Raw genomic sequence first — 54,018 nt, 5'->3', positions numbered from 1 at the left:
CGCGGCCCTATGTTTCGCGCGGCCCTATGTTTCGCGCGGCCCTATGTTTCGCGCGGCCCTATGTTTCGCGCGGCCCTATGTTTCGCGCGGCCCTATGTTTCGCGCGGCCCTATGTTTCGCGCGGCCCTATGTTTCGCGCGGCCCTATGTTTCGCGCGGCCCTATGTTTCGCGCGGCCCTATGTTTCGCGCGGCCCTATGTTTCGCGCGGCCCTATGTTTCGCGCGGCCCTATGTTTCGCGCGGCCCTATGTTTCGCGCGGCCCTATGTTTCGCGCGGCCCTATGTTTCGCGCGGCCCTATGTTTCGCGCGGCCCTATGTTTCGCGCGGCCCTATGTTCCGGCTCTACACTCTTATACAGCTCTACACTCTTATACAGCTCTACACTCTTATACAGCTTTACACTCTTATACAGCTTTACACTCTTATACAGCTCTACACTCTTATACAGCTCTACACTCTTATACAGCTCTACACTCTTATACAGCTCTACACTCTTATACAGCTCTACACTCTTATACAGCTCTACACTCTTATACAGCTCTACACTCTTATACAGCTTTACACTCTTATACAGCTCTACACTCTTATACAGCTCTACACTCTTATACAGCTCTACACTCTTATACAGCTCTACACTCTTATACAGCTCTACACTCTTATACAGCTCTACACTCTTATACAGCTCTACACTCTTCTGCAAAATTGAATGAAATTCTTCAAAATGACGGACAATTTCTAAAACAAATGCACTTATTGCATTTTATATTAAAACCGTCCATACAAAACTACGCTGTTGAAAAAAATACAAATCACTCTGGTGCACTTAAAAGGAAATGGAAGGATCCGACGAAGAAGTGTTTGCTAAAAATCAGTAGTGATAATACACCAAATATTAATTAAATTATTAAAATATTAAACCCGAAAAAAGGCATAATCCAGCTCAGTTTTATATTTATTATCTATGATATGATATAGATAATATGTAGATACAATGTATATAGTAATACAGATATATTATATCTATAGAGTAGAGTAGAGAATGTCTATTAGTAGATCCTAGTCGTAGATATATAGTAATATAGATAATATATAGTAATATAGACAAATTCATAGACTCCTTCATTCTTCTCTTTAATTTATTAGTTGTATACAATGTATTCGTGTAAGCCTAAATTTCTAACCATGAAAACCATGAAACCTGTTTTCTTCACTGTATGATAATACATGTATTAATATATTCCTGTAAGCCTATGTTACGTACTTTGTGATAATATGAAATTATTCTTCTAGGCCTATTTTTTCACTACTTAGTATTATATAGTCACTAGCTGTGCTATCCGGCGTTGCCCAGGTAATAAAAAACTCTGGACAGAAAATTGATTTGTATTTAACATATAACAACATTTACCATTTTAACTTTCAAACTACATATCATGAAAGAAGTGTTTTGTGTAGTTGAAATAAATTAAGAGAAAAATGAAAACAACTGTAAAGGTTTTAAAACTTTGTCAAGCAACTGTAATTTTCAAGCTATTAGCCTGGCACATTGCCAATGAAAAATTGCAATAAGCTGCTAGGCTTCTAATGAGGGTACTCCATGACATTCCGTCAGCATTGTTGTCCAAGTAAAGTTATTCTAATAATAGCTATAGCCGGAATGCAGACAGACATACGACACAAGGACATACTTTGAGAAATATATATATAGATGAGGACCTATGCTCTTAACTAAATAATATTATAAATATAATCATGAGAGCCTATATTCCTCACTTAATAATATTATAAATATAATCATGAGAGCCTATGTTCATCAGTCAATAATATTATAAATATAATCATGAGAGCCTATGTTCATCAGTCAATTGTATTATAAATATAATCATGAGAGCCTATGTTCATCAGTCAATTGTATTATAAATATAATAATGAGAGCCTATGTTCATCAGTCAATAATATTATAAATATAATCATGAGAGCCCATGCTTCTCATTGAATGATATTATGAATATACTCAAAATGCCCATGTACCTCATAGATTAAGCAATAAAAGACCCCTTGGCCCAACCTAGAAATATTTGAGCACTACTTTCACTTCACCTAGAGTATTTTTTGACAGGTAGCAGCTCTTGCTTTAAAATTGGCATACAAGAAAAACTGTTGTGTACAAGACATCATGTAAAAATTTTTGAGTATTGGATTTTTCCTGCCACATGTGATTGGGGTAGTTGAGCTGTTGAAAAGTATTTTACTGATTATGTTCACATCAAATCTAAACTGTAATAGCTTCTTAATAAGCAAATTACAGCAGAAGTTGTTTAATGCTATAGTAATCACTACAGTTCTATACCTGGAAGATTAGGTCTACATAACTTATTTGATTTATAGAATCTGATAAAATTACTGTTTATACTCATGTAAACGTCGGTCTCATGTATAAGTCGATCTCATGTATAAGTCGATCTCATGTATAAGTCGATCTCATGTATAAGTCGATCTCATGTATAAGTCGATCTCATGTATAAGTCGATCTCATGCATAAGTCGATCTCATGTAGGTCGATAGGTCGATCTCAAGTTGATAGGTATTTTTAAGGCAACAATTGCATTGTTATAGGTATTACTCATGTTCAAGTCGACCCCGTAATTCCATAATATTTTAACTGAATTGATTGGAAATTTAATAATTTATAATATGTTTAACAGTGTATATAGTTTATAATTATATCTGAATTAGAATTTTTTTTATATTCGCATTCTATTCAACTTGGTAGCTGCATGTTCATAAACATTCCTCGTGTATAAGTTGACCCCAAAATTTTACATTAATATTCCCAAAAACTCATGAGTACATACGGTAACACCGAATGAAACCTTTCATCTGGCCTGTATTTTTTGAGGAACAATAAAACTTATAAGTATAATATAACTTAATTTAATGTAAATTAAAAGCAGCCAGAAAATACAGGCAGCCGCTTTCTGTGAAATAGTTTTACAAAATATTTCTATTTTGTAATTTTGTAAAAAGAGAAGCGTTCAAAAAGCTCCAATCAGCTGCCTTCACCATAAATTTTAAATATTTTGCTGCATATGTATAAATGGAGTATTAGGCCTACATGTGTGTAGATGACAATGAGAATCGCAGTTCCCAATATTGAGGCATAACATTGCATAATAGGCAGATCAAGGAGGGCACATCTAAACTTACTATTGTCATACATGCAATTAGGTTATTACTACCCCAGCAATTAAAATTCTTTTTTTAATTTTTCTTGAAGAGCTAACAGTTTTTGCTATGAATCCAAAATAAGACTCTACAAGGTTTAAAATGATAGCTGAATGCAATTTTCATTCTAACATTAAAAACAAGTAGAACTCACATAGTGGATAAAAAAGTTATTGTAGCTTAATCTATATTATACGTTTACTCAGTGAATTTTGTTTTTTCAAGTCCAGCTTGGAACAGCCATTTTAATGATGTGATTGGAAAGAAACACCCTTCAATATAGCTCCTCATTTTATGTTTAAAGACGAAAAAGTCCTGTATAAACAATGAGCCACAGTCACTGAAAGAGGTTCGCCTTTCGACGAAAAAATATGGGAAAGACCAATGTAACCTACTGTTTCTGACAGACCATGTGTGGCATAACGATTACTTTGGATTGATGAGTGACTCACGATGTATTCTCTGAAAAGCAAGCAAAACCTTTGGGCTCTGCGTTCAATGACACAATTTATGTTCAAAGTTTTATTGCTTATAAAAAATTCTTATCAGATGCACGTACACATGTATAGTGGAGCTGTTAACAAACCTTAAAGGCTTTTCAAGTGTATTTTTATTTGAGTAATATTTTCAATTTATGCACATTGATAGTTCGAAAAGAAAAAAAATTGTGAAAGTTGGAGGAATGAGTGCAAAACCTCAAGAGACAGTTAGAGCCCCAGGGTTGATACTCTGAAAGAAACACCCACCTGACTAGGCCCAGACTTGACTAGTGTACCCCCAATCACCTGGTTGGTCAATTTGAAATACACTCCCTAAACATTGGGAGTTCCCTAGGGAGCGACCAGGTTCCACGCCCGGCTAAACATCCAGTGTGATTCAAAAGCTATTAAAATAATTTTGCTGCTGGTGAATTCAGCTTGTTTTTGACTGAAAATCACCATGGAACAGTGTGAAGAAAGCTATGAGAAACATGGCGCATTTCACTGGCTTGGCTGTAGAACGCCCCCCCCCCCCTCTGAAATAGCAAATTCACTGACAGTGCCCCATGGTCTGAAAAACCTTCCCTAAAAGTTTAAAACGTGATTTTGGGTCGAGCCTAATGGGCTTTTTGGGGGAGTATTAACCCTGGGGTTAGAGCAAGGCAAACAGACAATTACCGGTAATAGCTACTGAGGGCCAATAAAGTACGCAGTCCAAAAATGATATCATATTTTTCAGATTTTATAACAAAATATTTGGTGTTGTTGAACAAAGCAATGCCCATCAGCACATCCAGGTAGGTGCATTATTAAAAACCAGCACCGAGATATTGCATTAATACCGTCGGCATAGCTAATGCGCCGTGGCGAATCATCAGCCACTTTTACGTCCAGTGTCTGGACAGCAAGAAATTTCCTGATTGAGCCGTAGGGATTTGCGGAATATAACACAGGTGTTCTTTAGCGGGATATTGCCGAGGCCGAGACCGGGCCGTAGTCTACACTAGCCTGTCTTGACAAGCTGTTGTTTTTGCGTAGTTGTCCCCGCGGCGAGCAACAACAGCTTGTCACAAGACGTACTGCACCTGATGCATCAGCTGCACTTATAGGGAGTTGTTCTCTTCCGTCTACGCGGCTTGGCCGCGATGTTATGTCAGTCGCTCCATTGGTAATCATAACGGATTTCACGCAAAAATTTATGTAGAAACAAAACAAGATTACAACGTTTAACCAAAGACCAGTGTCTGTGATAAACTTTAGTAGAACTTAAGAATAAAATAAACTCAAAATAAAATCCATAAGAACAAATAAAACTGACTGATACAAAAATAGAAATAAAACTGACTGAGCGCACAAATAACGACATGTTTAGTCGCTGTTGTTGCCTAAGTTCTCAAATTCTAATAAAGTTTACTGCAGAGAGGTGTCGCCAGTTAAACGTTCTTATCTTAATTTTTCTACATAAATTTTTGCGTGAATTCCAATGATGACTACGATTACCAATGGAGCGACCGGAATAACATCGCAGCCGAGCCGCGTAGACGGAAGAGAACAACTCCTTATAAGTGCAGCTGATGCATCAGGTGCAGTACGTCTTGTGACAAGCTGTTGTTGCTCGCCGCTCGACGGGGGGGGGGACAACTACGCAAAAACAACAGCTTGTCAAGACAGGCTAAGTCTACACACACACACACAAAAACAGCAAAGGTCCACGTAGTTATGAGCAAAAACAAAAGTATTCACCCAAATATCTCACGAATCCTATAGGCAGCACACACAAAAACTAAACCAATTGACAGAGCCACCCATCATGTCAAAATATTCCAAGTTTCAAATCATGTCTTGCACAACTCACCTTATGGTTTATCAAAACTTGTCCTAAAGTCCCTATTAATTTGAGACTGTCCAATTGCTGTTTTAGAAATGGCCGCTGTTGGCCTAACCTAACGTCCTAATTCAACGTCTCAGTAACTATCGGAGCATTGCTGAGTGCTCCCGAACTTTTTGATTCCCTCTTTTAGCAATGCCCCTTTTAGGCTAGCAGCGACCATTTCTAAAACAGCAATCGGACAGTCTCAAATTAATAGGAACTTTGGGACAAGTTTTGAGAAACCATAAGGGAAGTTGTGCAAGACATGACTTGAAACTTGTAATATTTTGACATGATGGTTGGCTCTGTCAATTGATTTTGTTTTTGTGTGTGCTGCTTATTGGATTGGTGAGATATTTGGGTGGATACTTTTGTTTTTGCTCATAACTACGTGGACTTTTGTTGTTTTTTTGTGTGTGTAGACTACGGCCCGGCCTCGGCTTCGGCAATATCCCGCTAAAGGACACCTGTGGAACATAACATGGGGCTCCCAGACTGTCCTCGAAGTTTCTTTTACAAATCTCATTTTTCCTATTAGGTCAATAACAACGTGTAGCGAGTCTACTTCAAACCCAATCGTTCAGTATGGACGACGTTCAACCGCTTCCCCTAACTGATGATGACTTCTTCTCAGATATGGATGGAGATGATTCGTATGCTGGAAATCAAGTGGTTGGGACTGGTAGTAGGCTTGTAATAAGCACGTCGATCAATGAGAATGGACGCAGCTCACGGGCAAACCCATTCAGTGGGACAGAAGTTCGGACTCGAAACATCTCTAATCGCAATCCTAATAAGGCTAATGGTGTCATGAATTCAGTAAATAATGTCAGTGAAAATGCAAACGAAATGCAAATACGCAGCTCAGGAGGACGTACGTTACATGAGAGCGGCAGCAACCAAGATTCGTTGCCAATCAACACCCCTGATGAAGATAATAGTACTAACAACCAAGTGAATCAAACACAGCAATCTTCAAGTTTTGGTATCCGCTCCCATTGTCACGTCACACCTAAATCTGAGGAGGGTAATACCGTCAGAAACCAGCTGATTATTATATCCGTTGTCACTACATTCTTTGCTGGTGGAGAATTGGTTGGTATGTCTTTACTTGATATTTTAAATATAGACCCTTCATATTTATTGATCGGTTATTGTTGTCATAATAACGGTAGCTTGATTGATTTAATTGTTGAAATGGTTTAAGCAAATTGCATTTGTATTGTAAATGCTGCGTAAATTTTTGTGTAAATGCTATTTCAGGTTCAGTCTACTCTGAGAGTGTTGCTAATGCTACCGATACTGTGCATCTAATAAGCGATGTCCTGAGTTTTTTGATAAGTCTTCTAGCTGTGTTTCTAGCCAAGAAAAATCCAACTTCTCGTCTACCTTGGGGTTATCATCGTGCAGGTATCATACACAAAAATACATATACATGTAAACCTAAATGCTATAAATATACATGTGTGATTTAGTCATCTTCGACTGTTATGCTATAAAGGGTTGTTCTATGCAAATTTCAGCCAATGTGCCAATATTTTTTGCAATAATACTCATAGCTATATGGTATGTTAGTATTTTCATTATAGCAACACTAGCGGCATTACTGAGCTGTGGCATGATGCAGTTATCAAAATTCCCAATCAACTGCAAACAGTAGTATTATTATCACAAGCATTTTCATTTCACGCTTTGTTTGTAGAAGTGCTAGGGGCACTGCTCAGTGTCTTCATCATATGGGTGGTAACCGGTGTGCTGGTTTACCTCGCTGCCATGCGAGTCAAATATGGCACTTACGGTCAAGTTGACCCATCGTACATGCTTTGGACTGCGATTGTTGGAGTTATCTTCAATATCATGTAAGTCAATCTCGTCGCCTTTATAACACCTACTGACAACATTTGATCTTTTCATTTTTTGCCAAGTTTTCGGAGCCAGAAAGCTGGAGTGAAAATGCAACATTTACTATGGCGCATTTGCGGGCCACAGACAATGCCTCTCACCCTAGTCGGGATCTTTGGCAATTAACTCATGATTTGGCTAACTTTGTGCTTTCTACTTTAGACCTTTTAAACCTTGTAGCATGGCTGTGGTATTAAATGTGGAGTGGTTCAACTGCAAGGTCTCTCACGGACATAGCCATGGTTCCCATGGGCACAGTCATGGAGGTGACCACTCTGCTCATGGCCATTCACATAGACAGATGACTTCCTCTCGCAGGAGGAATGGGGAATATGAGCAATTGGCTGCTTCAGGCGAGGAGGCTGATGAGAGAGGTTTGCAAGTATTACCTGGCTCATCACTGTTTGTCATGCACTGTCAAGTGTTTTTCTGTATTTCACGATGCGTTACGCTTGTATGCATTGTTGATGCATGGCTGCCTCTTCATTGCAATCTCATGCTTTGATCTGCGCTTCTAGTTTGATTTTGATTTGATTTGATTTGATTTTTATTGCGTAATAATAACATGACAATATGAGTAAAAAAATACACAGAGTAGCAATAGGACATGCCAGATAGCCAGAGGCTAGAGTCAAGGCAGCCCCAGCAAGCAGTAGGAAAAGAAACAGAATCAGCGATAAGCGCACACTCCGGAGCACCAGAGTCAGGAAGGACAGTCCCAAGACGCCCACAGGCGCTCTACCAACTTCGCCTTCAGCTGACCCGGAGCAGAGCCCGCACAATCACTCAAAAATTTATTATATAATTTCATTGCACTAAAAAATATCGATCTCTGTCCCTTAGAAGACAAACACTTTTTCAACTTTAATTGATTTTTACTTTTTAAACGGGTATCTTGACAATGATCTATCATAAAATCTTGCAACTCTTCCATGGGGAAAGAATTTGTTAAAAACATTAGCAGGCGATACTGGAATAAAATTTCAATTGGCATTATTTTTAAAATTTTAAAATTTTTGGAAACTGTTTGATTTGGTTTAAAATTGAGTATTATTCTGATTGCCTTTTTTTGCATGATTAAAAGTTTGTTTAAATCAGTTTTGTTGCCGTGGCCCCAAAACTCGATTCCATAAATTAAAAGAGAATAGAAAAAACTGTAGTACAAATTGATCATGGTTGATTTGTCTAGGTAGGGGCGAATGAAACGTAATATTAGTAATATGTAATTAAGTTTTTTGATGAGACTTTGGATGTGTTTTTTAAAAGTCAAGTTGTTGTCTAACGTGATACCTAAAAATTGAGTCGAATCTTTGATTTGTAGTTGAGAATTGTTTAAAGAAAGGCTTAGATTATAATTTTGAGTGTTTTTAGACGGTGTTTTTAACTTTGATTTTAGTTGTGGAAAGACCTTGTGTAAAGCTCTATCTGTACTAGTGGTAGTATATGGCACTTATATATGACACGGGTATATGACACAGGTATATGACACAGGTATATGACACATGTGCAGTCATACCTCCACACACAAGTTCCCCAACATATGAGAAAACCGAGATACAACAAGAATTTCGAGGGAGAGTTCTTCCTTGAGATATGAGTAATCTTTGAAATACGAACATATGAGTCGGTTTGTGATGGCCACTCGATGGCCAAGTGTGCGAGAGGCTGTTTTTGAAAACAGCAGTGCTCAGTCTCTCTTCACGAATCAGTTTGAAAAAAGTTCTTAAAAGATTTTCTAAAAGTCATAGTAAACTTTTAGCCAAAAAGCCCGAAACCGAAAATGAATAATAAAACATTAAGACGACAAAATTAAAGTTTTGTAAAAGATTAAAACTTAGCTTTAAGTGTGTTTAGTAAGCTAAATTTATTTAAGTTATATTCAAAGTTTCTGTTGCTGTAAAGTTTTTTTCAGACCACCGTTAGTTACTGCGTATGTCGCGAAGGTAAAAACTTTCAGTAGTGTACATAGTAATGTTGCATTTTATTGCAGGTTTTAACAACTAACTAGGTACTTGTTACGTTGTTACACCGTCGTAGTATGTTTTATGGTTTTTCATAGCATGGTAACGGATTAATTTGTATTAAGCAATATTCTATAGGAAATGGTGCCTTGAGACACGAGTAAAGTGACATATGAGCTCACTCCCAGAACGCATTACGCTTGTGTGTCGAGGTATGACTGTATATGACACAGGTATAAGACAACATGTAATAATATCAAAACAGTGTTCACCTAACGATTTTTCTGAAAGTGATTATGCTAGGATTGCACCCTTAGAAAATCAACTGGCAATCAATCACATGGGCAAAAGTGTTCCCTAATTTACATCTGTTCGACATTGTTGCACTCTTATTTAAACTTTGGAAAGTTGAGAGGAGATAATTCTTATGTCAACACTTAGAAACGACGCAATGCTATCTTTTGGTTGTCATTGGTCACAGTTTGTAATGGCTATTATTCTAAAAACTGGCCCTTCAGGCGCATTTTTATCAGATACATTTACTAGTTTGGGTTTTGCTAGTTTTAAATGGTGAGTGTAATCTTATTTATTAATTTAAATACGGCAGCACTCGAGTCAGCATAAATAGACAAAGTTAGTTTGCTGTTAGATTTGACTTTGGTGTCAGTTAGACAACCGCTTTTACTGAATGGAGATTAGGATTGATGAGGTAACCTGGTGAACTGTTAATTATGGGCGTAGCAGCCGTGGGCATCGCTTGTAGTTTTAACAGCTGCCATTAGTTATATAAGTCTCTGTCTAAAATATGACCTGCAGTCTGCCCATACATCTACACCTTATGTGTACTTCAGATACGGATGTTGGAGAGACAGAGGCGAGTAGCAGTAATAAGAAGAAGGAGAAGAATATAGTCATCAGAGCAGCCTTTGTACACATCATTGGTGACTTGATACAGAGCATCGGCGTCTTAATCGCTGCTTTGATTATCAAATTTAAGGTGAGTTCAATTTGGAGCCGTTTCCATTCCTTTCGTGCTGCTGCTATAATTCTCAATTCCAACTATGTATTAGCAGTGCATTGATGGACTAATCTTGATTAGAGGGCAGCTATTCATACATGATCAAGTATAGTTTCGCGATTTGGTCATCGTAAATATGTGACTGATTTACTGTAAGTGACTCGATTACTGTCAGTAAATAATAGTGATGATGATCAACATCATATTTATGTCGAGTCATTTTGATAAGCAAGCGGTATGTGTGTGTAGTAGTTTTGATTAGAGGACAACTCTACTAAACACACACTTCGTGTAACAAGAGCAGCGTGAGGATGGTTTAAGTTAGTATTTACCGAGTACTGCTAGTGAATACAGTACTGTTGTTAATGGCTATAAATTTAGATTTCAGCGATTAAGTCTCAGGTAATGATCTTAATGTTAATGGTTATTATGACCAAGGAGCTAGGCCAAATATTTTAATAAACACGCAAATGGTTGGCTCGGCTTAGGTTCATACTTTCACTCTCTTTATCTACAACAATCTCTAAACTAGTCAGGTAGAATATGGTGCATGCAGGTGGTTGGTGGAATAGATGGCCCACCTGCGCAGATGATAACACGAGTAAAAAAATACATGCAGTTTCGCAGTAAGAATCACCAGCTAGTCTGAGAAGTGGAATAAACCTTTCCCTTGTATCTAACCTTCTAGAGGTGGTCTTCCTACTCTGGCCTTTAGACATTCTTGTGGCTGACATGAGGCCTTTTTTCAATCCAAGAAAGCACTGATAACTAAAATAATTTCATATCTCGTTTGGGATGAAATACTATAATTTAGAAACAGGTTGCATTCACTACAAATCAAATATTCACCTTATTTTTTACCAATCCTCAAACTCTAAAATGTTCTGCATTTGTCCTGAAGATGCAGTAATGATGGTAAGGGTGTCAATAGCGACATATGTAGGTCAAGTATATGGGTCGGTATCAATCAGCACTGATATGTGGGTTGAGTATCTAGGTCGGTGCCGACTGATCTTGTCGATACAAACCTGAAACTTAAGATACTCTCTACAAATACGCTGTTGATCATAATAACAGTACCTCAGCCTACCACACTAATAAATATAATAAACTGTATGTTTTTATCGCTCAGGTAAATAATATAAATTGAATCCTACCCGAGCATGTAGCCGATAAATTCAGTGAATAATTTTCTTGTTTTAGTCAAGAGGTAAATAATATGATCATGTTTTACATTTGAAGTGATAAAAATTATCGCAACCAATCATGGGCTTGAAACGTCCTGCAATATTTCTCTCTACTTACATTAAGAAATTAAACTTACATTTTTTTCAATATTTACAAATAATTAGATATTTGTAAATATCTCGACTGTAAATATCTACAGTCTGAACAATATAATAACTATTTTATTATATTGCTCGTAATAAAAGAAACAATCAAAAGTGAACATAAAACATATGGATTAGCTTAGTTTTTAATGAGGTTTGGTATCTGGATCAGCTACAGTATATGATTTAAAATCTGGTCATCTTTAATCTATTCTGATAGTTAGTAATCTTCCAGTACGCTTCTCCATTAGTACATAGCATATTGCTAGAGCAACTAGCACTATGCTATGTACTACGATCAAGTTAAAGAAGTCGACAGACACCTTGATTGAACTAGTTCATCTTTTCCCCTCCCATGAGAGTTTTTGTACCGATATTTTACCTACACGCTCACTTGTTGATAAAACTAATATAGAGCTATGATTGTATGTCATGGAATAGTTTACTACGTCGAGGCTTACGGCTAGTTATTTACCAGCTTCCATCTTATTCATCGTGTTTCTTTGGGCCTTTGAATTTCCCAACTCCTAGTCATCTATACTTTTGCGTTGTTTTCAAGGCATTATTTAAGAATTCCAGGAAAATAAATTCTGCCCAAGTATGACGTACTGATATAATTAACAGCGTGTGTTGATAATTTACTGCCAGCTGATAACCTCTTATCTCAGAGTGGATATGAAGTGGGTGCAAGCGTTTATCTAATGGACATAAAGGTGGTGTCAGACCATTGCCTTTTGGCTTACAGCGTAGCACCATTCAATATCATTGATGCGTATTGTCAAATGTAATCGTTTGTTTGCTCTGTATAGTTGGTTGCACTTAACCTATTAGCACTGTTCAACATAATGCTATTTGTTACAATTACCAAACTCCCTGTAGTTTCTCTCATAGTACTTCATTGCAGTGCGCTGCAATGAGGGGGCGATGAGACTCCCCATTTCGAGTTCCTAAAAAGATGTGGTTTTTGATCTAAAGCAGTAGTCTCATAATATCGATACTTGTTATGTTACAACAAACTTAGAACTTGAAAAATTATCATTTGTGAAGGCTGTTTCAATCCATTTTGCCCAGCTGAACGTTTAGTTCATTGATTTAGGCTTGAAGTGTTTATCTGTATCATCTTTGTACTTCAAGGTCACCTTTGCCATGTCATAGAGAGATGAAATTATGTTGCAATCTCCCATTGTAAGAAACATGTTTTACCCATCGATAACACACACAACTGTAACGCATAGACCTTGTAGCTACTAGTGTACGTAGCTTATTACTCTAAAGTATAGATATTGTAGCCAATGGTATAGCACATTACACTAAGGTATAGAGATTGTAGCCAATGGTATAGCACATTACACTAAGGTATAGAGATTGTAGCCCATGACTTTGTGTGTTGCAACAAACAACTAAGAAGCAATGGTCATAATGACACGGAGTGCCAAGTGCTCATATTCATTTGCTGAGTGTTATTCGTCATTTTATACACTGTGTTGGTAGGGACATTTTATACACTGTGTTGGTAGGGACATTTTGTACACTGTGTTGGTAGGGACATTTTATACTCTGTGTTGGTAGGGACGTTTTATACTCTGTGTTGGTAGGGACATTTTATACTCTGTGTTGGTAGATACGTTTTATACTCTGTGTTGGTAGGGACGTTTTATACTCGTGTTGGTAGGGACGTTTATACTCTGTGTTGGTAGGGACATTTTATACTCTGTGTTGGTAGGGACGTTTTTACTCTGTGTTGGTAGGGACATTTTATACTCTGTGTTGGTAGGGACGTTTTATACTCTGTGTTGGTAGGGACGTTTTATACTCTGTGTTGGTAGGGACGTTTTATACTCTGTGTTGGTAGGGACGTTTTATACTCTGTGTTGGTAGGGACATTTTATACTCTGTGTTGGTAGGGACATTTTATACTCTGTGTTGGTAGGGACATTTTATATTCTGTGTTGGTAGGGACGTTTTTACTCAACAACTAAAGCAAGGGTCATTAGTTATATAGAAATGAAACTCTGGTTTGCCTTAGGTGTGCTGACGTGTATAACTACGCAATAGTCAGTCAATGTCGCTCAATTGAAAAGGTCAAGAGTGTTTTAGCAATTTTGAACTTATATGAATAGTTGTGTGCTACACGCGCTACACAGTAATGAGGATGGTATAAGGACTCTTTTTTCAATTTTTTTCATTTTTTCAACTTGCTTTAGTATTTTCAACTTTTGTGAAAGTTGAGGCTTTAACTAATGTGTTCAACTAATGTGTTCAACTGATGTGTTCAACTGACGTGTTCAACTGACGTGTTCAACTAATGTGTTCAACTGATGTGTTCAACTGATGTGTTCAACTGATGTGTTCAACTAATGTGTTCAACTGATGTGTTCAACTAATGTGTTCAACTAATGTGTTCAACTAATGTGTTCAACTAATGTGTTCAACTAATGTGTTCAACTGATGTGTTCAACTAATGTGTTCAACTGATGTGTTCAACTAATGTGTTCAACTAATGTGTTCAACTGATGTGTTCAACTGATGTGTTCAACTGATGTGTTCAACTAATGTGTTCAACTGATGTGTTCAACTGATCTGTTCAACTGACGTGTTCAACTGACGTGTTCAACTGATGTGTTCAACTAATGTGTTCAACTAATGTGTTCAACTGATGTGTTCAACTAATGTGTTCAACTAATGTGTTCAACTGATGTGTTCAACTGATGTGTTCAACTAATGTGTTCAACTGATGTGTTCAACTAATGTGTTCAACTGATGTGTTCAACTGACGTGTTCAACTAATGTGTTCAACTGACGTGTTCAACTGATGTGTTCAACTGATGTGTTCAACTGACGTGTTCAACTAATGTGTTCAACTGACGTGTTCAACTGATGTGTTCAACTGATGTGTTCAACTGACGTGTTCAACTGATGTGTTCAACTGATGTGTTCAACTGATGTGTTCAACTAATGTGTTCAACTGACGTGTTCAACTAATGTGTTCAACTGATGTGTTCAACTAATGTGTTCAACTGATGTGTTCAACTAATGTGTTCAACTAATGTGTTCAACTGATGTGTTCAACTGATGTGTTCAACTAATGTGTTCAACTGATGTGTTCAACTGATCTGTTCAACTGACGTGTTCAACTGACGTGTTCAACTGATGTGTTCAACTAATGTGTTCAACTAATGTGTTCAACTGATGTGTTCAACTAATGTGTTCAACTAATGTGTTCAACTGATGTGTTCAACTGATGTGTTCAACTGATGTGTTCAACTAATGTGTTCAACTGATGTGTTCAACTAATGTGTTCAACTGATGTGTTCAACTAATGTGTTCAACTGATGTGTTCAACTGACGTGTTCAACTGATGTGTTCAACTGACGTGTTCAACTGATGTGTTCAACTGATGTGTTCAACTGACGTGTTCAACTGATGTGTTCAACTGATGTGTTCAACTGATGTGTTCGACTAATGTGTAACAACTTCCCTGCTGCATCTACTGTATGTCAAGAACACAGTTCTCAATGAGATTTAATTCTCCAAGGACGCTTAGTCGTCCAATCCGATTGGCTGCCTATTGTTTGAATATTGGACAGGGCTGCATCCTGCGGCTTCACCAAAGTCCCATGATATGATGAATCTTGAATTAGAGCCTCACATTGACTGCTGTTGTGATTACCTGTGCAATTATTACATACATTACAGAAATATTCTTGTCAAGACCCTTCAAGCAGGTAGTGTAACTTACTGCGCATTTTCATGTAACCCGTGTGAGGCACGAAGTGTCTCTATCATATGCCCTAATACACCACAACTATCATACTGGTCTTGCATCAAATAATCCAGCCTCTTGTGTACTCTTATCCATACTCTCAAGGAGCCGGGACCAACATCAGCACATGGTTATCTTACAAGGAGCTGTTGTAGGTTTAACTTCAAGCCTCTAACACCACCCGATGCAAGCTTCTACTGCATGCGCATTCACTTACTACCCCAGCTCCCTCCCACTGGTGTCTCACTACATTCTTTAAATCCCTTCCTGTCTGCAGGGTGCTGAGGAGAATTCAGTCTATCGCTTAGCTGATCCAATTTGCACATTTATTTTCTCCGTTTTGGTGCTGATTACCACTACAACTGTAATCACTGATGCCTTCTACATATTAATGGAAGGTGAGCTCATTTGCTTCACTTCATGATTGAAAGTCACAGGTTTTACGTATATCGGCTAGCATAACCCCCAAATGTCCAATGATATGTTATATCCAACTTATTTTGCTGGTTTAAGAATAGTTTGTTGGCTTCATGTGTGGACTGTATATCGATCCAGATTATATTTTTACCTCTAGCCGCTCCAAAACAAATCAACTACAGCAACATCTATGAAAGACTAATGCGACTTGGAGGTGTTAAATCAGTTCATAGCCTCAAGATCTGGTCTCTAACGCCTAATTCTGTCAGCGCCTCTGTGCACTTAGCTGTTGGTAAGTATATGTAGAAGCGGGCAGTAGCTGTTCCTAATTGTCTAAAACGGCTCTCTCCTATCACCATAGCTCAAACACTATGTATTTATAAATGGAGCTTGTCACCTGCACACCGTTGTCATCTACACTCCTTTGTCACCTACACACCTGCCATCTACTTATACTTGTCACTTACATGTGCTTATCATTTCAACGCTTTTGACATCTACACCTTGTCATCTACACACGCGTTGCTAGCACTAGTGATGTCTTGCTACAGATTCTCAGTTTTTGGTTAGCTAGCATAGCCATAACTACCATTACAGTAAGACAAACTTTTGTAAGGCCAAGATCTGTCAAATGTGTGTATCTGGTGAATGAAGGCATTTCTGTAGCTTCAGTTAATTTATACCTTGTTTTAAGATTTACCACACGCTGTTGTATCTGATTCACCTAAGGTTCTAGTCACTGCATCCTGGAACAGCAAATAACCATAGTTTTAGCATAGTTATAGCCTTATAGTTACTATCACAATACATATTCGAAAAACAGGAATAATGATGTTTTGTCAATACCTGCTGTTACTTGCCAACGGTTAATTTCTTGCTGTTACCTGACAACATTTAAGCTGTCAGTTTTGAACTTCTCACTGCTGCATTACTACAAACTAAAGTTGTTATCCTGACAAGCCAATTTAGTGTTGGCTGAATAAGCCCAGCTTGTTGGCAAATTATATTCAGTGTGCTATGATTTATTGTAGACAGATTTGTTATGCCAGCTTTAAGATTCTGTGCGGTGTTAGGATCTTTTTAATTGTGTTGCCTTCTCTTGCTTTTGCTAGCAGTCTCTCACTAGAGTTGTCTTCTCTATAATGAAGCGATGTTTGTAGATCCCAACCATCCATTCCCCTTTGAGCTCGTTTCAAAGGCCAATGAAGTTCTACGCGAAGACGAGGTAATCACTCGCTCTACAGTGCAGGTGGAAGTCTATGATGATCATAATGCAAAGAATTGTATGCAGTGTTTGCATCCAAAGCCTCCCAACAGCTCTCTCGTTGTATAAACCTTGGTGCATTCGCTAACAGCTAATGGCCCCGGTGACAGGCCCATCTGTTGATTATACTAAAGCTATATAGGGCTCGGTGATTTTGTTTTACTTCCTACAGTTTAACTTTAGCCAAGAATATAATAGAATATATCTGGAGATTTATTTTACCACTTGATAAAAATTTAAATTCTTGTAATGGATCTCTTGTCATGCTATGGACGTGTGGGCTGGCATTAATACCTACCTACCTAGCTGATATATTTTTATTATTTAATGTTGACAAGATAGGTGTAGTGGGTAGCAACATGCTGAAACCTATGCATGTCTGCTGTTATACCATCGCTGGACAGTATAGCGCACTGCCTTAGACTTACCATAGTCAATACTTCGAGAGAACTAGATGAATATCCCAGCAAACTTCTTTGTAGTATTTTATAAAAATATTTTTGGCACATTCCTGAGTGCCTCTGCTGGGCCACTGATATTATCATTCTTGACATTCTAATATATATTTCTTCAGTGTCTCATCAGCAGTGATGGGTAACTGAACCATGTATTGCAACTAAATTTATTTTTATACGCTGAAAGATGCATTCTTGCAAGTGACAAGTGTCTTCAAAAAGTTCAAGTGATTCTGGTTTTGTTATAATAATTATATGCACGAGTTAACAATGCTGATCACAGCTATATAACGAAGTACTGTATTTTTATATAAATTTCTTGATACGTGAAGGCTTATTCCTGATAGTTACAAACCTCGCATTAGTATCTACAACTTTCCATAGATTTTGGTTTTTATATAACAACAAATAAACACAAGTGAATGCAATGCTTTACTGTTCACCCACCTGTACAGTTTCATTTATTTTGGGTAATTTATTTTCATAGATGAAGCCTTCCAATATGTAACCATCAGTTTTTAGTCTGGCAACTTGTATTGGTATAACATTTGTAATATGCTTCTAGTCATGTAGATATCTGTTAATGATAAAAGCAGTGGATGCTATGTTATGCCGTACAGTAACATATCTAAATAACATAAATATTCAAATTGGCTCACGAGTATGCTCAGAAAAGATCTTGTGTGAGTGGTTCATCAATGCTTAGCGGTGAACTGACGCAGGGATTTGTCTTACTCCTATGTTAATTCTTCTTGGTATGTTTTCTAGCAAAATTGTCATATTCGGTTGAATCGACAACAATTTGACTTCCGTGGTACTTTGTTATGACCCGTAGACTGTAGCCATGAGAAATCAGATTATTATTTCTGTGCTCTGTTGGAGCAGCCTGCAGAGCCTTACAACTATTCATTACTTCAGTAAGTTGTGTTAAACTTGGTATCACAGGCTTCCTGATACAAGGATCAGTGCTTATTCTTTTCACATTTTGATCACGAGTCACTGACAGGGCTGTGGATCTGGAAGCGAAGAGAGTATCTTGATTGGCTTGATGTTTGGCAACTACATCTGGCAGTCGAATTTCATCTGGTGAATTCATTGTTCGTACATCTGATCTGATTATGACAGGAACACTCGCTGCAACAGCTGTACGCTTATCTCGAATAGAAAAACTAGCGCGCTCCGCAGGCTTCAACCTGACTGATGGAGTTGTCTGCACGCTTCTGGCCTTCAGCCGCTCATCTTTAACCAATGTGCACTTGTCTCCTTTGATTGCGTCATCAAAGTCATTCTTTTCTGTTTCCTCTACCTCGTCAGTGACTGATTCTGAGCGCAGACATGGAGAACTGATTTGCTTACAACTCTTGGGTACGAGAGAAGTAGACGGACGCTTTGTTAAAAGTTGCTCAGAGTTTGTTACGACGAAATCTGCTTCCTTAGTATTTGGCTCACAGCTTTTACAGCATATCTGTGATGGATTTCGAAGTAAATTTCTAATTTGAGACACTTGGTAATAGTCGTCCGAGTTTTTATTGGAGTGGATACTCAGTGACTTGCTGATATCAAATGAAGTAGTGTGCCGAAAAGACTCCTTCCTTGCTTGCCTTCTTGCGATTGAACCAGACCACAGTTTAGTTTTTCTGTGGAATAGCTGCCGTAAGTGAGCAGTTTTGAACATATGACATTTAGTTGCTGGGAACTTATCTCCTCCGGCTTGTTTTGCCGCCACTCCATGTGGATGGTGTTTCAGCTGTTTTAATTGGTCTTTCGTTAGTTTCTCTCGAATCTCTTTTGGCATTCGATTTGTTTCTAGAAATATATAGCGCCTCTCTCGAAAATCATCAGGAGGAAACTGAATTTCAAAGCTGGTCTCGCGTCTTACTTGACTTTTCTCTGATGAAACTTGCATGCCGCTTTCTCTCGTATCTTTCCCTCTGTGATTAGCATCAACAGTTGGTTGTTGGTTTGACACCTAAAAGCCATGTAATAGGAGTGAACTATGACTTGTCACGCATACAATTGTACTAGCGATGGCATGCAATAAAGAACAGACAAACACTCTCGAATGCTTACCTAGTCCTGAACAAGCATTTGAAAATGGCACTGTTTGTATTTTTGTATCAAATTCAAGAATGAGAAATTTGACTGCCTGCATGACACCTCTTTTAAGGGAGGCAGCGTCAGCTCAAATAAACTCGAACAGCTATGTCTATAAATGATTGCTGCCAATTCTTCTGACAAAGTCTTTTCTACTAATCACACAGTGCGCTGAAAAGCGACAGCCACAAGTCTTTGTCATTAATAGAATGAAATGGATTATAAACGGAGGCTTAAGAGTTTAAGCACCTCTGTATCACTTAGATAAACCAATTTATGGCACGAATGCTGCCAATTCATGCGAGTTATAGTCTGACCTGTGACTGTAGATGCTGAATTTTTTGTCTTCATTAAAACAAGAAGCTAAAATTTTAGCTGAACCAGTCGGTAATGCCTCTCCGCTGTCACTTTCAAGAGCTTGTTGGTCGTATTAAAATAGGCTAAGCGGCGCAGTTTAATGTCGTCATTTACCTCGTGTTTAATTCATGCATTATTCAAGGTTTCTGATTAGAAATTCTTAGGAAATAAGATCCTATGATACTTCATTATTTGTTTTACCTTTTTAAGTCTGTTTTATCTCCTCTGAGTGATGAATTGCTGGTCAGCGATGAAGCAAAACAGCAGTGATAAAGCTCTTTCTCGTGGACTCGGATTCTTTGCTGAATATCATGCATCATTTGCCTTTCTCTATGCAAATTTTTGTTTTTAATTCGAATCCATTAGCGGGTCTTTATTACTCTCTAGAAAGGCATATAATCGTTAAGGCTGTATAGGAGGGCTAATGTTAGTCCAATAATTGTCTCCTAATTAGATGCTTGTTTTCAACTTGTTTAATGAAGAGACGCCAATCAATAAAAGTCTTAGAATATCAATGCATACTTTATGCTCTTTTGTATGCGTAGATTCAAAGCATCATCTAAAAATATTTTTAACTATCCATCCTGGTTATTCTACTTAATACGTCGCTAGTCAAAAGCTCAGACCATTGCTCAACAATGCGACGTTACAACTTATTAGCTATGCCGAAAATATCTACGCTAACCTTCCAGAGCTCATGAACACTTCATGGTCATGGATGCAACATGTTTACAAAGTGCTGTAGCTAAGAGATGTTACCCAAATTGCTCCAGATCGTCTGTTATAGCTACCTAGCTATAACCTCCTATGTCAGTTTACCATAGAATACCAGTTATTCCAATGTCTATAACTGATAACTATACACTAAAAAGGGCATTTACAAGCACCTACATTCTTAGAGTCATATCTAGTTCAGGAAACATTAATACTCCCTAAAAAACAGTCTGATCGCATCTAAGTGTTTTTGGATTGTCAGTTGGATTGAATCACAATCACTTGTTTCTTTGGTAGATAAACAGCTGTAGCTCAAACTAAACTATAAGGTATGTGTAAGATGGTTGTTTGTAGAGGGTGGCGCTGTTGCAGGACACGGCCGACACGCCGTTACAAGATGTGATGCCAGCTAGCTAACACATCTAGTTATAAATAACCTCATCTGTTTTTAAGAATAACACAGTAATGTTTTGTTTTTAAAAATATCAAGAAGACCCATATAGAGGTGGTATTTAATGCAAACTCTTCTGCAAAAGATCTTGACACACCTGCAAGTACTTGTAGCATAGGTGTCATGGCAGTGTATACCTACAGGTACTTGTAGCATAGGTGTCATGGCAGTGTATACCTACATGTACCTGTAGCATAGGTGATATGGCAGTGTATACCTACAGGTACTTGTAGCATAGGTGTCATGGCAGTGTATACCTACAGGTACTTGTCGCATAGGTGTCATGGCAGTGTGTACCTACAGGTACTTGTAGCATAGGTGTCATGGCAGTGTATACCTACAGGTACTTGTAGCATAGGTGTCATGGCAGTGTATACCTACAGGTACTTGTAGCATAGGTGACATGGCAGTGTATACCTACATGTACCTGTAGCATAGGTGTCATGGCAGTGTATACCTACATGTACCTGTAGCATAGGTGACATGGCAGTGTATACCTACATGTACCTGTAGCATAGGTGACATGGCAGTGTATACCTACAGGTACTTGTAGCATAGGTGACATGGCAGTGTATACCTACAGGTACTTGTAGCATAGGTGACATGGCAGTGTATACCCACAAATACCTGCTCATCAGCACAGTTTAGACCTACAGATACTTACTCACCATGGGAGCATAGACACTCAATCACTTGCTCATCATTGTCAAGAACTTAGTTGATTATGGAAAATAATTATATTGACTGCAGTAGCATTAAAAATGACCACAGTTTCCTTCCTCTGAGATACCTAAACACAAGTCCTGAATGGAGACTGTTTACAGAAATAGCCCATTTATCTCACTTTTTCTTTAACTTCACGGATACATGTAATCTTGCTCTCAGCTGTTTTCCATAATAAGGTCTGTTACCGCGATTAAAAGCCGAGATTAAAAGTTGTTGACAAAATTATACATTTTGTATATTATTAAATTTATTTAAAAAGCTGTATTGAGAATGCTCTGTCTCCCCGAATGGTTTGGCCAAAACATGTATAGTAAGTCTTCCTTGCAGCACTCACAAGAATGAGCGGGTTCTAATCGTAGACCTATTTCACATATTTAAGGCTCCAGAGCAATCCGGAACATCCTTGGCTAATCATTAGTCAATTTCAAACCTGTTAACCTTTTTAGCAGATTTTCAATATCCGACTATTAAAATATAATTTTTTATTGTATTTGTGTCAACTTAAACTTTTGCTCTTTCATTATGAATAACTTTGAAGAAATCAACAATGTAAACTACATTATTGATTTTGTGATACCTTTTCTACATTAAAGCATATATAGCATGCTGTATGTTTCATTTACTTCTATACAAACTGTTATTTATGTTCATTAAGTGTAAGTTAATGTTGTCACAAAAGTTGACAAGTTCTGATGTCCTAGTTTGTGACACATGATCATGATATTCCAACTATTTCTATAATAGATCATCACGAATATTCTAAATCAATCTAGAATGGCTAAAAACTTGTTTTAGCTTTATAGATTTCTAGCATTCTAGCATTATATATTCTAGAATCAATCTAGAATCTATAATGCTTATATGTAATTACATTGTATCTAATATTACACAGAAAGTTATGGTTGGGCAGGTCGTAGATAGATATTAAGATTATTTACACCAGTCAATGCTGTTTAGAGCTAATTAGATCATGTGACAAAAAAATTAAAGTAAATTATGTGTATTGAAAGAAAAAGCTTCTTTTGTATATTGCTGTTCTATAACATAAATTGGCAAGGTGCTGGTGTCTGGTATAAGGTATAATGATTTTTGCTAAAGTAGGAATGTGACGGATGGTTAGGCAGATCGGAGATACGATTTGAGTATTTTTATAAGTAAATATATAAAAACACATTTAGCTCCTAGGTTTAGGCAATGAGCAGAACTGTTCATATCCGATAACATAACTCTAAAGCATAATTTTTAAAAGAGTTCCAATTTTTCTTCATCAGTCTTTTATACAATTGGATACCTTAAAGCAGGATACAAAATAAGCAAGTTACAAATTTGGTAAAAGAGTGATAGGCCTTTTTGTTTTCCACCTATCTTTCTGAAGCTGACTTAGAGCACGAGTTGATGGTCTAGTTTTTGTGATAGTAAAGTCAACATGGCTTCATGACTTAAGAACTGTAAATGATTGTCTATTTGTATTCCCAGAAGCCTGACACTGTCAGTAATTTTATGTTCACATTGTTTATAGTGATAAAAGGCCTGCATACCAGTTCTCCTGATGGGAAAATTGATGGTTTGTGACTTGGGAGTATCTAGGGACATGGAGTTCTGTTTACATCAAAGTGATGCATAATCTGCTGCATGTAGTAATAGGTTTTGGCAAGGAATCGATATTGTTGATTTATTCTTGGTTGATTCAATGACTGTCTTTCCATATCATTTTACAGTGTCATATAAGGTAGTGTCATCAGCATACTTTATACGTTACACACTTGGCTTGAGGTCATGCACAAAAGCATAGACCTCAAATAGACATAAATCTGTAGATCAATGTCACTCTCTAAACATGTATTAAATGCGCTTAGCCTTCTGTTGCGTTGGATGTCCTATGCATAGAGTTATCTCCCCCTAGGGAGATAACTCTTTGGTCCTACGTATCTTATAGAGTATACTGTACTTGAAAAATAATAGGACCACGACTGGAGTGCAGCCTGCAATGGTCAAACCTCACCTTATGAATACCTCAACATGCAAATTTGTTGACATACGGTGTAGAACTTGAGCTAGTATTTGCTGTAAAATACGAAATGATTTTCAACGTGATTTTCAACAAGTGTTACACCTCCAGTTTGAATTAATAGTCATGTATTATATTTACGCGTTCACAAAAATCCAAAGTTATGTTACGTTGCTCTTCTTCCTAGAGCTCTAATATAGTGTCAAACCATCTGGTGATTTGGTACACTACCAGTTCTTCCCTTGATCCCCATTACTGACTTGTATATCTTTACACATTTCCCTTTCCTCAAACTAGTTCAGACGCTGGTTGCCGGGGTGTCATCACGATAGTTATTTGCATGAGCGCACGACTGCGGCTAATATCTACAATTGCATGGATATAATATGCCTTTTTCTCTAATAATCTTCCTTATATTGTGTGTGAATAAAATATGTAAATCTTTATATGAAACCAATTAACAATGGATTGACCAATCTGAAAAATTCCACACATAGTATGCAGAGATACTAGTCTACTAGAGGGATGTGGAACAAATATCTGTAGAAACTCTAGTGTCGTGTAACCACCATCAACTCTTGAATATGGAGACAATATGGAGAGTTTGACAAAGGTGCTAACGATGCAGCGTCACTGGAGCCATGTGGAAGCTCACTATCATCAAATGATGTGTCAAGTCAAGCATAAAGTGCTGCCCTAGGCTGACCGCTCTCCATTTGTATCTTTGACCAGGTCTTCCTGTGTGTGTTCAATGCCATCTGAAGGTTAGAGAAAGGTAACTAAGTTTAACACTTGTTATGCTGCTTCGGCATCAACAATACTGTGTAAACAGATTTATAGGTAAAAAGTTCAAACTCTAGTCAAACTTGAAATAATAAATAATAAAAAAAGTGGTCGGTACGAGTTTGAGACAGAATCAAAGAAAGACATAAAATAGGAAACATGCACCAAAATCATGCCGATTCACAATTAAACCACATTCTATGCTATTCTGTAATTTTGCTCAATATTATTAGCTGTACTCGATGTAAAAATATTTGTTTTTCAAGCGATTATTATCGATACATTCAACAGTGTACAACATGACCAAGATGTGATTACATATTAGACAGCGACTCTAGCAATTGTATGCAGTTTCTAGCAGCTTTGATTAGTAAAAAAAAGACTGCTGAATAAGTGTGAGTTCAGTGAGTGATAACTGAGCAGGAGATAACTGAACGTTTTTGTTAGTTTATTCGCAAGCTGACATCTCTGCAATCACTTTTGTAATGATAAAAAACTCCATGTATTATTTTCTAAGCTCTCTTCACTTACTTCTGCGATGTCAACCTTTCTTTCCCAGCTTTTAACTTTTTTGTTGAGCTCATAGAGATCAGCCTTTTCTGTGACATACTCCATCACCTCTGGTACCTAGTAAAACATCATCTTTCTAGTATTTCAACTCGATGCTATGCATACAAATTGTTCTGAAGCTTTACTGATGTAGATAATTTGCTTAATACTCAGTGAGTAACGACAGTAATTCATCCTTGTCATAATAGGCAAGGATAACCGGATTCATTTGCGGCGCCAAAGCTGATATGTCATAATGTAATGGTCTTAGTGGGAGTTTTACTTTTTTGTTTTAATAATCTTTATAGAGGGCACACAACTTCTTCTACCTTGTAATCACTCAGCTGCTGCCTGTATCTCTTGTTAATTTGTTCGGCCTTCGCTCGTTCTTCTTCAACCATCTTAGTTTCAGCATCAATACGAGTCAGCAACTCTTCTCTTGATCCAGTCTCCTGCTTGAGCCTGTCAGACTCTAAGGTCAGTGTGTGTAGTTTTTTCTGAAAAAGAAAGGCTGCATAGGTTTTTCTCCTCGCTGCACAAAACTGTATAATTCAGCTTTTGCCTTCTCATAATGCTTGTGTCGGCTGTAGGAAGTTTTACCAACACAAAAACTTATTAATTCATGCGAGGTTACTATTATCACATGTACAGTAGACTACATGTCAGTTGTTTTTAAGTCTACATTTTGTAAAGCTCGTATAAGAGAAGAGTGGTGTACAGGCATTAGTTATATTAGTATTTGCTCTGAACATAAACGATAGGAAATGATATATTCTTGAGTTTCTTTTTTCATTTTATAAGGCGCTATAAAACTTTTATTAAGTATAAACTTTTCGCAAATAATCATGTTAGTTGCACTATTCAAGTTGGCCATACCATTTAGCCAGGCTAACCACCCGCAACCTTTCGATATTCAAGTGGTAGCTAGACAAAGCAGAATAATAAAGGTAAGGTTGTCAGAGAAGCTCTAGAAACTGCAGATATCAAAACAGTATTGTTATTATGTTATTATATTAATACAATGTTGTATTCATCAACCGATATGCCAAACAAGCATGACATAGAAACTAACACCAACCTATAAAACTACAGAGTGGTTGATATATCTAGTGTGCAGTGTCTCCCCTCCGTATACATAAGATGAACCAGGAGTGTGTGACTACTATAATAGCTCTCACCTTGTAAAAGTTGAGAACCTGAAACGTGTTTGTTGACTACTATAGCTCTCACCTAGTAAAAGTTGAGAACCTGCAGTGTGTTAGTTGACTACTATAGCTCTTACTTTGTAAGAGTTGAGAACCTGAAACGTGTTTGTTGACTACTATAGCTCTCATCTAGTAAAAGTTGAGAACCTGCAGTGTGTTAGTTGACTACTATAGCTCTTACTTTGTAAGAGTTGAGAACCTGAAATGTGTTTGTTGACTACTATAGCTCTTACCTTGTAAGAGTTAAGAACCTGCAGTGTGTTTGTTGACTACTATAGTTCTCACCTTAAAAGAGTTGAGAACCTGCAGTGCGTTAGTTGACTATGATAGCTCTCACCTTGTAAGAGTTGAGAACCTGAAACGTCTTTGTTGACTACTATAGCTCTCACCTTGTGAGAGTTGAGAACCTGCAGTGTGTTTGTTGACTACTATAGCTCTCACCTTGTAAGAGTTGAGAACCTGCAGTGTGTTTGTAGCCATCAATTTCAATCTCAATAAATCTTGATTTCTTTCCTCAATCTTTTCCAAATATTGACTGTTTTCTATTTTCAACTGCTGGAAGTCCACTTCATTCAGGACTTCTCCCATTTCTTCCTTCTGTTTTAGCTGCATGTGCAGCTTCTTCTTCTGCACTTTGAGAGTTGAGTTCTTTAGCCTGAGTTTTCCAACCAACGTCTCCTAAGCGGTTAAATGTTTGTATGATATAAATTAGCAATGTTTGTCCATTACGTGCAGATAAAAAAGATTGATTTGGTCATGCTCTCTGTGACTGGCATCAATAACTGGAATTAAATTCATTAAACCTCAAATACTGGTAATAAACTTAACGTATCCACAAATACTTTAGGACATAAAATAGTCCTTCACAAACTTACTCTGCCACGGAGTTTGTCTTCAAAATATCTGCTAACTTTTTCAGCTACAACTTTGTTAGTCTGACTGTTTACTGCCCCTTTCACTATATCTCTATCAAATTCGTAGTGAGACTTTCTTATTTCGCCAAGTCGGAGCTCTGCCTCTTCAATTTCAGCCTGTAAGCAGTACATTGTAGAAAAGCACAAATAGTTTAGTGTGTAATATAGTAAAGTGTGTAGTAGAGTATAGTGCAATGTGTAGTAGAGTATAGTGCAGTGTGTAGTAGAGTATAATGCAGTGTGTAGTAGAGTATAATGCAGTGTGTAGTAGAGTATAGTGCGGCGTGTAGTAGAGTATAGTGCAGTGTGTAGTAGAGTATAGTGCAGTATGTAGTAGAGTATAGTGCAGTGTGTAGTAGAGTATAATGCAGTGTGTAGTAGAGTATAGTGCGGCGTGTAGTAGAGTATAGTGCGGTGTGTAGTAGAGTATAGTGCAGTGTGTAGTAGAGTATAGTGCAGTGTGTAGTAGAGTATAGTGCGGTGTGTAGTAGAGTATAGTGCAGTGTGTAGTAGAGTATAGTGCAGTATGTAGTAGAGTATAGTGCAGTGTGTAGTAGAGTATAATGCAGTGTGTAGTAGAGTATAGTGCGGCGTGTAGTAGAGTATAGTGCGGTGTGTAGTAGAGTATAGTGCAGTGTGTAGTAGAGTACAGTGCAGTGTGTAGTAGAGTATAATGCAGTGTGTAGTAGATGATAGTGCAGTGTGTAGTAGAGTATAGTGCAGTGTGTAGTAGAGTATAGTGCAGTGTGTAGTAGAGTACAGTGCAGTGTGTTGTAGAGTATAGTGCAGTGTGTAGTAGAGTATAGTGCAGTGTGATGTGTAGTAGAATGCAGTGATTGAAAGAGCTTTAGACAAGTTTTAGTAGAGTATAACAAGATGTATCAAACCTTATGATTATCTACAATCTTCTCCGATTCATCTTCATGTCGACTTTTGTCTTCTTTAATTTCTTCAATTTCCCTCTGAGCAATATCACATTTTTGCTCAGCACGCAGCTGCATTTTGTCTGTGTGAGAAGGCCGTGATCTTGATCGTCGCCTTTAAAATAAACTTCCCTATATAGCTTAATTGATATTGAGATGAGTTTATAAAATTTTATTAATTTGAAACGAGTGACAAACTTATGTTGCTAAAACACTGTTAATATATAATATACCGATTTCCTCTTGCTGTTGGCTGGTCTTGTCCACTGATTGAACTTTGCTGAAATCCTTGTGCTGCAGCTTGGCTAGGTCCCAAATCTTTTGGCTCAATTCTTTTTGTGTATTTGTCAAACATAAATGTTTCAGCTTTCAATATTTCATTTGAGCGTCTACAATTAAAACAATTATACTACTATTATACGCGACACTCGTAGTTTAGAAGCATTCTCTCATCAACTGATGGTCAAATAGCAAACCAAAATATAAGTGCAAAATCTGCTTTTTTTACAATTATCGCATATGCAATTTAAAACAGCAAAATAAATATTTTATAACGAAACAAAATTTGCACTGCATATTGTTATGTAACAGTTTCAGCATAACTACCAAGTACAGATAACTCGTTTTTGTAACAAGCCGCATCCAAAAAGTGATAGCAGTTTGTAGGGAGCAAAATGTAGGGAGTAGTATAAGATATTTCTTACAGAGTTGCTTCTACAAGTTCTTCTAATTTATCATAAGAAAGATCTTGAAGCGGATCATCTTGCGCTTCATTGCTAGTGTCTATGCTCATTGTCTCTGATTCCGCCATTTTGATAGAACTAGATAGCGGTGATTCTAATTAATTTGCTAATCACTACTTCAAGCCAACATGTCTGTACGATGTTACACCGTTGGCATAGTAACCTAACGGAAACGTTTTTATACAACCATGTTTTGTTTTACTTTTTTGTCATTTTTGTACTTGAATTTATAAAATAATATTTAATAACACCCAATACTTTTACAATGGATTTTTCCACAACTTAGAGATTAAGTAGCAGCTCATATTAGTTACGTTTCCTCGTCCTGACCTCGTTCTCGAATCAATCCCGGTTGGCGGCCATTTGTGTTACGACAACGGAAAGCATTTTATCATACTATACGTATGACGATATTTTCATTGCTTTCACAGCCTTGTTATAGTACGAAAGACATGTTTGCAATTTTGTTTATTATGCTCATCTTGAAATGTTCAAACTGAACTTTTGTTTGTTCCAGGTCATTGTTGTTTTTTTCCGACCTCCATGAAACCCTTTGTTATAGAACGGCGTTTTAACTTCTATTGCTAGGCATGCATAACAATAGCCAATTTTTTCAATATGTTTGTAAATGGAGCATTACTATGAGATCTGTTAATAAGGTTGCATTAGAACACGAAGCACTATTTAAAAGACTAGAGACATTACTGCATGCTCGACAAGAACGTTTTGCTTTCAGAAACCGTTAACTGTCAGGTCTGCGTGCCATCTTCAAATTAAACAAAGGTTGTTAGTCGTTCAATAAAAGTTACTCAACATAAGCATTTGAGTAAATGGTTAGTAGAATTAACTGTCATCTGATTGTTGATTCGCTATACTACCTTCTGTTGTAATAAAATCATTTAGTATGATATTTGCTACTTGATACTTTCACGATCATTACCTTTGAATTCATCTCTGGTTAGGTAGAACACTCAGTTATCTTTGGTGACGTAAGAATGCCTCGCCTGCTTAACAGTGTGTTCTAATATATTTGGTGAGGGTTTCAGCAATACCGCTGATCATAATTAGCTATTAGTTGGGTAGTCCCTCATTTCGTGTATTGTCCTTGATAGAAATCTTTGGTGGCACCATCTGTAGTTTGCAAATAATAGATAGTGGCTCGCCGTGCGGCGTTGATTTTGTGGTCATTTACGATCTTTTACTACCACGTCATAAGCAGACAAGGGTGGACTGTTAGTGTTCTCTGCTTGCACGATACAGATCAGCAAGTTCAACTTGTGACTTTTCATCGCATTTGAAGCTTTCTTTAGTCTAGTTCATTCTGTGCGTCACTATACTTCTTCTTCCCTTCAGTCTTGCCATGAATCTTATACCCTAGGACACTTATATTTCGCTAGTATTTAGTTTCGTGAGTAGCACAAACGTAATTAGATTCCTCAGGTTCGGTTCACCGGTAAGGAAAATTTTCAATTTGGGACTAGTTTGTAATTGTGAACCGCAGGTAAAATTGTGTGGCTGAGATTGATGATGCAATATGATCGCTTGCTGCCATTTGTTTCTTGGACTACCTATGAACATTTAATTCCGCGTTTTCGTTCGTTATGATAGTTTAGTTCCACTCATGAAATTTTCGCGAGAGGATGACTTCGCGAAAGTTCGATGAGGCGAATACATAAGTGTCCTCGGGTAGCACAGTTTTGCACTATCTCCACATCATGTATGATACTGTTTAAAGATGAATCCTCTACCATGTATGTGTGTGTATTCTAGGAATGGTATGCATAGGTTGGTGTATGCTATGAAACGAAACTGTTTAGGGACATCATGTAGTAGATACTTCAGCATGTCGAAAACCATGTAGGCCTTTTGGTTTTTGAGTTGTTTTTCAAATCTGAGGTCGGTCTGTAGGTGGACACCCAAATATTTTGTATCCTCTTTCCATTCCAAGGGTGTATCTCCAAGTCTGTAGTTTGGAGGCACGGTCATGTTTGGTTTTTTATTTTCAAACTCATCAGGATTTTCTTGGCATTTTCCATTCTGTTAAGTCTGTTTAAAAATGTTTTATTGCATCCTAACAAAGGTTGAATGAATGTAGAATAATTTTAGAGCAAAAGCTACTGTATTGATTGCGTTGTTACTCTTTCTAAAACGAATAATCAAAAACAAAATTTAACACTTACGTTACATCCCTTTTTTTTAAAGTTTTATTTGCTTGCGATTCAGACTTGATAAATTGTTTTGGCCATTGTTCTGGCTAGGTATAATAAAATTTTAGCGCCAATTAATGATTTAACAATTTTTGCTAAAAGAGGTTAGGCACCTTTGCTATTTTACCACTGTAATAGTGATGAATACTGATGAAGGAAAATGCAACATCAGAAATGTTCAAGCTTTATTCATAGTATTTCCATATTTAGTTTTTTGTTGAAAATAATTGTATTGTATAAAAATACTTGTATTGCCGATGATACAGCAGGTTTGTAGATGACCTAAATTGATCATTCATGACAAGCTATTGGGAGTTACAATAACTGAATTCCTTGTAAAATCACATCGCCGGTCAATTTTTGAGAATTTTCATGCTTTTTATTAGAATGTTCATGCTTTTCATCAACTTTATAACAACTTCACATAACTTCATAATACCACCAAGGTGGTTTTCGCTAACAAAAGTACTAGGCAGTGCAATTTTATCAATTTCTCATTACAGACCCGCAATATTTTTCTGTTCTAAAAAGCTTCCCAAGCCAATCGTGCCAAGCAGCAGTTGAATAACAGTCAAATTATAATAAAACCGGTATTAAAACATGCATTGGTGAGATTAAGAACCAATGCTAAATTTAGCTTGAATGAATATAAATGTAGTGTGGACCAACTCTTGCTAACTATCCCACTGGCTGATGCTCATCTCCTGACCGTCGACATGTTTTCCAAATGCATTTAATTCTCATGTGTGCACTTGATAATATACACACATATGTAATAGTAATTACGATTCCAAAGCTCACTTCTTTTGGTTGACAAATATCAATATAATCAATCCTACAACTACTGCCTGCTCATAACTGTGTGCTAGCGTCTGACTGATTATTTAATTTTTACCAGACATGTCAGCAGCATGGCACATTTTGCAGCTACCTAGAAAAAATTATTATTAGTCGCTTAAGCGACTAGTCAGATTGTAATGGTGGGAGCTTAAGATAGTTGCCAACATTTTTGTTGCTGTGTACATATTTTTGGGTGTTATCAATGTGCTGATGCTGCAATAGCATGTAATTGCTGTGTAACAGATTTTTTTACTATCGTACCTTGCCATCTCTGTATAATGCGAGTTCAACTATAGTCACTTGCTATGCTAAGCATCATTCCATACAATTAAAGATGAGGTTGCGTCAAATTTGAGTTTATTTTAAACGAAAGTATTTTTTTGTTTATCAGGTGATATGTTGTTTGTTGTATTAGGCGATCTCATTGTCAAGATATTTGAAGATTGAAATCGAAAAAAATTGATTGCGGTAAAACCGCTCAGGCCAAAAAAGCATGCCCAGATTTGCCCAAAATGATGTAACGCGCGATACAACCTGTCTCTATCTCTCCTATTCACATCGGCTAATGCAATACAAGTCCAGTCCTACGCAGCTCTATTGGCATATATTTTATTTGGTATTTGCTCATGTTGGCTAGAATAAATTTTTAAATCCAGCTACAGATACATTATTATTAATGTTTCAAACTCCTCAAATAAGGGAAATTTAAAACTTGTCATATTAACTTCCTCTGAATGCTGTGTAAACATTTGAGTACCGACTACCAAGTCTACCGCTCTATGGTAATTAGGTCGTCGAGTTAGCTTATTTCATCACAGCTTTTGTATCAGCTAAGTTCTCAGTTGTTACACGCACAACAGAAACAAATGCAATAAATATACAGTGCACCCTCAAGATATGATTACCCTGATATACGATTTTCTCACTTTACGAACTCAAACATTGTGATATTTTCACCTCGTTATACGAATTTTATTTCACCAAACGATTTTGCGAAAAAAATTTGCCCCAATTAAAATTTGGTGGCCGGTGTGCTCATAACGCATGTCGAAATAAAAAAGACACCGAAATATATTTTGCCGAAAACATTTTCAGAACGTTTAGAAGAGACACTATAATCGACATCTCTCATGTCAGCATTCCGCGTAGAAAATTTCCTGTTGAAAACACAAGCGAGAGCAAATATTCATTTGTAGCGTTATTATATATTTTACTATAAACTTTCAAGTCAGCATACGTATATAACTACAAGTATCTACATTTAATTCGTTAGCTATGGAATCTGAGACCGATACAAACGTTACAAAATGAAGGAAAAATAATGTCTATGTCAACAAAGTTGGATGTCGTAAATAAGAAGGCACCCGTATTATTAACATTGTCAAGGAATATGATCGCAACCAATCAGCATTTGCAATTATTATTAAAACAAAACAAAGCAAGCACAAAAAAGAGCTTTTGACTGAAGATTTGAAGGAGCTAGGTCATGCACGCGATCAGCATTCAAAAGGAGCAACCATTTAGTAAAGGCGAGGAAATAGAAGATACAAAAAACCCCACATTGGCAGAAATATTTCAAGTGTTTAATTTACTGATGTGGACTTGTACATTAAAACAATGCATGTATAATATATATTATTTATCTCTTGTGTGGCATGTTTTTCATATTTTATTTGTTTCCTTTTGATTTTATGTTTTATTTTCTTGTTTAACCATGTCTTTGCAGGTGGGCTTGTTATCTCCTACGTGCATATAATTCATCGTATGTATGTAATTCATATAACTAGCTACTCAAGATAGTTGACGCATCTACATTACTTTCTGAAACCTGTTAAAGCCCTTTCCTCTAGGGTATAAATATGTACAAACTTGGTATGTATTGATACATTGATTGTCAACATTTCATACAAGAAAAACTACTGTAGCACCTTCTCTGGATCCTTGTACAAGCTTTAGCTAGCTAGCAGTTTTCTGCATTGCACCAGCATTTTTCTATTTTAAACCAGAAGAAAAAGTGGACAGGACTAGACAACATTCTTTAGCCTGCTAAAATTCCATTTTATTACGTATTAAATTAATCTTCAAGTGTACAGCAACATAATTAGCATTGATACGTTTTTGCCTCCTCTGCTTTATTCGCTACAATATACCAGCTAAAGTCACGTTACTCCAAAGGTATGTACTTCCTGCATGGTAAATAAAATTTAATTTTTCTTTTCGGTAGGCATTAGATGGTCAGGTGTGTGAGAGGCCGCTTTCGATAACTGCATCGCTTGGCCTTTCTTATTAAATTCTGGTTGAAAAAGTTTTCGACCAGACATGCGAAATTTTATAATGAAAGTGAAGACAAACTTATGAAGGATAAAATTTTGTGATAACAGTTGAAATTCATTAAAATAGTTCAAAATACATTCTAAAACTTGGTTTCAAGTGTGAGTTTGGCAAGCTAAACTTATTTGAAGTGAATTCAATGTTTATGTTATGCGTACTTTTTGAAGGTAAGAACTTGTTACCCTACGATCTGCATTTGGTACACAGATTACAATTTTACAGTATTGCAGATTATAATCACTAGGCGCACTTAATACAATGCAGCTACTGTAGGTAACTATAGTTACTAAAGTTAACATACTATTTTGTTACTAATTTTCAATATGTACAGCTATTTTATAAAATTTTGGACGATTTTTACCTTTTTTTCATTGTATAATTACAATGGTTTTTAGACCCCGATATACGATTTTTTCGCCGTACGATGCCAGTCTTGGAACGGATTAACATCGTATCTCGAGGGTGCACTGTATGTCATTCTAACGCGTATCTACTGAATGCTTTCAAATTGGGAGTTAGATAAATTGCGCGTAATTTAGAAATGATTAAGTGTTTAACAAAAGCGTAAGTACGCCAAGCCAACGATTCGAAGCTTTGATTCCGGAAGTTAAAGATGTGCATTGATCAATCGATTTTCCTCATTTTCTACAAGTGAGAACTGAACATCTAAAGTCTCATCATAAATCTAATTTATTAGCTATAACTGCCAAAGAAAATTTGAAGCAAATATAGCTAGGTGAAACTATAAAAAATTATAAAACGATGGTTGGTGATAGCAAAAAATTATAATTCTATTAATTAGTAAATGTATTCATGAGTACTAAATATTATCTTTAGTATATTCATCAATCTAAGTCATTGTATTGCTAGACGCTATGGATTAAAAAGAAGCCGTCAAGACCTCACTGTGCATCCGTATCCCGCACGCGCGCACAGGAAATTACACCATAGCCTCAAACAGGGAAATATAATCTGAATGTAAACACAACAGTATATCTATACGAGACTTAATGTTGACTTGCAACAAAATTCACATTACAGTTATTTGGTATCATAAGATTCTCCGTGTCTTACTCTGTTGTGTTGTAGGTGCAAAATATGTGGGAATGTGGTTACAAGCTCTTAGAAGCTAAAAAACGAACAGTTAATTGCAGCCACACGAGACCACCGTAGTTTGGATTCGCTTTCCAAAACGGCTCAAATGGGACGTAGTTGTTACAGGATGGTTTCTGTTTACGCTTTAATGCAACCTCATTCGTTGAAATGTTTTCATAAATGTACTTCACGCATTCAATAAAACCATGTCTGTTGTTCTTACGCGTTTGTTTTATCGTCATTGTAATGCTGTCACTTTTAGCACTGATATCTTATAACTTACCGTAAAAAATCGTAAAACTTTTTAACCTTAGCTCAAAGGAGGACATACCATTGTCTGATAATCATGACAAGCCTGTTGGTCACCTGTGATAATCGAAAAGTGCTGCAAAAATTATTTGCGAAGCATTGGGTCACGTGATCAGATTACGACTTGACGATTGAATAATGCCGAAACAAAACTGTAAAGTAGCGAGCATCTATATTTGATACGGGTCTTCGGTAAAACCCGAAGTGTTTGTCATAAACTATTGCCACGATAAGTTTTATATTGAGCTTTATATTGGACTTTCAATTCACGTGAGAACATCACGTGACAGGAAGATAACCTTACTGTAATGACCACGTCAGAGAAATAAACAGATTCCAATCTACGGCGGCTTTTCGTTTTTGAGCTTTTAAGAACATTTCCACATATTTGGCACCTACAGTTGTGTGCGAAATACTTGGGACACCTATGCAATTATGCTATAAATGCTTACATAATGTTTAAATTGCTCTAGACTGAGTAATATTGAAGTTAATCTTATAATTGTACACATCAATGAAAAGCTCAGAGTGTAAGGAATGCACTGATCTTACTTTCGACAAGATAAAGTAAATTACTGATATGTTGTCTCCATGTTTGGAGCACATGGACCATAATCTCCTTTCACTGTTTAGACCTGTTCTTCAATTCATTTGTCTCTCTAATTTGGCTTTTGATACGAGTGAAAATGTCAAAACTGAATTAAAGTTATCTCAAAGACATTCTTTTATCTCATTTCTGTGCATTGTTTATCGTAACTCTCTCAGACATTTACAGTTTTCGTATAAAAGGCTGAGCAGAAGTTTGATAAATTCATTTGATTTCATCATGTCATCTCTCGCGACAAGAAGTATTCTGTGGTGCACCTTTACAGTAAACAGAACAAGACTGTGAGAGAAATTGCTGCAGAATTGAAAATTGCAAAGTCTACAGTGCATAATATTATAAAGAAATGGAAAGAAGTTGGAACGATTGACGACCAGAGAGCGGGAAACAGTGGACGGAAACGCAAGTCAGATTTTCGTAGCGATAGGGTCTTGCGTAAACTGGGTCGAGACAGCAGGCGTAAATCCCGTGCTGAGTTAGCTGTTGACTGGAAAAAGTCAACAGGTGTGGAAGCAAGCAGGTTTACAGTGACGAGAAGGTTGAAGAGGGTGGGCTAAGCAGACGCCGTGCCAGGAAGAAACCATTGCTTTCATCTGTTCAGAAGGGAAAGAGATTGGATTGGGCAAAAGCACATCAAGACTGGAGATTCAGACATCGGATCTGAATCCGATTGAAAACTTTTGGAAGACACTGAAAAATATCTTGAGGAAAGATAGGAGAGCTTCAAGCAAACTTGTACTAAAAGAAAGGATAGTGAAGGCCTGACACAGGATGATATTTCAAGAAGAACTTCTGAGACTGATTAAAAGCATGCCCCATCGCTGCCGCATGGTTATTTCCAGCAAAGGTGGTTCAATTAAGTACTGATGTACCACTACACAACCCCAATGGCCCTTTTCAGGGCCACCAACATATAAAAGAGTTATTCATTAGATTTTATAACTCATTTAGTGACACGAAACACAGTTCGAATTATGAACTAAATTGTGGAAAAATACAGGTTTTCTGTAGTGACGAGCTTTGAAACTCAGTATCTCATGAGAAGTGGCAATTAGTGCAATTATTTTATTATTATTAGATTTCTAACATTCTGAGGATTCCAAAAATGTGTGGGTTCATATATATGTAACAGGAGTTTGATACAAAAATGATGTTTTACAGCTAAATATTAATATTCTTCTTTGCGTCCCAAGTATTTTGCACACCACTGTACAACACAACAGAGTAAGACATGGTGAATCTTTTGATACCAAATAACTTTAATGTGAATTTTGTTGCAAGTCAACCTTTAAAGTAAAAGATAATTTTACTTCCATTCTTTCTTCAGCATAATGCTGCAGCTGATGTCTGTCAGCTCCAACTATAAGCTGTCTGCCACAAACGCTGACCGCTTATTGCTCAGAAAACTCAGTCACCTTCGCAGGAACTGGAAGCATTTTTTCAATTTTGTTCATCAATAAAATGTGTCGATCGAGTAATTCATTAAAGTAACGATGTAAATTAGTTAAGTTAATGTCGATGCGATCTAATAGCAGAGTAAAATCCCTAAAATTGAGATCACAGACAACGTGTTTTACGAGTGAAAACATTTATTACGACCTATAAAAAAATTTAGTGCTGATGATTGACTAATAAAGCGATCTTATATTTATCGCTCATGGATTTTTTTTAGATGTATCACTCGTTACGTCACGAATAAAGCACCCGCTGGAATCTGATCTTTTTAAAACATGGCCTCATTCAAACGCATATACCTCTGGACAGGGTTAGTCTACAAAGACAAAAAATGACATCAAATTATAGCTGATGTTTTAGCCTTTTGGTCTTATTTTCATCAAATCGGCCTTTTTGACGCAACCACATCTTTAAGTTGGTAACTTGCAAACGTTAATACCCAACTGGCCAGTTATATTTTCTGAGTGTCCAGGAGCATTGAGTCAAATCAATTCTTGACCGGCTAGTAGAATGCCACTAAGAATTTAGGCAACAGTAACGGAGTGGGTGCAATTGCGATCAATTTGACTCTTTCTATTGAACAGTTGAGTTGCTGCGCTGAACAAAACCGATCAAGGAATTGTTTCAAAACAGCATCAACGTTATTTCCATTTCAAGCTGTAAAGACTGCTGCCTAACATGGTTGTCATCATTGTTATTTCAGATCACTCAAACTCGATCCATGTCATAACCTTATAAGGCTTTAGTGCAATTGGTTGCCGGCGCCAGGTTAATACAAGATTCGTCGGAGTACTGCTGCCAAAGTGCTTCACTCGGCATCTCACAGTATGGCTCCTCGACCAAGTACTGCGCGCGTCTATGCTGATGTGAACATGCACAGGCCAAGAGAGTATTGGGACTATGAATCATACGTCGTAGAATGGAGGTAAAGCTTTTGTTATTTAAAATCAGTTTGTTGGTTTTCTCATTACAGTAAAAATAAATTCTACACTCTGATAAATTCTCAGATTTGGTCGGGTTTTGATGCAGGTCACAGGATGACTTTCAATTGGTAAGAAAACTTGGTCGAGGGAAATACAGCGAAGTGTTTGAGTCGTACAATATAACGAATGGCGATAAATGTGTATCCAAGATACTCAAGGTACGTTTTTTATTATGGTTTTTGTAGCCTGTATGGTATTGAGTAGCAACCAAATGAGTATTTGTTCATTACCATTAATTGCCATGTTTGGGCAAGATAATATTGATTTTGAGGTTATGAACCTAATTTGCGTTGTGATTTGTAGCCCAATTGCACCAAAATCAACTGATGTAGAAAATAAAGTTTATGAAACTCTTCACAAGTATTCATTAGGCGGTATGATATTAACGCTATGGAATGGTTTTTTGAATGATGGTGGTCATGCAGTTTGTGTGTAGAATCGTGCCGCATTAGTATTTTGACAAACCTTAGCAAATTGGAAGTCCCATAATGGTGTGTTGTTGGAAATATCAGCTTGATTTACTGCCTTCAAATTTAGTTTCTCACTACAGGCTTAGTCTACAACACACGATCGACACTCAAAACAATTATTTCAACGATCTTTTGTTTGGTAAAGGTAAGCATCCTTAGATCTATTCTTTAAAATTCTCCTAAGCCATCTAGTAGTTAGAAATGGTTGAAGGTGGATGCTTACTATGCAACTTAAAGAAAATGTTAAAAATTATAAAACATTACCGTAAAAATTCTATAACTGTTATATTAATATAAATTCAGTCTCTATACTGCCTGTCGCTGCTCTATCCATCTCATGTGGCACCAAGGTTACGCCTCAATTCACCCATCTTTAAACGGAAGACCAAGTGATAATAAAAACATTTTTTATTGACTATTACTTAATTTAGTTTTCACATTGGCCTTCTTCGACGTTGCTGTATATAAAGAATAAGTTTTAATGCAATATGTAGGTGCCTGAAGTATTTATTGCTCAATGTTCAAATTAAATGATGAAGTGCCATCTTATAAGATTGCTTGTTCTATGTTTGATGGTTTTGACATGCAAAGAAAATTGTGTGAAGGATTAGCTATGTATGTCCAAGTTCAACTGTATTAATGTCTCAGCATCAATTGTTGGCATTATCATAACGTGGCCATGGTTTAATTCTTTCAATATTAATCTGATTTACAAAAGGTTAATCTCGTTTGGATTAAGTATCATGGATATTTCGCGTTGCTAAATGAAAGATTCTTGTAATTATAGTTGAAAGGTTTGTTATGAGTTTGTTAAAATCCTACAAATATATTAAGGTGTTACAGTGGTTGGTTTAAATCAACTTTTGTAAATTTTGAGAGAGCCTCTTGAGAGCGACTTCTCCAAGTTCATCTAATTATAACCTATTTTTACATTGAGTTACCAATTTATTGAGATGATCAATTATATTTGTAGCCAGTAAAAAAGAAAAAAATTAAACGAGAAATAAAGATTTTAGAAAATTTACGAGGAGGAACCAATATAATCCGTCTATATGCCATTGTCAAAGACCCTGTGGTAAGTCCAAGTTGTATCCTTATGTGCATGTATCTAGTACTGTTCTGGTTTTAGGTACACTCGAATATAAGCCTAACTTTTTCATGTTGATGAAATTCCAAGAACATTCACTTCATTTCCATGCTTCAAATATATACTCCGTAGAAGCCTTGATTCCGTTTTAATTGCTGTACAGTTTCTATAACATGCATGGAAGATCACTAAATTTCTTCATTTCCAGTTTTTGCATTTCAGAGTCAGTTTGTTTTCAACTTCAGAAGCTTCTGACCATATATTTCATTATTTTCGTATTTAATGCATAACACAAAGCTTTAGTTGTGTTTGTCAGCATTCTAACCTACATAATGATGACCAATACTTGGAGTAGCAAGGAATCACTCATTGAGGGTCTGCATAACATATTTGTTATAGTTTTCTTTACTTGCTGATATGGCAGTATCATTATGTATTGCCTGCTATGCATGCAATGCATTTTTAAAGCAGTATTTTGTGTTTTATGCTCACTATCAAATGCACCAATGTGAAAAATGGGTAGCAGATAATAGCGAGACTATTATGGTTCGTCAATGTCTAGATTTGTTGTTATACATATTGGCTGAGGGCACGCAAGAAACTGAAGTTCGCTGACAGCTAAATTTACCCCAATTTCTTATGTATCTAGGTGTAGCACAATGTTTGGTTGGTCATATATCTTTTCTGCATTCTATTGCAGTCTAGAACGCCAGCACTGGTATTTGAGCACGTCAATAACACAGATTTTAAGGTATGTTCACAATTCACACATTCACTTCTGATAACAGATTATATGAAACCAACAGATATCGTTAATGTGTGTAGAACTATTGTGGCAAAATGTTTTTTTAATCATATTATAAGCATAGGGTAACAGTCAAAAAGAACTTTTTTATTCAATGATCTTCTCTGTTGCATAATTTGCAACCATTGGGTTGTTCAACAATGACTTAGCAAACTATTGTTGTAGTTATGTGGCTGACTATCCACTTGACTGGCTAAAAAACTTGATTGCTATTGCTAATGAACAGCAACCTATTACTCTAGACTATCTATTTTCTTTTATCAAAAACTGTTTTATAACCCTGTTTAAGATAGCCTGATATTCATTATAGAAGCAAAGCCCAGCGCCAAGATAATGATAGTTATGTTGTTGCCAAACCTAATGTTTTAAATACACGTCACTCAGGAGTCTAATGTTGTTATTATTATACTATAGTCTATAATTATGAACTAGGTGGTTACACAGCTATTTAAAAAAATTGTCAAATTTATTCCCAAACAATTTTGTTTTAGTCACAAATTGCGCAGTAATTTGGATGGCAGCATGACAAATTCGGATTTCATGCTTATATGAAGTATTGCATGGACAGCAGTAATAGTGCGTAGTTGGCTGCATTCAAACCGCAACATCACATGAGTTCAAATCTAGATTTTTTGGACATGTGTCAAAACAGCAGAAGGTTATTTCTGAACATTTGTAAAAAAAATTTCTTCTACACCTTTGAGAGTTTAAACTGTTTTGTTTTTTCATGTATCTTCTCTGTCGCAACACTATATAAGTACTGCCATTTTTAAGAGTGTGAGTGCCACAATTTGATTGTTTACAGTCTTGTCTTTCATTGTAGCAATTGTATCAAACTCTCACAGACTTTGACATTAGGTTCTACGTATACGAACTTCTCAAGGTAAGTTTTGAGTCGAATGTCCTGATTTTAAATTCATGCTAATAATGCCTTTACCTACTTTTCTTTGATAATACTATCTCATAAACCTAGAGTGATCTCTAATCCTGATCGTATTAATATATATTAGTATATTGTATCGTGTTAGTTGATCCTGATGGATTAACTAAGTTTTTGACTAATGGTTGTTTTTTGTTTATATTTCAAGCGTTGCTTTTACTATGTAATCATGATATACTTTGTAGTTATGAAATGTTAGGATATTTGTTATTCGAAAAAACCTAAATTTGATAATGCACTGGTGTTTAACTTACGGATTTCTGCAGATCACTGTGGTCATTTTTGCGTTTGATTTTTAAACGGAATACGTTATGATTCTTGTACCACTCATCACAAAGCCAAATTGCGGTGAGGTGTTTCTGATGATTGGTCATTATTTTATTTGGTTTTTACCTTTTCATTGTGATTGGATTTGAGTTTTACCTTTATGTTGCGGTTGCATTAGTTTTTCATATTTGTATTTCAATAATTCCTTGGGATTTGCAGGCGCTAGACTACTGCCACAGTATGGGCATAATGCATCGCGATGTCAAGCCTCACAATGTGATGATAGATCATGAAAACAGAAAGGTTCGTTTGTTGATATCTATGACGCATCCATTCTCATGCTTTTCGTTTAAGCAGGTTGCATAACACTTTTCCTGCATGCTTGTTGTTTTTACATTCATAAGAAATAGTTTATACACTTTCTACTAGCTACTTGGAAACCTTGTAATTGTAATTCACTCGCTTTACTTCAAGCTTTTGTGTTACAGCTGCGTCTCATTGATTGGGGCTTGGCTGAGTTCTACCATACTGGACAAGAGTACAATGTCAGGGTTGCTTCACGTTACTTCAAAGGCCCTGAATTACTGCTAGATTACCAGGTGAGTTTGTCAGTAGTAATTATAGTATATGGAAGACCCATATTCTTTTTGTAGTGTGTCGTTTGTCATCATTAGCGTCTAGTTTTTTCCAACAAAAATGTAACAATGTAAATAGTTGCCCAAAAACTCACCATCAAGTACTAGTCTAGTAAGTCTAGTGGTTAGCCGTATTATATAGTTAGATTACCGAATGCCCGGCATTGCCCAGATGATAAAAGTCTTTGCACAAAAATTGTATTTTTATTTAACATATAACAGTTACCATTCTAACTTTCAAACTTCATATTATGAGAAGTGTTTTGTGCAGTTTAAATAAATTAACAGGACAAATAAAACAATTGTAAAGGTTTTCAAACTTTGTCAAACTACTGTAACTTTCAAACTTCATAACATGAGAAAAATGTTTTGTGCAGATCAAATGAATTAAAAAACAACATAAAACAACTATAATAGTGCTTCAATGTAAATGTGAAATAATTAGCAAATACCATAAAACCTCTAATTGAACGCCATGTCACTTTATTTTCCAACCCTTCTTCTACAGTGGAGATCAATTGGAGGTAGCAGTCAAATAAGAGGCTGGCAGTGTATTTTTCAAATGGCTCGTCAGAATTTTTGGAAGATAAATTTAGCCCTACTACGGATGAAGCGAATGTCACCTATATTTTGCTCTCTTTTTCCGTTGGAGTAATATTGGATGCAATAAATCTGCTAACTGACCTCCAACTTGTCAAAGATCTCTTACTTGATAAATATGCATCGAGAAACCGAGAAATATCTCTACCAGTTGATTGTTATTGCTTGCAATTGACCTGCTATGATATTATAGCCTGTGTCCTTCTTTGCAATTTATTGGCATTTGCAATTTATATTTCATTCTAAATTTGAAGACATTTTTATTTTATATCTATATTTAACAATGTGTAAAAGCTCATTGCACTCATTGATGCTTGCTACAGTTTGCAGCCAAAACCAGCTTTTTATGTGCAATAGAAGTGAAGTTATGAGCATCGATACATCGTGCCGTGTTAAGCTAGCCGCGAGAATGCTATTAAATAACATGCTATAAGTCTGCATATTTATAAGTTATATAATGATAATCAATTGATACAAATAAATGTATATATTCATGAACAAGTAACATAAACGAACCATACTTATATTACATGCAGAAACAAGAATTAACGTTTTTGAAACAAAAATATTTGCATTGTTTGCTCGGCTATCGGCGTTCTGATTGTTGCTTTCGATTGAACGAACATCTTCTAGGTGTCCAATACTTTCCACAATATCCTCTGGACTCAACTCTTCTGCACTGCTGGACTAGTTTGATATTAGCATACAAACAATTTTTGGCAGAGCGAAATTCTTACGCAAGTTTGTTTGCTAAATTTAACCTTTAGTCCAAAAATTGCAAACCATTTTATATGCATGTTTTCCGAAGTACAAAAAACAAACAAGGATAAAAATTAAACAAGAAACTACTATTAGCCTGAGACAGTAATTATTTCTATGGCGTTGATTTGAAAGTTCATCTACCATTATAAATTTAAACCATTTTTTATATATGTAAGTACTTCGAAGTATCAAAACCGTGTTGAACAAGGAACTACTATTAGCCTGAGACGTTATTGATAATTTCTATGATGTTGCTTTCAAAGTTTTAACGAAAAAAGTGATAAGCTCTGGAATTGGACAACGAGATAATTGATTGTTATTAATGTAAATGATCCTTTATTAATATGATTTTGCAGACACCTTTACTGATCACATGATATTATGGGTTCATAAAGATCAAAGATAGTTTAAAATGGCAATCAAATGGAGGTGGCGCTCTATTTTTCAACTCCTCTCTCGTAGTGATGGTCAAATAGAGGTGACGTTCAATTAGAGGTTTTACGGTAATAACTAAATTAAGTCTGTTTTGTTACGATTACAATAAAAGATGACTTGGTAATGATACAATTAATACGAGTTGAGAAAACAAAATAAAAATCCTGCATGTGTTGAATTAATAATAAAAATTCGTGCATAGAAGTGTGTTTGTGTATAAAAAGGGTTCATGTTCCAGCAGAAGCTATCCATCAAAAATTTGAATACGATGATACTGGTACCTCTTGACACTGGTATAAATGTAAAAATGAGATATCGGGCTGTCTTTGTCTGGTACTTTGTCTGACTGAACAGACAGAATGTTTAGGCTATTCCTACTCAAGATTATACAATTGTCAGCGTAACAATTGTCCAGCAGAATCCGTGCTTTTTATTCCAAAATTTTAATAGCTATACCTGGACATTCCGAAGGACATGCATACAGACAAACTTTGAAATTTATATATATACGCTGATTGCTGGCGATGCTTCTACAACTATAAGGCGAATTTTATGAATGTTGTTGCCTTGACTCTGTTGAGGCCAACTTTCATTGGTCAATCAATCTACTTTACATAATGCGTCATTCTTCATCGTGTGTGCGTGCGTACGTACGCTATAAAAACCAGAAATTAGATAGGCTATATGAACTCTTTAGTTGGTAGAGACACCAAAATGTGGCTGGCTGACTTTGGCCATGTCGCCAAAGCTACATCAAGCAAGACAAATTTAAATTTTATTTTAGCAAATAATACGTTTGTAGTATTAACCTTGACCAGTTTCTAAAAATATCTTTTAAAATGTTTAATTATAGTTGAACTGCTTCATTGATAATTATCCACAAATTAATAGGGTTCTAATATTAATTAAAATTAATATTAGAACCCTATTTGCAAGTTGAGGTTTGGCTATAGATCAGTACTTTAAAACAGATATACAGAAATATAGATCAATTATTTTGATGAGCTGTATTAGAATTTGAACAAATGCAGCTTATAGCAGGCTTGAAAAAAAAACAATATGTCATGCACCATGTTTTATTCAATTTTAGATGTATGATTACTCGCTGGATATGTGGAGTTTGGGGTGCATGTTTGCGAGTATGATATTCAGGAAGGAGCCCTTCTTTCACGGTCATGACAATTATGATCAACTAGTTCGTATAGCAAAGGTCTTGGGTACTGATGAATTGTATGACTACATAGAGAAATACCAAATAGAACTAGATCCTAGGTTCAACGACATACTTGGCAGGTGAGCTTTTATGTTATAATGCCTATTTGGTGATTATTGGCTAATCAACTAGTTGTGATGTTTGTCTGCTACAGTCACATCTTGACATCCGAGTGCTACAACATACGATAAAATCGAGATAAGAGCAAAATTTTGAGCATGTTTCTGCCTTGAGATATGAGAAACCTTTGAGATACAAGCATGCGATCTGCTTTCTGATGACCACTAGATGGCCAAGTATGCAAGAGGCCGTTTTAAAAAAGCATTGTTCGGCCTTGTTAAATTAAGGTTTTAAAAAGATGGACTAAAAGTTATAGTGAAAGCGCAGCAAAAATCACCAAGTCGGAAACAAATAACCCAAAAATTTAAAGGAGGACAAAATTGAAGACAAGTCTAGTAAAAGATTAAAACTCGCATAGTGTGTTTAGTAAGCTCAATTTATTTTAAGTTAAATTCAAAGTTTATCCGATATTACATAGCCTCACAAAATTCTAGTGTTCCTTGTTGTCAAGTCTCTCTCACACCGCTGTTAACCACTAGGTTTGTCTCGAAGATAAGAACTCCATATAGAACTGTACGGTGCGGACCCTCAGGATTCGATTTTGACCCGTTTTAGGGTTGGCATCGAATAGTGAAAAAATCGTATGTAGGGGCATAGAAAAATAGTAACTATACAATGCAGACATCCTCTGGTAAAATTTTGTATAAGTACTGTACATTTTAAAAGTTAATAACAAAATAGTATATTAACCTTAGTAACTAACTATAGTTACCTACAGTATCTTTATTGTATTTAGTGTATTTAATGGTTATGATCTGCAATAAAATGTAACATTATAATGTACCGTAGGGAGTTCTTACCTTCAACACAGACGTACGTATAACATAAACTTTGAATTCACCTCAAATATGTTTAGCTTATTGAACATACATACATGAAGCTAAGCTTTAGTATGTATTTTTAGCTATTTTAATGAATTTCAACTTTTTATCACTAAAATTTTATCACTTATCAGTTTTTGTCTTCGCTTTCTCTGTAACTTTTAGCGAACTTGTTTAAAACATTTTTCAACCTAATTCGGCAAGAAAACCCAAACGATGCTGTTTTGGTAAGGAAGTGTATTTTTGTTAGCAAGTTAATAGAAGTTGTCTGACCATTAGGCCTTTGGTATGAAGGGATTACAACTCCGACTTTACTACTAATTTTAAAGGGAAATTATTAGTTTTACAGAAGAGAATTGCTGAACTCCGAGAAATCGGTCATCGTGTCTCTTTCAGGTGTTGTGCACATATTTTCGTCGAACGGCATTTTGGCGTCTTTGTTATTTTGACATACGTAATGAGCACATCGACTGTCGAATTTGCACTCAGGCAAAAATTTTGTTGAAAACAAGATTCGTAGCCTTTGGTGAGGTGAAATAATCATGTTTCACTTTGTCAGGTGAAAAAATCGTATAACAGGGTAATCGTATCCTGAGGGTCCACTGTACATAATGTTACATCTTATTGCAGAAAATAACTACTAAATATGTATTTGCTACTTTGTGAGCGTATGTACTGAATTACAGCAATTTAAAACACATTTCTCCATCGTAATATTCTGTTGTTGGGTGATTTTTACCTTATATGGGAACAGATTAATTTGTATAAGGTTATTCTATATAGGAAATATAGCATTGAGATACAAGAACATTGACATACAAGCTCAGACTCAAAACGCATTAAGCTTGTATGTCGAGGTACGACTGTACATGGAATTCTGTAGTATAGCCGATTAACTCCTATATGGTCCAAAAGTTTATTGTTGCATGGTTTCTAAATATGTATGACAGGCAAAACCATATTCAATTAGACATAACCTTACGAGTATGTTCATATATCACCAGATGTTGCTTCATGTCTTGCATACATATGTGAAACTGTCCTTTTCAGGCATTCGAGAAAACGTTGGGAGAGATTTGTGCATGGTGAAAACCAGCACTTAGTCTCACCCGAGTCACTCGATTTCTTAGACAAACTTTTACGGTACGACCACACAGAAAGGCTGACAGCCAAGGAAGCTATGGATCACCCATATTTCTGTAGGTGTCATAATAAGCTTTTTAGGTGCATGTTGTTCATTGCGTGATGGCTTGTTGCATCAGTAATCTATGTCGCTTTCGAAGTGTATCTTGTCATATTATTCATGCCTGAGTTTAGCTATGGAGTATGCCAAATTTACTCCAAAACCATAAACCTCATAATACAGATTCAGGTAATGTCTATAGCATTACTATATATGCGCTTTATAAAACTGCTAAAACTGCATTAAATCTTATTATTTGAGGAGTGATTAGGAAAAATGGGCCTAAGAATTAGTTTTCCTTATCTGAGTTATGGGGATTTGAAGATTATAAATCCGTTTTTTGGAAGGGTGGAGCCCATTTGCATTAATACACCAGCTACTACTTTGACATGCCTTCTAAGGGAGTGTACAAGGAAAATGTTGAGTTTTACCTCTAAACCTCAAAATAAAGATGATAATGGCGGCGATTTTGCTTTCATATGCAAAGTAATTGCATAAAAGCTTTTACTTTTTCATGTCTATGATTATTTTTCTTAATGCTATTCTTTCAATAATTGACTGAAACAGATGAGAACAGGCCGGAGCAAAGATGGCAAAAACAAAAAAATGTTAGATCTAGCCCTTTATTCCCTTTTACCTAATCACACCTCATTTATCTATCGATTTTCATGTATATATCGAGCATAAGTATATTACCATTTAAATGTAGTAACGTGTTTTTGTTTTTACATATTTTTGGAGCTCTAGTCAAACTTCAAAACTGTTCACCTTAACATACAAATCTTATATAACATGACACAAATATTTCTTTTCAACAGTACTCAACGCCATTCATTTTTACCTTCAATTTTTATAGATCTTATGAAAACCAGTGCCAGCAGTAGCAGTGATGAAAAAAGAAGGCAATGTTTGACTTAAAATTATAACAACAAATAGAAAAATTAGCAAGAAATTTCTCAAGTCTTATGGTAGTTATCATAAAAAAGTAATGCGAAGGAAAGAAAGCCTGAAACTAGCATAAAAGTAGAGAGGCTGGCTGTGATAGATACTTTCGAGACAAAATGTAAAAACAAATTAACGCTAATGAGTTGCGTTGATTTGAAGTTCACGTGTTAAACTTAACTTAGTGTGTTCATGTATGACTGCATAATAGAGCTGCACAGATTTTTGCATGTTTTTTTGGTTTTGCAAAACATAGTTTATAGCGTTGATCTAATAGTTCTTCTTTTCGCTCACTACAAGAATTATTTATTTGATTCATTTGTGTCATAACATTGTTAATATTGCTTAAATAATTTATCAGAATTTTATATTGAAATATCAGGCATCAACCAAAAAATTGAAGGAAAAGCACACAAATATTTTTATTTATAACAGCTTTTTATCATTTTGTTATATACGTTTAAAAGTAAAATGTATGGTTGCTCCTGTGTTCATAATAGGTGTTTTTAATCAAATGTAAATGCGAAATTGGCTTGATAATTTAATAACCAAGAATATGGAAATAATAGGGAACATGAGGCAGGTAAGGTAACAGCATAAAATATCTAAATGATCTTTTCCAAATCCACAGACAAGGCGAGTATGTATGTATGAGCTGAGTAACCTACTAAAGGTCTGCAGTTACTCATATAGATTTACAAAGCCCTTGACATTTTTGTAGATTTAATGTATGAGTCTGGCGAAGTGAAAGCTATTTGATAACTGTTTCAAATCTACAAATCTCTGTTACATAAAGTAGTTCTGCACTGCAAACAAGTGTTTTTTTCTAAAAAGAAGTCCAAATGTATTTTGAAATTTGTGTATACTGTAATAAAAGATTTGCCATCTTTCACTAGATGGCCATTTCACTGCAGCAAGCTAATGCAATTATCAAAGGAACAATATCAATTAACAAATTATCAAAGGAAACATTTTGCTCAAGTTTTAAACTGAGCAGATTCGTTCTGTTGTGTTGACAAAATGATGCGATGCGGTAGGTTGTACTATGCGTAGTCAGTTTGTATTTATATTTTGATTTTATATTAGTTTTATAGATTGCTGTAGCCCTCAATCATTTTTGCGCTAAGATGTGAAACGCTCTCCATTATATTGTTTTCACTTGGTTTTTGTTAAACTCGTAAGATAGCAGTTAATTGGTATAAATCAACGCATTTATTGACAAGACTATTTTTTGATAAGAAAATCATCTAAACTAATGCACATTAGTTTTAAAAGACAGAGTTGTAATATTTTTTAAATTGTATGGTTTTGGCAAGCTTTGTAACATACTAATTGGTATGTTCATTTATTCATATGGCTGCATTGTTCTACAACAGCACATGTTCTCTTCAGCTGCATTTCTCTTCGATGTACTCTATGACTCCTTTTTGATAGAAGCCAAAGTGTTGATCCTATTTGTTGTTGCTTGCAGATCCAGTAGTTAAAGAGCAAGCAGCCAGGGCAAAAGCTGAAACTGCTAACCATAGTTCATCTCCAGCCCCTACTAGTAACCAAGGTTCTGTGGGTGGTAGCAGCTCCCACGGCGGAGTTGCAGAATAGTAGCGTCTTCTCTGCTTACTTATACTTTTGTACTGTCACTTGGAGGTGATGCGTTATCTATATGTATTCGTTGGATGTGATGAACAAGTCGCTGCTCAATAACAGTTCTGCATTGGGTCAATTTGGTGGTACTACCACAAACACTGAAAGTTTGACCCAAAACTTAAAATGCGCTCTTGAAAGTGCATGTGTAACTAAGCTGGGCAGCTTTACGTACATTACGTGTTCAAACAATCCCACGATATTACCTAAGATTATAGACTTGTTAAATTCTCTTTGTGGATAAATCATTCACTGAAATGTTGCTTTCCAAATAATAGTGCAACACTTTGATCTTTGTCATCAATTAGACTGTTTTAGCTGGATATATATTTGTGTACATAAGGCAAACACGGCTTGTCTGCTATATTTGTATATCAAAGTAGGTTTAGGCCTTTCTAGCCTTTGATCCAACAATTTACCGACTTGTTTTGCATGACCATACATGTTAAATGTTATGCGGTTGGTTTAGGCAGCTGCAAGTTATATTCCTTGTTTGTAAATGTTTGAAGGAATGAATTTGCTTCAATTATTCATGAATAACTGATTTGGCCAACACTATGTTACATATCACTGTATGCAGAGGTACATGAATATTGGATTGCACGCGCGTGCCATCGCATTCGAAACAACTTGTCTTTAGATGTGGGCTTCCAGGGTGGCAATTGCCAAAAACATCATTGCCCTTGTGTTGTCTTATACTTTACAGTCTATTTGCATAACTGTTGCCTAGCAGCAATAACTAAGCATGTCTCATATCATTCATACTTGCCAGGCAAAGTCTCGAACTTTGTCTAGATACTGGTTAATGTTTAGTAAACTAGAAATATTTAGGAATCTGTTGTTACAAGTGATATGTCCTGACCAACCCGCCAGCAGTTTTATTAAACCAACTATTTGTTCGTATGGTTTCCTGAAGAACTGAACAACAGATCTATCATGCTTTTGGTAGACTTAATATCTTGAGCGTATTGTTGTGTAGGCAGTTGGTGAATGTGAGTCTTCAGTGGGAATACCTGGCTAACAAATTCCACTTTCCCATGTTCCCAAATAATTAGCAAATTGAGTTCAAGCTGAAGTGCTCATAAACATTAGGCAGGTTCACCTGTATTTAATATACATACTGACTTGACAGATGCTGCTGTCAAGATGCTGTACATGTACATTCTCTATCATTTTACAAATTGGCATCCCTAAACAAATTCCTTCATCAGCATTACAAACGCAAGTGAAATAAAAATGTTACTATTACATGTATGATACCGCAGATGCAAGATATAATAATATAGGTGGATAAAAATCAATGAGCTTATGTGTTAAAAAAAACAAGTGGCTTCAGATAGTCTCCAGAATTAAAAGATTTAAAAATATAAGAACATGTAATCCGGCCCAAAAGCATTTTGCAAATAAAGAAATTAACATTAGCTGCAGTTGCTACAAATGTTGGGAAGTGGTGTCAAGAATAAATTAGGACAACATATTGACAGTCAAAATGGATGTTTAGTAGAAGTTAGCTTGAATATCCATATATTAAGTTGGAAGTTTTGTGCATTATTTTGTTTAACTAGGCATCAACAATGCCCTTCCCATAGCTAATAAAAACTGCGATGCCTTATTATGTTGAATTGAGCAAATAAGATTTCTTTATTACAATCATTGCAATGCATCAGCTTAAAACTAAGGTTGGCATACAGTACTTTGATAAATTAAGGCAATGAACGGTAATGTGATATACAGATATAGATTTTCACCAGTTGTGTGTGCCGAGTTTATATTTTTAGTAATTTTAATGATTTCGTTTATCACAATTTAAAATTGGTTAAGAAGTATTGTAGGTTTGTGTTATGCATTAGCTGTTAGTACAATGAAGAAATGAAAAAACTTTTTCAATGTGTAATTAAATTTATGACATGGTCTGGAAATGCAGTGCATGACATTAAAAAGCCAAAACTTAAAAGGAATGAATCGTTTATAGCGCAACCTGATATATGTGTCGACCAGTGTGAAATATTAGAAGTGCTTAGGATTATTTGTTAATAAGGTATATTCACAAAAGTGTGCAGAAGAAGTACATCGAAGATATTAAAAAAGAAAAACGATAAATCCATATGACTAACAGAAATTATCACAAACATTTTTGTGTATACTTTAGGTTAAATTTACTTGAGATAAGTAGGGAAGTAGAACATTGTACAACAAAACCTAAACTTTTTAGCTGCAATCTATTGACAAGTTGGTTATTTTTAGTTAGTAGAATGTTCCATGCATTCATAAACTTGATTTGGAACTCCACAAGATGTACATTTCCACTAATTGCAATGACATTTTGATCAAGCTGTTATAGTCAAACATTGATGACCATTTTACTCATCATCAAAGCGTAAGGTCTATGTGTATAAATAGAGAGAACTGGAAGTGGGTTGAAACTTTCAATTCTTTTGCTTTTCCAAATGTCAGTCATTCCATGTATCAGCTGTTTAATTAATTAATATTTCCAACGGTACGAGTTTTTTAACAAGTGGTGCTGTTGCATTCCTTGTCTCATCAAGTTTTAACTAGTAACTAGGCCTACTACTTTTATGAATACAAAAGGTTCAACAGTTAACCAGTTACTAGTCTGTGTGGTATCCTTGTTGTTTAGTTCTCATAGAAGTAACTAGCTGTAACTTTCCTTTCTTGTATTTAGACAAGTCGAATCACTTATATTGGATTCCGGCTGTAATACTTGACCTTATCGAGACAAGTCACTTACATGTATTAATGTTTGTTACTATTTTCTCTCAATCAACTGTCCATAGCCTGCGTGGCATGACACCCAAATTTTTGCTCAATCTTAAGAATTGTCTTTTTCAAGTAGGCCTTCTAGACTGTGTGCACGTATAAAGATATCAACAGCCTCGGTTTTACATTGTTTATCACATTGTTAGAACACTTGATAATGGTTCAAACTTGTAAAATAAGGAACTATCAGCTTACAATCCTGTTGCATTGAAAATTAGATTTGAGAAACTAAACATTGCTAAACCTGTTTGTCTAGAATTTTCTCTGTATCTAGAACCTTTAGGGTCTAGATAAAGGGAAGGTCCACCAGCAATAACCATTTTTCCTGCCTTATCAATCCTC

At 36.1% G+C, this 54,018-nt stretch overlaps 3 protein-coding genes across 4 annotated transcripts; 2 read left to right on the top strand and 1 right to left on the bottom strand.

Annotated features, from left to right (window-relative positions):
- Nucleotides 1-6,159: 6,159 nt before the first annotated feature.
- On the top strand, nucleotides 6,160-18,114 carry LOC137391079 (proton-coupled zinc antiporter SLC30A8-like). Of its 2 annotated transcripts, XM_068077430.1 has the most exons (8): nucleotides 6,160-6,674; nucleotides 6,839-6,985; nucleotides 7,278-7,434; nucleotides 7,658-7,851; nucleotides 10,290-10,435; nucleotides 15,828-15,948; nucleotides 16,125-16,259; nucleotides 17,128-18,114. In XM_068077430.1, the coding sequence occupies exons 1-8, from the start codon at nucleotides 6,161-6,163 to the stop codon at nucleotides 17,298-17,300; spliced, it is 1,587 nt and encodes a 528-aa protein (XP_067933531.1). In that variant the 5' UTR covers nucleotide 6,160; the 3' UTR covers nucleotides 17,301-18,114. The 2 variants fall into 2 exon arrangements, with proteins under 2 accessions (XP_067933531.1, XP_067933532.1); XM_068077431.1 differs by lacking the exon at nucleotides 6,839-6,985.
- A 6,315-nt stretch (nucleotides 18,115-24,429) lies between these two features.
- Nucleotides 24,430-29,260, bottom strand: LOC137390701 (cilia- and flagella-associated protein 263-like). Its single transcript, XM_068077024.1, has 8 exons — nucleotides 29,115-29,260; nucleotides 28,644-28,799; nucleotides 28,375-28,525; nucleotides 27,449-27,604; nucleotides 27,015-27,251; nucleotides 25,698-25,865; nucleotides 25,351-25,446; nucleotides 24,430-24,794 (listed from the first exon to the last, which is right to left on the bottom strand). The coding sequence occupies exons 1-8, from the start codon at nucleotides 29,219-29,221 to the stop codon at nucleotides 24,714-24,716; spliced, it is 1,152 nt and encodes a 383-aa protein (XP_067933125.1). The 5' UTR covers nucleotides 29,222-29,260; the 3' UTR covers nucleotides 24,430-24,713.
- A 9,441-nt stretch (nucleotides 29,261-38,701) lies between these two features.
- LOC137391737 (casein kinase II subunit alpha-like) lies at nucleotides 38,702-51,527 on the top strand. Its single transcript, XM_068078272.1, has 10 exons — nucleotides 38,702-38,919; nucleotides 39,024-39,135; nucleotides 40,421-40,522; nucleotides 41,235-41,285; nucleotides 42,163-42,222; nucleotides 42,766-42,849; nucleotides 43,035-43,145; nucleotides 46,069-46,271; nucleotides 48,183-48,331; nucleotides 50,729-51,527. The coding sequence occupies exons 1-10, from the start codon at nucleotides 38,822-38,824 to the stop codon at nucleotides 50,854-50,856; spliced, it is 1,098 nt and encodes a 365-aa protein (XP_067934373.1). The 5' UTR covers nucleotides 38,702-38,821; the 3' UTR covers nucleotides 50,857-51,527.
- Nucleotides 51,528-54,018: the final 2,491 nt, after the last annotated feature.

Source organism: Watersipora subatra, chromosome 3 (assembly GCF_963576615.1).
Source record: "Watersipora subatra chromosome 3, tzWatSuba1.1, whole genome shotgun sequence".
In the NCBI taxonomy this organism is placed as follows: domain Eukaryota; kingdom Metazoa; phylum Bryozoa; class Gymnolaemata; order Cheilostomatida; family Watersiporidae; genus Watersipora; species Watersipora subatra.
Note: the sequence above shows the minus strand (reverse complement) of the source record. Positions and strands in the feature narration are given on the sequence as shown.

What these genes read in the sequence shown, in the direction of transcription:
- LOC137390701 (XM_068077024.1), bottom strand. Translation starts at nt 29,221, where the DNA reads ATGGCGGAATCAGAGACAATGAGCATAGACACTAGCAATGAAGCGCAA. An exon ending in CCAACAGCAAGAGGAAATCG is followed by an intron (nt 28,526 to 28,643) that starts GTATATTATATA and finishes TTTATTTTAAAG; the next exon opens with GCGACGATCAAGATCACGGC. An exon ending in AGCAGCTGAGTGATTACAAG is followed by an intron (nt 25,447 to 25,697) that starts GTAGAAGAAGTT and finishes ATGTTTTACTAG; the next exon opens with GTACCAGAGGTGATGGAGTA.
- LOC137391737 (XM_068078272.1), top strand. Translation starts at nt 38,822, where the DNA reads ATGGCTCCTCGACCAAGTACTGCGCGCGTCTATGCTGATGTGAACATG. An exon ending in ACGTATACGAACTTCTCAAG is followed by an intron (nt 42,223 to 42,765) that starts GTAAGTTTTGAG and finishes TGGGATTTGCAG; the next exon opens with GCGCTAGACTACTGCCACAG. An exon ending in AATTACTGCTAGATTACCAG is followed by an intron (nt 43,146 to 46,068) that starts GTGAGTTTGTCA and finishes ATTCAATTTTAG; the next exon opens with ATGTATGATTACTCGCTGGA.
- LOC137391079 (XM_068077430.1), top strand. Translation starts at nt 6,161, where the DNA reads ATGGACGACGTTCAACCGCTTCCCCTAACTGATGATGACTTCTTCTCA. An exon ending in CTTTGATTATCAAATTTAAG is followed by an intron (nt 10,436 to 15,827) that starts GTGAGTTCAATT and finishes TCCTGTCTGCAG; the next exon opens with GGTGCTGAGGAGAATTCAGT. An exon ending in CTTCTACATATTAATGGAAG is followed by an intron (nt 15,949 to 16,124) that starts GTGAGCTCATTT and finishes TTTTACCTCTAG; the next exon opens with CCGCTCCAAAACAAATCAAC.